General features: G+C 36.4%; 4 protein-coding genes across 4 annotated transcripts; 3 read left to right on the forward strand and 1 right to left on the reverse strand.

The window, feature by feature from the left end:
• Nucleotides 1–2,579: 2,579 nt before the first annotated feature.
• LOC110881862 (putative germin-like protein 2-1) lies at nucleotides 2,580–3,554 on the forward strand. Its single transcript, XM_022130010.2, has 2 exons — nucleotides 2,580–2,794; nucleotides 2,892–3,554. The coding sequence occupies exons 1-2, from the start codon at nucleotides 2,680–2,682 to the stop codon at nucleotides 3,425–3,427; spliced, it is 651 nt and encodes a 216-aa protein (XP_021985702.1). The 5' UTR covers nucleotides 2,580–2,679; the 3' UTR covers nucleotides 3,428–3,554.
• Nucleotides 3,555–27,378: 23,824 nt separating this feature from the next.
• On the forward strand, nucleotides 27,379–28,363 carry LOC110881861 (putative germin-like protein 2-1). Its single transcript, XM_022130009.2, has 2 exons — nucleotides 27,379–27,593; nucleotides 27,691–28,363. Exons 1-2 carry the CDS (start codon nucleotides 27,479–27,481, stop codon nucleotides 28,224–28,226), a joined length of 651 nt encoding a protein of 216 aa, XP_021985701.1. The 5' UTR covers nucleotides 27,379–27,478; the 3' UTR covers nucleotides 28,227–28,363.
• A 7,442-nt stretch (nucleotides 28,364–35,805) lies between these two features.
• On the forward strand, nucleotides 35,806–36,376 carry LOC110881860 (putative germin-like protein 2-3). Its single transcript, XM_022130008.2, has one exon. It carries the CDS (start codon nucleotides 35,810–35,812, stop codon nucleotides 36,374–36,376), a length of 567 nt encoding a protein of 188 aa, XP_021985700.2. The 5' UTR covers nucleotides 35,806–35,809.
• Nucleotides 36,377–37,605: 1,229 nt separating this feature from the next.
• LOC110881782 (secreted RxLR effector protein 161-like) lies at nucleotides 37,606–38,241 on the reverse strand. Its single transcript, XM_022129936.1, has one exon. The coding sequence runs from the start codon at nucleotides 38,239–38,241 to the stop codon at nucleotides 37,606–37,608; it is 636 nt and encodes a 211-aa protein (XP_021985628.1).
• Between the last annotated feature and the right edge of the window lie 33,848 nt (nucleotides 38,242–72,089).

Below are 72,089 nucleotides of genomic sequence, written 5' to 3' on the forward strand. Positions count from 1 at the left end.
AGTGAGACGGGGCGTGAAAGGGTGGCGTGGTGCAACACGTGTCATACATTTTTTCTGTTTATTTTATATTTAAAAAATAAAAAATTCTGTTAAATTTAAATAAAAAACATTAACATTAATTAGATAAATAACATAAATTAAAAAAATTAAATAAAATTAAAATTACTTAAACCTAAAAAAATTACATAAACCTTTAATCATCGTCTTCGTCTTCGTCGTTTTGTGGGACTCTCCAAATGTGTTCAACGCTCGAAGGTTGTTATGCGTTAAACTAGGTTATAAACCCGTGTATTGAACGGGCTGAATAAATGAATTTTATATACTAAATAATAAAACATTATATCTTAAAAAACCTCCTTTATTGCACGGGTTAAATAAATATAATTTTATATATTAAATAATAAAAGTTATATCTATAAGAATCATATTGTACGGGTTGAATAAATATAATTTTATTTACAAAATAAAAAATTTATACTTTTAAAACCATGTGTATTACACGGGTTGAATAAATGTAATATTGTTTACCAAATAATAAAATAATACGTCTTTAAAAAACCTCATTTATTACACGGGTTGAATAAATGTAATTTTATATACCAAATACTAAAAAAGTTACATCTTTAAAAATATGTGTATTACACGAATTGAATAAATGTAATTTTCTATACTAAATAATAAAAAATATATATGCTTAAAAAACACTGTTTATTGTACGAATTGAATAAATTTAGTTTTATATATCAAATAATAAAAAGTTATAACTTAAAAAATCTCATGTATTCCATGGGTCGAATAAATGTAATTTTGTATAGTAAATAATAAAAAAAGGTATATCTTTAAAAAACACGTGTATTACACGGGTTTAAGAAATCTAATTATATATACCAATAATAAAAAAGTCATATCTTTCAATATACTAATGGATACTACTCGATACGCAATGGATATGGTGATTGTGAAGATGGTTTTTTAAAAGAAGATATGTTATTCAAGAAGCAAATCAGCATCTATTTGAGTGATAAAATGTTGGTACCAATTCTGACAAATTGATTTATAAATTATGTAATAAAATTGATATAATATTTTATTAATAATGAAAATAAAAATATTTCATATATTAATACAAAGTTTGGTTTTTGTGATAAATAATTTGTTTTATTTAAAAATATTTTAAATTAACAATTCAAATTTTAGAATAATATTTTATTAGACAAATTGAAGAATGGTATTCAAATTTTAAAGTACGATGAAATTTAATATTAGCTCATTATTTATTTATTTCTTTAATTAATATAAGATAAGTGTGGAAGTGAGGCGAGAAAATCATAAAATAAATGCTTACAATGAATGATATGTGTCACACATTAATGTTTTATTATATAGTATAGTACAGATATATATTTAGATTGATATAAATAGATTATTTTATTGTAGTGAATTTGTTAACGAAGTCTCAATAAATTTAACCTTTTATTTAAAACTTGTAAATGTAACGAAGTCTCAATAAATTTAACCATTTATTTAAAACTTGTAAATGTAGAAATGGTAAATAATATTAGTTAATTTTATTTTAAGTTTCGTAAAATCTATTTGATACCAACTAAAACAAAACGTTCAAATATATAGTTAATATCAAGAGTAAATTACGATTTTGGCCCCTATGGTTCCCTTGTAGCCAAAAAATGAATCTTTTAACATTTTGAGCCCCCAACGTTTTTTTTTCCTTACCCTTTTGGCCTCTAACACTAACCCCGTCCATTTATTTTTGGGGGGCAAAAGGGTTAGAAAAAAAGACGTTGGGGTCCAAAAGGGTTAGAAAAAAAGACATTGAGGGTTCAGATGTTAAAAAATTCCTTTTTGGGCTAAAAGATAAAAGTGATATAACCACAGAGGCCAAAATCATAATTTATTCTAATATCAAGGTAGATAAATAAGTTTGAATTTGAAGTAAATAGATAAATATAAATGTAATAATTAAACTAAATAATATTTATTAGGAGGATTATCTATAATTAATTAGAAGTGGTTAAATTAAAATAATAATTATCTATATGGTCTAATATGATGACAAGTGTCCCAAAAACGGTTTCTTTTATTATATAGATAGATTGTCATAAATTTTACTTGAGTTCTCTTCTTTCTCTTTATCACTTATTTCTACAGTAATTGGTTGACTCCCCTCCACATAGTACATGCATTATTGCCTAGTGGAGATGGATATGATCGGCTGGTTCTGCTGGTGGCACGATGATACTCCAGTAGTCCGCCAGTGATCCAAATTTGCCGTTCAAAAAAAAAAAAAAAAAAAATAAAATAATCTTTAATAAAATTGCAACCATAGTTAAGATATTGACCAATTCTTGGCACTACATACCGAGTCACTAGCTATATTTTGAAAAGCCGGCTGAGTCATGAGCTGACCTTCTGTATGAAGATTCTCAACATACTTGATTAATATAATTACAGGATGGATTCCACGTTGGACGGCAATCCTTAAAACAATTAATGGTTCTTTAGTAACCAGAAGGACGCTAAATGCTGAAACATAATAATAAACAAAAGATTCAAGAGCCATGCGTCGGTTCATGCAGATTAACTCTATATATATGCACACACAAAGCAGCTTATTTCACAACCAACTGTGTTCCTGTACTATTATTCAGCAAATTAAGAAAGATGTCAAACAAACTCATCTTCTTGGGCTTTGTAGCTCTTACTTTTGCCTGCCTTGCCTTCGCCAACGAGCCCAAACCCCTCCAAGATTTTTGCGTAGCCGATCCCAATGCCTCAGGTATATGTTGTCGTCTATGTTTTAATTAACAGTATTACTCAAATGATATTTAACGGCTTTCATGTAATGGAAAATATCATGTTAATTTACTGTGCAGTGAAAGTGAATGGTCTAGTATGCAAGGACCCAATGCAAGTTCAAGCAGAGGATTTCTTCTTCAGTGGGCTACACCTCAGGGGTAATACATCAAACCCTGTGGGATCAAGGGTTACCACAGTCTTTGCAGCTCAGTTACCTGGGCTAAACACTTTAGGCATCTCAATGGTTCGTATTGACTACGCGCCATGGGGACAAAACCCACCTCACATTCATCCAAGAGCCACCGAGATTCTTACGGTTCTAGAAGGAACTTTACAAGTTGGGTTTGTCACATCCAACCCTGATAACCGTTTTATCACCAAGGTGCTGAAAAAGGGTGATGTTTTCGTGTTCCCCGTAGGACTTGTGCATTTCCAACATAACGTCGGTAATGGGTATGCCGTGGCTATTGCTGCATTGAGCAGTCAAAACCCTGGTGCCATAACAATTGCAAATGCTGTTTTTGGTGCTAATCCTCCAATTCCAGGAGATATCTTAGCCAAGGCATTCCAAGTGGATAAAAGTGTGGTGGAGCAGCTACAATCAAAATTCTAGTGTAACAAATGGTTTTCGTGTGATTGTTTTGTTTCTTTCATAGGCGTGTTTTGAAACTCCCATTTGGAATTATTTGTTAAGTACAAATTCTTTGGTTTAATTGCAATGAAAAGTTTGTTTGTTTTTTTATGTATGGGATAGGATATAAACAGGGGTGGACCCACATTGGTGCCACCGGGGTCCCCGGACCCCAATCTTTTTGAAAAAAATAGTAGATTCGGTATATTAAATTATATATGGACCCCATAAATACAATTAGGTGGACACCATAGAAATAAAAAGAAAGCTGGTGTAGTGGTAAATCTCTCTCTTATCCATCAAGAGGTCATGGGTTCAATTCTTGATAAGCCTATTTTTCTTATTTTTTTTAAAAATCTACTTCAAACCTCACTTTAACTCGACCCGAACGAGGACCGACCCGAAAATGGACCCCATTGAAACAAAATCCTGGGTCCGCCACTGGATATAAATAACTTGGAACTCAAGTGTTCTGACATATAATGCGATTTTAACACGTACTGATTAATATATACCCGTATTACTAAATGCTCATCTCTAATTTTAGGAAACATAGATCACATATTTGGCATAATGCTATACTGATACATGGCCACACAACTCCTTATTTATAAACAACTTTTAACACCTAATTATAACCTAACCCATCTCTAATAGTCTTTTCTGAAATCGCCAAACCAGGGTCGTTTATCTCCATCGATTTTGTAACAAGGGTTTTATTCTAAGTAGGTTAATATTTTGGGCTCGTAGGCCTTTCATGAAGGAATGGTGGATCACTGTTTATTTTGTAATAGGGGCTTTATTCTAAGCACAGGTTAATTGTTTGGTTTGGTTTATCTCCGGCTAGGACTACACGTTTAGGTGGTGAGACTATAAATGATAGACACCGGAATTATAAACAGCGGAAGTGTAGGTCCCGTTTTTCCGGTGGATCGATAACGTAAACCTATTCTTGTTTATCACAAACACGGTAACGGGTGCGGAATCCCCGTGACGGTGCAAACCAAACAAAGTGTAAAATAAGAACACGCGTAACCAAAAGATTGAATATCTATTGATTATGGATGAGTACAAACACAAACATATACAAACAATGTTTTAACGGACTCTCACTAAGTCTCTCTGTGCTCATCATACTCATCAGTTTCACACAGAAATTGTGAGGAGTATTTATACTAGACACAGACCAGACTACGACGAAACGCATAAAGGACACGACGAAACATTAAAGTCGACAAAACGCATTCTGTTTCGTAGACATACAATATAATCATTCTTTGTTTCGTCGATATGTAGATGTAGTAGAAGCACAAATGATGACAAAGTCCACTTCAAGTTTCACGGCACAAACAGAAAGAATTGGCCCAGATTCGTTTCTGATATAAGCTTTCACCAATTTCATGCATGAGACAAACTTGTGACATCACCATGACATCACAATGATGATGTCATGGTGATGTGTAAACGGGAATGGATTTGCAGCGCTCCGTGCTTCGCGTGTCGAACTCTGGGGCGCACGACGGAAGAATGTCGTGACGTCGGGCTTGAGCCGGACCTAACCATGTGGAAACCAAGTCGAACCGAGCCGAGTTGAACCGAGCCGAGTCGCGTCCACACAAAGTGTATCAACAAACTCCCCCTTGGACGCTACTCGTGAGGATTCGTCTTCTGTGATTGTTCGTCTTCTGTGTCTTTCATGTCGGAGGATCTTCAAAGTCTTCAGGCGTCGTAAGAAGAAAGTGTATCAACAAACTCCCCATTTCATTTAGGAAGTGTGTTAACAAACTCCCCCTTAGAATGAACTCTCCATTGAGTTATGCTCGTGAATCTTTTGACTTGTCAAATCTTCAGATCCTTGTGGTGTTGATAAAGGGTCAGCGGCAACTTGATCAATTTTATCTTTTGAGTGCCTTCACGTCGTGTCTTCATTCCAAAGCTTGTCATCGAACATGTTCTCCTCGCCTTTAGCATCTGCACACACAAGAAATCTAAACGCATAATGAGAACAACCGCTTGGAATATAGTTTCCATAAACAAATGACACATGTGTGACCATTTTACAATCAACTACCGACCGACAACAGTTTGAAAGTTTAGAAAATGATCAATTTTAATTCTTTAACTTTCAAGATCTGTTAACTTCGACTGTTTATGAAGATGCAATTGTTTTCCGGCTTAAAATCAGGATTTTGGGAAGGATAGACTCGAGGTCCAACATCGGTCAATCAAAAATAAACTATAAGCAAAATCTTTTTGGATTTTCTAAAGTTTATATTAAAACACACCTAAAATCTTTTTGGTATTTTTCATTTTTCAAATGAAAAGACGGAAAACAATAAATAAATATACACAGAGATGCAAAAACGAAAGCAGTAAATAAATATTGCGAGTTTCGAGGGTAAGAGAATCATATCAGTGTATGGTCACGCCAAAACGCTCTTTGTGTTCTATTAGTTAACATTTAGATAAGCATCCTATAACAATTATCGGTATTGTTGTCCACTTAAGCTCAACTTATCAGATGTAATCATGGCGAGGGGATACGTTAAGGTACGATTTATACTTGCCGACCGGTGTTCATCCACACACGACACATTCCCGTATCAAGGTATGCACGAGAGTTCATCTTACCGGTGAGTATACCGTTTATCATCTGTTTGACCGTATATGATGTGAGATTCTCACTTATTTTGATTTGAAAACAAGCCCTATGTGATAGAATCACTTATTGATGAGGAACTTGATTTTCATATGCATGAGGGCACAGGAGCAAGTCCGTGAACAGGTCAGTACTTTGTACAGCAGAGAGACGAACTTGACTCCCGGACAAATGTGATATATTATCACTTATTTGTTGGACATGTGATTGTTGATCACTTATTGAGGTCGAATGCAATATGTACACGTATGTATAGTATCATGGAAGATCTAGACATGCGTCCCCGTTATTTTTCTTCGGTAAAAGATACAACCATGATACCCAGATGATAAGCAGCATAAAGACCGAATATCTCAGAACCTCGGCAATCTATCAAACGAAATTTCGGTACCAAGACCATATGCCAATGAATGGTTCCCACCTAGTCTTCAGTCGATTTGAGGTTTATATCACCCTGCACACTTTAAAATGATTGCGAGCCTACCGATACATCTTATATAAAGCTGCTTAACATTTTTGATTTTGCATTCAGTTCGAAGAGGTTTCGACAAACCACTGATGTACTATCATTTTCTCTTTTTCTCGCCAGGAAACTCATTTTTGTTTTTCTATTGTTTTTGTGTTTTTAAATTTTTCGATGTTTTTGGATTTTCAAATTTTGGATTTACTCCCCCTAAAATCAACGAACTAAGATAAATTTTAAAAACATAAAGATATTTACAAAAACGATTTCCCGATGTCAGATTAACTCATGTTTTACCTCAATGCCGTTTACCAAAATTAAATTTAATCAGAAATGATTTATCGAATTTTGGAAAAATCAGTTTGCACGTCGGTAAGCATTGTGGACCATGACAACATTGACGAGTTTCATAGTGAAACAATCACGTGTGAGGTGATATTTAAGATCAACGTGTCAGGCCAAAGAGTGCTGTACGAGATGATAATTCAAAAAGCAGCTTAAATATCGACAAATATAGGAGATATTAGAAATTTAAAACCGTATCCTGCAACTGTTTCATGCATTGCAAGGAATCTGAGTGCTCTCCCAAACTGGATATCCACCCGGTGTGGACTTCAAAGCCGGTTTTGTAGCTACTGAGAAATCTCTTCACAGCAACAAGATCAGAAACCTCCAGGTCTGGCTGGTCTTCCACATTGCACCAGCGAAGGTCCTTGTCTTTTTCTTTCAGAAGTAGTGTGCGGTTGTTCAATCCACGCCAAGGCATCCGCACACTTGGTTGGTTTGTTCAACGAACACATTTTCTTCAATCACACCGCGAAGAAATGTACACTGCACGTTAATCTTGTTGATTTTGAACTTCAGACGTGCTACAGGTGCGTACATTTTGATTTGAATCTATCCCGGGGACCCGATCAAAGCCATTAACAATCACACTTTGAAATGATTTTCAATTTGTCGAAGCTATCACTTTCTTTCAACAGACAACTCTTCCCCTTTCTTTTTCTCTCTATCAAAGGCAACAATTTCTTCTGTCGCCTATCTTGTGCAAGGACATTGCACTATCAACAATCCTATGACTATTGATAGTTCCTCCTGGAACTTCCTGCACACTCACTCAGAGATTAGTTGGAGAGGGGGACCCAAGCCTTCATAGACTTAGGTTGCCCCTGAGAATCAAGAAATGTAATTTCAATTTCCTGATGATTTTCAAACATAGCACCTCCCCCTGAACTTTCACCCGATTTAGGTCTCCAAGCTTGTTTTTGTTTACCAGATTGTGTATTATGTACAATTTCTGGTTTTAATGGTTGTGACAAACTAGGTTTCCTTTTAACCGTTTTGACTTCAGATTTTAAAGCCTTTTCAACAGCTTTGATGTTATGACGTCGTTGTTTCGTTTCTTGTTCCTTAACAGTTCTTTTATCATGTTTTGGAGAAACAGGATGACGTTGTGAGTGACCTTGTTCAGAAGGGGTTCTTTCAACAAAATTTGGTTTGGGCGAGTTTGTGCAGTCTTTAATGATGTGCCCAAACTTCCCACATTTGAAACACGTTCTCCTTTCAACAAACTTAGGAGAATTTGATCGACTGGCAGATGTCGAACCTGTAGAACCTGAGGTACTTGCTCTTTCATCACACCCGTTTGTGTGTTGGGTGTAATTGTTATCACTATTACGTTTCAAAATCTTGACTTGTTGTACAAAATCGGTGTTTGATTTGTTTTCAAAAGTCTCAATTTTATCCGTACCCTTTGATGCTACAAATTTAACATCTTTTGCTTTCTTCTTATAATGAGCTCCTTTTGAATCAACCTTAGCCTTTGGCTTTGGAGCTCGTTGTTGTTGTTTACCCTTAAAAGCAATTGGTTGTTGCTTTGTCGGTGATTTCTGTTTTCCAAATTGTTTTCTGATTTCAGCTTTTGGAATTGGGTCACATTGAGTTACCACAACTCCTAGAATTGTCTTTCCCAAAAACTTGTTTGTAGTATCTTCAAACACTTTGTCAATCAAAGATTGATTGACGTTTTTGATTGGAAAATCTTTGTCTAAATAAATTTTACTATCACCGACTAAAGTATACAACAAGTTATTGCTCTTAACAGCAGACACACATTCCTTGTCATCTTTGACATCCTTGGCAGGATCTATCACTTGCTTGGCAACAGGTTGCACGGCAGGAGTAGGAGGATCACAAAGAATATGATTCTCAATTGGAATCTACTCCTTTCGTCTCATCAAGTGATTCATCCTGGTCACTCAAATCTGATTCATCATCCGAAGAATCATAGTCCTCAATAGTTGGAGGACTTTGATTTGAAGCACATGATGACTTTTCTTTGTTATCAGATGAGCCCTCCGATGAATTGTCCGGTTTGAACCCTAGGCCAGTAGTAACTTTCTCATAATCAAGAGGCACACTAGGTTCATACCGAGGCATATCCTCTTCATCGGGCATTTTGGTATAGTTGTGTCTCAAATGAGGTGGACACGCCTTATACCCTACGCCTTTTCTTTTCCCTTTTTGCTGTTGAACGTCAATGATGTGATCAAGCACAAATCGGGAGTTAGAATAACTCTCCAATTTTTGCTTGATAGCATCATGCTCGCATTTGGCAATGGCTAGTTCCTTTTTGGTTTCCTCAATGATGTTAATGTAATCATTAATACTAACTTGCTTATGATAAACAACTTTGTTCACTTCGGAAACACTTTTCTTTAAGGTTTCAATTACAGATTTAAATTCCTTTTCGTTTCGAACTAAAGCCATGTTTGCCTCTTTGCACTTTGACAGTTCAATAACCAAACTTTGATTATGACTATGAAGCTTTTCGGATTCAAGCTTCATATCTGCACAAGATTTACAAACACTAGGAGCAGGAGTTTCAGAATTTACCTGACTCGTAGAGGCTGAGACATTTGCCATAAAGGCAGTATGAAAAGAAAAAGATCCATCTTCAGAGAAGAACTTCTCCATTTCCTTAGATGCAACAGCAGCCTTCTTGATCAGAACTGATTTCTGACATTTCAACTCCTCAGCTTCATTTAACAAGTCTTCAACATCAGAACTTGCTTCTTCCTTCACATCAGAATCAGAGTGATCATCTCCCGATACAGAACTTTCTTCATCAGAACTCCCGGTATAACCCGAACTGTCATCACTTTCAGAAAATTCCTCCTTATGAACGTGCTTGATGTGATTGATGATCTTTGCATAACATGCTGTTCCTCCTCCTTGATCACCTTCTCCAAACTGTACAGACCAGTCACACCCTTCGTCAGCTTGAACGGTCAATGCTCGATTTGGATTTGATGGTCCAGACTGGTTCTGATTGTTATTCACTGCTACTATCCTCCTTTCACGATTTTCTTGTTGGGCATTGACATATGAAGTACTCGTCTGGTTTCTGAATGGGTTATGATTGCCTTGTTTGGTTGGTCGGGTGCACTCACGTTTGAAGTGCCCTTTCTCGCCACAATTGAAACATGTGACAGCATTTATATCAAACCCATACTTCGTATCCTTTTTGCCTTCCAACGAAGTTCTTCCAGTTCGAGCCATGAAGTCCTTTACCCTTCTAACTGCACTTGCAAATGCCCATTTAATACCCATTAACTCCATTTCATCCCTGTCGATCTGTTGATAATCTTCATTGGTCATATTGATGTTTCCAATTTGACCTGCGACCAACCCACAGTAAGCACTGACCATTGTATTAATGAGTTCCATATGCTCCTTTGCTACTTCAATGCTAACTTGTGAGAGGTTTGAAGTATCGACTCTGACCGTGTTAGGGTTTATGCATGGAGGATTGTTGGCATAATGAGCTTGTTGTTGTGATTGTGCTTGGGGTGTGGGTATTGATTGTGAAAGATAGGCACTTTGATCGAACTGTGGTTGAGCAGTGGTAACTTGAGGTGTAGGAATGGATTGTGAAAGATAAGCACTTTGATCCCACTGTGGTTGTGCTTGATTGAACTGTGGAAACGGAGAAGAGTTTGTATTGGATACAAACGCCGTTTGAAGCTTTGGTTGCTGAACGGAACTAGAACTAGCTGAAGGACCAAAACCAGGCAAATACATTTCTTGTGCTCCAACTTCTGAATGAATTCATAGAGACTGGCATTGGCTGCATCCAGTGCACCCGTATGTTTTAGAAGCTCAATGAATGGACTCCACTTAGGAGGTAGAGCATCAGCAAACCGAGCAATCATTTCCTGATGGGTAGCATTAACATTGTAAGAACTCATTTCACTAATCAAATGAGAGAAACGAGAAGTCAAATCATTAAGGGTTTCATTTTCCAAGAACTGAAATGATTCAAACTCTTTCTTTAACAAATCATGGCGAGTCTTCGTAGAAGCTGCATTCCCTTCTCCTCTCGCCACCAATGCATCCCATAGGCTTTACGTGGTCTTACAATATCCAAATTGATGATACATTTCTTTGTGAAGCGCTTGTGTAAGAATGGCAAACGCCTTTTTCTCCAAGTCATAGGCTTTCTTATCATCTTCAAGCATATTAGCATAACCTGCTGAAGCTGATGCTGCTAATTCGAGGGCAGGGTTGACTGCATTAGTGAAACACGTCCAAAGTTCGGTGCTTTGCCCTTGAACATAGGTATGGAAACGTCCCTTCCATGATGGATAATCATTCATGTGATTTAACTTGGGCGAGCGATTGTTGCTACCCGTCTCACTTTCGCTCAGCAAGAGATTTTGAATGCTTTGGTTTTGATTTGATACCAAGGCCCATTGACTTGCACTTATGGAAGGTTGTTGTTGAGGTATGGAGTTTGCTAAGTATAAGGCCATAGATGTTTGATTTGAACCTTGACCTGGTCGTGGGTCCGTACTCCAGTCCCACGGACTTGTGCAACTCATCTTCAATGTATACAAGAAGAATACCTGATCAAACACTTGAAAACACAATGTTATGATAGATTTGCAAACCTTCTGTTGAAAAATGACACCACACACGACGAAACACTTTTCCACGAAACAGGTTCTGTTTCGTCGAAATCACTTATGACGAAACAGAGTGTATTTCGTCGAAATCACATATGGCGAAACACTTTTTGATTCGTCGAAGGGACCTTTGGCGAAACACTTTTTGATTCGTCGAAGGGACCTTTGGCGAAACACTTTTTGATTCGTCACAGATCTGTTTCGTCGATTGTTTGATTCGTCGAGGCTTGTTTCGTTGAAAAAGGTAACCAGAGTTGGGTGAGGTAGGTCAAATCTTATCCTTAAACTGTCAACTCACACTACCTTTCTCACTTTACCCCATGCTATGACTACCAACTAATGTATGGTGAACAATAGTTTATTACTTTTTCACTTCTTTTTCTGTTTTAAAAAATAATTCAATATCCAATGAATATTCAAGAACAACTTGAATATACTTTGAATAAATGAAGAACCAACCCAGAAATTATGAAGTTTCCGGTCACCAATAAATTTTCCGAAACACTAAAATGCACAAGACTTTCACTAAAAACCCGGTTTATCACACAAACAAACAATCTAACGGGGTTTTTGATAAAACTCTTTAGCAAACAACCATGTTTTGAACAGATTTTTCCAGAAAACTTGAAGGTTTGAAGATGGCTATTTCAGAAAACACTTGATAAAAAACAAACTATGTTTGATTTTAAACAAGGATAAGAGCCAAGGCTCCGATACCAATTGTAGGTCCCGTTTTTCCGGTGGATCGATAACGTAAACCTATCCTTGTTTATCACAAACACGGTAACGGGTGCGGAATCCCCGTGACGGTGCAAACCAAACAAAGTGTAAAATAAGAACACGCGTAACCAAAAGATTCAATATCTATTGATTATGGATGAGTACACAAACATATACAAACAATGTTTTAACGGACTCTCACTAAGTCTCTCTGTGCTCATCATACTCATCAGTTTCACACAGAAACTGTGAGGGGTATTTATACTAGACACAGACCAGACTACGACGAAACGCATAAAGGACACGACGAAACATTAAAGTCGATGAAACGCATTCTGTTTCGTCGACATACAATATAATCATTCTTTGTTTCGTCGATATGTAGTAGAAGCCCAAATGATGACGATGTCCACTTCAAGTTTCACGGCCCAAACAGAAAGAATTGGCCTAGATTCGTTTCTAATATAAGCTTTCACCAATTTCATGCATGAGACACACTTGTGACATCACGATGATAATGTCTTGGTGATGTGTAAACGGGAATGGATTTGCGGCGCTCCGTGCTTCGCGTGTCGAACTCTGGGGCGTACGACGGAGGAATATCATGACGTCGGGCTTGAGCCGGACCTAACCGTGTCGAAACCTAGTCGAACCGAGTCGAGTCGCGTCCACACAAAGTGTATCAACAGGAAGCAACATGATTTGGCGGATTCATAATGATAAACTGGTTTGAACAATTATTTGTGCAGAGTTTGAATGGTGGACAATTTTGGCGGTTAAATTGTCTTGGTACCGGAAAAATGTTCCCGACAACCCACATTTATACATATTGATGAGCGGTTATGTGGCGGGTAAACTTGGCGGTAATAACCGTCTTTTGAATCGGTGTCAACCAGCCAACATACCCTTTCGTTCATATCATTACATACTTACAGACATAAGTAATATATCCTACATTAAATACATATAATATACGAATAATTATTATGTTTACAAAGTCTAATACTCTCCCCTTAACATAATTGTGTTTATGGGAGTTATTGAGAACACTGTTGTTGGCATCATCCACGACAGCTTTTGCCCGGTTGAAATTGAACCTCCTCCTTGTATTCAGCCTCTTCATTCCCTGCCAGTCATTGCCGGCGAAGAGTGCATAATGTTCCGACTGATTTTCAGCAACCTCTTGACTGACTTCTTCCTTCTCAGCCTGACCTGCAACTTCCTCTGCTTGGTCTCCTTCGCTCCGGCTACCTCTCGGATCCATCTTACTTGCAGCATTTCCCTTTCTGCCGTTACTTCTTTATCATAAACATTTGATTGAATGATTTTAAACTTGTGGTAGTAGATAAGAACATCCAAGTACATAGCGTACATTAAATGCATTAATTCCCCATCACTATACTCAAATCCCATGTCTTTGGCTACCATAGCCCATAGGTTATATTCAGTCACCCGTCGATGCCCTCCTTCTCTTTCAACTGCGACTACGACCCAAATAACCCCTTTGGATACCAAGAAAACCCGAACCCTAGCCCGCCACCAAACCGTCCACCGCGTCATCCACAAATACCCATTACACACGACCATCGACAACAACTGCCACACGGTTTAGTATACGCACCGTGTCCTGATATAGCCAGAATCGCATCGTATATAGGAAACCGTGTATACACAAACTTTCCATACGACGACTCGTCTATTCCAATTACCCTATCCTAGCCCGAATTCGTTCCCGAAACTCAACCACAAGACGTTGGTGGTTCGTCATCAAAAAACGACCAAAAAAGAAGGCACAAGAAAAAAACCTGTGAAGAGAAAACATTAGCGGCCGCTTAACGAACACAAATAAAATGGACGGTTTAAGAAGAAGTTACTTTGACAAGATGTTGGATCGACGAATCGCAAAATCTGATTCATGGTACTTTTTTCTATAACATATTGGATGTTTACAATATTATTGTTTTAACTTTTATTATAACTTTTTATAACGTTTATAATATTATTTGTGTCTTTAGAATAGCGAATTCATGACACATAAAGGACTTTTTGAATTTGATCAAGAAAACATTTCATGCGCAAATGCGAAGGGGAGTATCGTGAAAATGATAGCCTCTCGTCAAAGTGGTGGGGGGTATAAATACACACGTCACCGCGTTCAACGCTTGTTTCCATAAGGCAAAGAACGCGCCAAGAAGCAATGAAACTGAGGTTTGCTTTGTCAAGAATGCCTTGCTAGCATACAAAGAGAACAAGAAGAACAAGTTCAAGTACATGCATTGTTGGGATGTATGTAGGTACGCTTCGAAGTAGGCGAGAGTCCCTCCTGCTAGCGAGTCAACCTCATCAAAAAGGGCAACACCCTCATCCCAAGCTCAGTCTGATGCTCGTGATCAAGATTTTGATCTTAATTTGGATGATTTTGATGGTTCTCCTTCCCGCCACCCGGTAGAGACACGTCAAAAAAGCGGCTTCAATGATTGAGATCGGGTTCGGTCCCGGGTTCGGCCCCGGGTAAAGGGCTGTACTCCGACCAGTTGGAAGATCTTAATACCAAAATTGATACATTTAATTTCCTCCTACAACAAGGATCGGGATCAGAAAAAATATCCAAGCGTCGTTCGATAAAAGGATATCTCTGAAAGAAAACACGAAGATATGCAATTTCTCGCCATGCTCGTCGATCACCTTACCGGCCCACAATTGGCAATGACGTTAGAAATGAAAGAAGAAATAATGAAAAAAAATATAACATGGAGTAACTTTTATGTAGTTTTTAATTTTATGTTTTTTTTTTTAATTTTTTGTAGGGTTTTTTTTTTCTTTGTATTTTTTAAAATATTACATGTAATCTTTTAATTTAATTAGTGTGTTATTTTTATTAAATGAAATTTTGAATAGTTTAAAAAAAATCAACATGGCTGGCCACGTCCATCTAAGGGACGCGCCACCACACCCCTAATTTTTGAGTATTAGCTTATGTATCCTACTATCGCAACGTGTCGAGCAATGCCCCCAAATAAAGCCTCTCCACACCTGTCACACCCCTAATTTCCACGTGTCACCGGTGGGCCCGGTGGGGGTATAGTGACGTAGTTGGCATCATCATAGACAAACAACACAATATAAATAAATGCACAGCGGAAGCAAAGATAGATTCATTTCAACATTTATAGTGTGTAATATTAAATATCACTAATAGTTGAAACGGATCCACATGCGGATCAAAATAAAATAAGATATTGTTCAACAGATTTATTGTCATCCAAGCTTGCGAGACTTATTGTGGACGCTCTAGAAGACAGCCAGCCTATTTCGTGTAGTAGCTGCACTTAACCTTTTTGGGAAAAAATACGTCAGTTTACACTGGTAAATACAATTTAACTGACTCATTTTGAAAAGGTTGAAAATTGATTTAAGTGCACATGGCATAAAATATTTTTATAACTTGGGATAATTATTTATAATAATCTTGTAAGGGATTTACATGTTACTTATGCGTTCAGTAGCCCGATCCATAGACCGGGTTAAAGATTAATAGACACACCACAATATAGAGTTATACACTGACGGGTGTACGCCTACACCCCGTGCTCAGGTCGTGGCCATCTCGTAAGATGATGCCAAGGATATCCGGGACATGGTCATTAACCCCCCAAGGCTTTAAGCAATAAAACACATTCAAAACAAGGCATCTCAATAAATTTAACCTCTAATCGATTAAAGAATTCGATGCCGGACCAAGCGGTATATTATATACCGTACCCCAAGCCCGTATAGGGAAAATAAGTTAAAAGTATTTACCTCGGTAAGTATAATTCACAACTAGCAAGTGAAGGTAGCTTTTACTGGTTCTTCTATTCTGGAACAAAGGTGTATATAACCTATTAGATTCCTAACGGATCTTTATTTAAGTCTAAACTTAGATCGGTTAGTTTTAAGGACGATACGGTTCAAACGCACGATTAAGCGAAGACCGGATAGAACGTGATTTAGACCCGACAAGTTTGAATACTTGTATAATATGGGTAGGCTAAATACATTCTGGATTTTGAGACAAAAATGATAATGTTTGACCCGTTTCGGTTAATTTATGCAAACTAGTTACATAAACCGAACCGAACGCTAAAAGAGCGTTACGGGTAACCATAAGAGTCATATGCAAGTTCCCTGAGATAATATGCTCTATATATGTCATAATATCAGTAAGTTGTGTTCTATTATGCCCCGAATGAGTTTAAACTCAACTTATGCCTTATAAGGGCATTTTGGTCATTTAAAAGATTATAAATGAGTTAAATTTGTAATCTGAGTTGTAGGTCTGATTTATACAGTAAAAATACTTAATTTAACATATTATAACAGTAGGGTATATACCATATATGAAACTTATCATTTAAAATCAAACTATGCACCTTAGGGGTATTTTGGTAATTTCACAAGGGCTAAAAATGTCAAAACTGGAAACCTGAGTTCAAAAACTTATACTTACTGTTATTTTATAAAAATATACTAAGAATATCAGTAGGTGTCAAACTTATATGTATAATATGGTTATAGTGCATACTAGGCGTTAAAAACGCTTAAAAAGGAGATTTAGAGCCGTTTCCGGGTTTTTAAAAGAAAGCTGAGATTTTTATAATTCCAGAAGGCTCAAAATATTTTATTCAACAAATAAAATCAGTAGAAAAAGGTTTCGGGTCAAAAGGGTTTGTAGAATTCATTTTATGGCCAAAAAGGGCGAAATTGATATTAACCGAATTAAACTTAGAGACCTATGTTAGGCTCAGCCAAAAATTAAATAAAAATCTCCAAAAATCCCAAAATATTATATAATATCAGTTGGTAAAAAGTTTGGTATCAAAAAGTGGGTCTAAATAGGTTATATACTAATTACGCCGTTTAAGTAACATAAGGCTTTCAAATTACGATATTAAGCATAACTCTAAACCTGGACCTTAAACTGATATCAAATTTTCGGTGCAAGTTTATAAATCAGTAACAACCATTTCTACTCTTTCACTTTTTCAAAAATCGCGTTTTATAGCAAAAAGGGCAAAATAGTCATATTTAAGCATAAACCGGTAACATGCATATGAATCGGACAAGTGTTGAACTAAGTTGTGAAATCTCAGAGAGTTGCACATATATAAAAATGGTCCAAAATAAGCTCTAAGGCAGATCTCAAACATGCATGCACGGATCCGAATCGAGAGTCAAAGAAAAAGTCATTTTATAAGACTTTCGGTTCCGATCCGGGTTTATACTGAAAATTGTCGAGTTGGTCATGATAAAACATGTTCTTACATTCATTACAAAGTTATTTTGATGATCAAACAGATTGCATGTGACCTACATTACTATTTATGATAAATTTTGCAAAAACACATTCTGTTGACTTTTTAAGAAAAGCTTTGACTCGACAATCATCATGCTTAGAGTGAGAATCTGAAAATACCCTTTTGAGGGTTTGTTACCTACATAAATACCAACTTGTAGGTACTTTCAATTCGAGAAATGACTGAGCCATTTTCGTTTAACCGTAAAGTCAAACTAAATTTACGACGGATTGACTTTCGGCTAATAATCTAAGCTAGAACGAATTAGAGAAAGGTATGCACACTTACAAGAGTCCTAACAAAGCTTAGAGATCACTAGGAAGGTGCCTTGTCGTCCAGAAAGCTCCAGGAGTTGATCTTGTGAATTTTGAAAATGCAAGAGTTCTTGGTTACAACTTCAAGTCCCCTTTTTATGAAGGTTTTGATCTGATTTATGGTGATGCAGGTGTTGTAAGAAGGTTACAAGTGTCCTCAATTGCATGTAAGCCCATTGGTGAGCTTGGGAGGTGATAACAGCTGTAAACAACTCGCAAAACAGACCTGAAACTGGCATTTGTGGGTTTTCTGTCGCTGGGCAGGTCACGCGCCCCGCCTAAAGGTCCCCAGGCGGGCCGCCTGGGTCTTCTGATCCACCAAAACTTTTTCAAAGTTTGCGTTTTGGTCCCTGGTCCTTGCTTACGAGGTTTTGGCCATCTGTCTTGCTCATTAGACCTTCAAACTTGATTTTTAAGGACCTTGGGACATTTACAAACATGGTAAAGTCTTCGGTTAACTTTGCGCTCACCCGAAAAGTCATGAAATTCGACGTTGACGCATTTAGCCCTTCGTGTACGGTTTTGATCATAACTTTCTCATACGATAACGAAACTTCATGAAATTTTTACCACATATCCTAGTGAGTATATTCTATCATTACAAAGCTTCGGGTCTGCCAAAAGATCACTCAGAGGTATAAATTCAACATGTTGACACGTTTAGCCCCTGTAGTTTGTAATTCCTCACTTTCTTATATTTTCCGCCTCGTATGATCCATGATTTATCCGTTTAGGATTATAAACACCATGTAGGGTTATTGTAGAACTTATTTTTCCATTGTTGACACTTTGGACCCTTATATTTCCATAGTTTCACTGTTTGTCAACTTTAGTCCCTCTAAAGTATGTTTTCACATATCCAAAGCCTATGCCACGTGTCAATGCATTATTGGACGTAAATTTCCGAGGTGTTACAACACCCCATAGTCTAAAACCATACGGAGTAGAGGGGCTCGAAAAGGGGACTTTATGCGACATGTGACAGCTAGGTCAGCAAGTGTCAAAAGAGTGGCGTTGTGACAACCTGTGTTCTGATTTTACGTTTCACTACATATTACCGTTCTACATCTTATGTTAAAATTAATTTAACATCTATTTACACGGAATTATAAATTTAAACCAACGAGGTTAGTGTGATATATTATATACTTATAAACCAGTTAGCGTGACCCGAACCCACTTCACCCTCTTTACGGTTTGCGGCCCGATCAAGCCTTGCCCAAACACCCCCACGGTTGCTAGAGCCCACTCCCTACCAGCCCGTTTCCTCCCTTATCTCTGATTTCGGCCCAAGTAAGACAAGCCCAAACCACCAAGCCCAACCCTTGTGCTGTGCACATACCCATATGTATGCGTACGTGTGTGTGTGGGTAACAAAAAAAACTAAACCCTAGTTCTCTACCCTCCTCTCTCTGGCATTTACGGCAGAACCCCCCCCCCCCCCCCCGGGCCGCGATCTCCCTCTCGCTCGAGCTCTCCCTTTCACTCGCAACACCCTCTTCATTCAGTTAGTGTTATATGTGTTTTGACGTTTAATTCCGCAAACACTTGGTTGCGTTTCTGCATGATGAATGATATTTGCTGTTTCTGATATATATGGTTTGATAGGGGTCATGTTTATTACGGTTTTGATAATATGAATGCAACGAGGGTTTGTATGTTAACTGTATGTTGAATGATTTCTTGTGTTATTGAATTTCTAAATCTGATGATTATCGATGAGGATGATGCTATTTGGTGGTCTAGGGTTCATGAGAATCAAGAAAGATGCGTAGAATTATCGATTGCATGTGAATAGGCATATGCGTATGGATTAGGGTTAAACCCTTGAAGTTAAGCATGTTAATTATGGGATAATTGACTTATAACCTGCTGTGAATAATGATTATGGGTCGCATGTTCACTAGATAATTGTTTGCGCGTTCGGAGAATGAACACAACAAGCTGTCCGACAGTTATAGCCGACTTTAGTTGGCTGTAACTGGGTCATAACCTATCGAAACCTGAGTTTTCTTGAGTCCACAAAGTAGATTTTCGAAATACGATTCAAACGGCGCTGGAATCATAATTTTTTGACGTCGTTTACTATTCTAAATGGAATTTTTCGTTACAGTGCACTGGGCTGTCCGTTTTCTACAGAAATTGCAGGTCACGATTTCAGTCATACGAGTCTCAAAAATAACATATTTCCAAGTCTAACTTAGAAAATATATATAAATCCATTTTCCTTCTGAAAATAATATATTTCAAGTTTATTTAAGAAAATACATTTTCTCTCAAAAATAATGTATTTCATGTTTGTTTGAGAAAATATAAATTTCTTCCATAAATGATATATCTTCTAATAATTCCAAGAAAAATATATATATATATTTTTATTCGCCCAAAAATATATTTATGAATATTATTCCCGAAATATTTTGTAAGTTATATTCCTTTGTTCGGTTTCACTAATATTTTGGGTATTCTTTGTATATTCATATTCTTGGAATTTTGGTAATATTTTGGGTTGTAATTTTTGGTATTTTGATGAGTTATATTATTTCAAGTCCTAAAATAATATAACTAATATACATAATATACAAATAATCACACACATGGTGACATCTAAATATATATTTTCCTAAATACATGTTTAGTGACTTTTATTTATAAAAACCAACCTCCAATATTTATAATTTTTGTAACAAAATTTATGGCAAACTCTATGTGAATATCCATGGTTTGAAATATTCTTGTAAATATTTGTTTAGAAATATTTCTCTAAGTGTTTAATTTTTAGAAAAATTTTGCCATACTTTTCCCTAAAAATGGAGGTTTCCATGCCTTCAAGGCATATCATTTTCTTTTGTAAATCAACACAATCAATCAACAATCAACAATAAAAAATCTACACTTACCAATTTTGCCAAAAACAAGCATAAACTACCACTTCATGAACTTGAAAATTTATAAAAAGAGTTAATTACACCGTTAGTCCTTGTGGTTTATGCAAAATAACAACCTAAGGTACTAATAGTTTAAAATAACAATAGGAGGTATTAACTTTTAATTTTGTAACAAGCTGGGGTACTAACACTAACCTTTGTTTATTTTTAACTGATTTCGAGGGTACTTTTGTCCTTTTACAAATAATAATTAAATTCTGGTATACAATAGAAACTTTGAGGGATCATTTGTGTAAATCAAAATTTTAAAGTATTCTACAGGGATAAATAATCTACAGGGACTCTTTGTGTAATTTCTACAAAATTAAAACAAAATCTAGCCCATTCTTCTTCTCAGTCTCTCTCCCTATCTTCCTGTACACAAAATCAAGAACACCCTGTCCCTTTACGTTCATTTGCTTACCGATAAGCTTAAATCCATCGTCTAGTCATTCATTTGATTACCGATGAGCTTAACGACGTCACCGAATTCACCACCAAATAACAATTTATCATCATTCGCTATGTCTTTTAATTTCAAAATTGCATCTCTGCTGATACTAAAAGACCTCTCACACAACGGCACATGTTCCTCAAACGTCACTTTTGGTCCACCGGTGGGGACTCTCAAACACGCCGCCGAAATCACGAACAAAACACAGTTGTTTCAATACAAAATTGGCTCGTTTACAAACCTCAGCGAACACATTTATATAATCCCACAATGACGTCCCAGCGTCGATGGCGTGATTGACGGAAAACCTAATGAAACGCCGTCTTGAAGCACTGAAGCTCCTCACCTGAACGCCCAAAATCGGCTTCAAATTACCTTCGTAGCTCATCATCCTGTCATCAGTGAAAAACTGTTTGACGGAATCAGGAACGTGAAATAAAGAAGAGACAACTTCCAGTTGGTGAACCCCTAACCAAATTCTCTTCCGCCATTCTGTTGTTTACTCTGCTAGTTGATTTTGTCATTAAAAAACCAACAAGAACCCAACTCCACTTTCTGCAAATTTCAACAATTTGAACAATACCTTGGAGATTTTAAGGATAATTTTACATTAACTTATCTTTTTTAGTGACAATTATTAATGATCTTGATGTTTCTGGAGAAATTGTTTCTGGGTTATTTGAATTGGGTGGAAAAGATTTTCAAGATTTATTCTTCGGTGTGAAAAGTTGGAATTTTACATTTACTCATTGTATATATTTGTATTTTATACGAATAGTCCCTCTAAATAAATCAATAAATTGCATAAATAGTCCTTGATGTTATAAAGGTCCTTTTGGTCATTTCATAAAAACTTAACAAGAAAACTAACATTTGTTAGTCTTAGTACCCAAGGTTGTTAAAAATTAAAAGTTAATACCTCAAATTGTTATTTTAAACTATTAGTACCTTAAGTTGTTATTTTGCATAAACCACAGGGACTAACGATGTAATTAACTCTTATAAAAATGTGTAGTAACTTACTAGAGTATTTAGTAAGTCTTGTTACCCTTCAAAGTGTGGTTGATTATTTAAAATCTTCATTTTTAGAGAAGTTAGTTCTTTACAACTTATAATCACATTTTCTAAAAATGTTTCTTCTTGGATTTTTCTTATTACACATGTGGTTCTACACTTGTTTAACCTCTAAAAACATGGTTGATTTATTTAAAAACCAAGATTAAGTATAACTTGTATTTTTAACTTGGTTTCTTGAAAAATCATTCTTGAAATCTTAGATTTACAAGACATACATCTCATTTTAATCATCATTTTACAAGAAAACAATATATGCTTTCAAGTTCATGTCTTTCATGAGGATGATCTATTAATCTCTAACATTTTCACCCTCTCATCTTGCTAGATTATGTATTTAATCATGATCTAGCAAGATCATATGACGATCTACATCATTTTCATAAGCAAACAACAATCACCAAGTATAACAACACATAAATAACATGATTTCTTCATGATTTAAGCTTATGTTCATGCTTCATTCTCTTGATTCTTAGTGTTCTTCAAGATTATCATCATGTATAATTCTTTAACCACTTAAACAAGATGTAAAATGAAGAGATTAGTGTTCTTACCACTAGCTCAAGGCTAGGAATGATCAAGAGAAGGAAAGATGAGGATAAAAGCAAATGGAGAAGGTTCTTCAACTTCCGAAAGCTCCTAGCTTCTTTATGCACCTTCTATCACCCTTGTGTATGCTTGGAATTGGATGAAGATGAATGATGATGATGATGGTGCTTGTTGTTGCTCTCGGCCGTGAACAAGCAGGAGAGGAAGAAAGAAGTGTGGTGTTGTGTGATGAATGAGAAATGAAGCTTATGGTTAACTTATAAATCTATTTCATGAGTTTCTCCATTGGTTTTTATGTCTATAAAGCTGCAACAAGATCTAATATTAAATTGAAATAAAATCTTGATGGTGGGGGCGATGTTGGTCGATTACTAGGTGGGGGGGGGGGTTAGGATTGGGTTTAACCATATAGTTAGTTTATGGTTAAAATTCAAGTGTTTAGTTAGATGCTTAGTTACTAGATATTTATATAGTGTGTTATGATGTTCGGAGACCATAACTAGCTTAGTAATGTTAAAACAGTGCTTCTAGTGAAAATTTGGTGTTTCGGGTAGTGTCTGATTGTTCGGTTGTTTACTGGTTCGTTAAGGTGCTAAACTATGCGATTTAGTGTGCTTTATGTACCCTTTTATGACAGTTTCGATTCCTGACACTTAGGAAAGCATTCAGGACCATTTAACCACATTTATGCATGATATAAGTGTGTTTAAATGTTGAATTTGCTGATTTTCTGCAGAATTCTGCAGTTTATGTGAGTTTTAGGCACTTTACGGCACTTAAACTATCACTAGGAAGACAGTTTTGTGATCCTTACTTAATTTTTCCTCCAACAACAAAGGATAGAGATCAGAAAAATTACCCAAGCCTCGTTCGATTAAAAGATATCTCTAAAAGAAGAACATGAAGATATGAAATTTCTTGCCATGCCCGTCGATCACCTTACCGGCCCACACTTGGCAATAACGTTGAAAATGAAAGAAGAAATAATGAAAAAAAATATAACATGGATTAACTTTTATGTGGTTTTTTATTTTATGTTTTTTTTAATTTTTTGTATCTTTTTTATTTTCTTTGTATTTTTTTAAAATATTACATATAATCTTTTAATTTAAATAGTGTGTGATATTTATTAAATGAAATTTTGAATAGTTTAAACAAAAAAAATCCACATGGCTAGCCACACCCAGCTAAGGGACGCGCCACCACACCCCTAATTTTTGAATATTAACTTGTGTATCCTACCCTCGACAAGTGTCGAGCAATGCCCCCAAATCAAGCCTCTCTACACCCCATAGTCTAAAACCATACCAAGTAGAGGGGCTTCAAAATGGGACCTTATGCGACATGTGGCAGCTAGGTCAACAAGTGTTAAAAGAGTGACGTGGTGCAAAAAAAGGGGAGTGAGACGGGGCGTGAAAGGGTGGCGTGGTGCAACACGTGTCACACATTTTTTCTGTTTATTTTATATTTAAAAAATAAAAAATTCTGTTAAATTTAAATAAAAAACATTAACATTAATTAGATCAATAACATAAATTAAAAAAATTACATAAAATTAAAATTACTTAAACCTAAAAAAATTACATAAACCTTTAATCATCGTCTTCGTCTTCGTCGTTTTGTGGGACTCTCCAAATGTGTTCAACGCTCGAAGGTTGTTATGTGTTAAACTAGGTTATAAACCCGTATATTACACGGGCTGAACAAATGAATTTTATATACTAAATAATAAAACATTATATCTTAAAAAAACCTCCTTTATTGCACGGGTTAAATAAATATAATTTTATATATTAAATAATAAAAGTTATATCTATAAGAATCATATTGTACGGGTTGAATAAATATAATTTTATTTACCAAATAAAAAAGTTATACTTTTAAAACCATGTGTATTACACGGGTTGAATAAATGTAATATTGTTTACCAAATAATAAAATAATACATCTTTAAAAAACCTCATTTATTACACGGGTTGAATAAATGTAATTTTGTATACCAAATACTAAAAAAGTTACATCTTTAAAAATATGTGTATTACACGAATTGAATAAATGTAATTTTCTATACTAAATAATAAAAAAATATATATGCTTAAAAAACCCCGTTATTGTACGAATTGAATAAATTTAGTTTTATATATCAAATAATAAAAAGTTATATCTTAAAAAATCTCATGTATTACATGGGTCGAATAAATGTAATTTTGTATAGTAAATAATAAAAAAGGTATATCTGTAAAAAACACGTGTATTACACGGGTTTAAGAAATCTAATTATATATACCAATAATAAAAAAGTCATATCTTTCAATATACTAATGGATACTACTCGATACGCAATGTATATGGTGATTGTGAAGATGGTTTTTGAAAAGAAGATATGTTATTTAAGAAGCAAATCAGCATCTATTTGAGTGATAAAATGTTGGTACCAATTCTGACAAATTGATTTATAAATTATGTAATAAAATTGATATAATATTTTATTAGTAATGAAAATAAAAATATTTCATATATTAATACAAAGTTTGGTTTTTGTGATAAATAATTTGTTTTATTTAAAAATATTTTAAATTAACAATTCAAATTTTAGAATAATATTTGATTAGACAAATAGAAGAATGGCATTCGAAATTTAAAGTACGATGAAATTTAATATTGGCTCATTATTTATTTATTTCTTTAATTAATATAAGATAAGTGTGGAAGTGAGGCGAGAAAATCATAAAATAAATGCTTACAATGAATGATATGTGTCACACATTAATGTTTTATTATATAGTATAGTATAGATATATATTTAGATTGATATAAATAGATTATTTTATTGTAGTGAATTTGTTAACGAAGTCTCAATAAATTTAACCCTTTATTTAAAACTTGTAAATGTAATGAATTCTCAATAAATTTAACCCTTTATTTAGAACTTGTAAATGTAGAAATGATAAATAATATTAGTTAATTTTATTTTAAGTTTCGTAAAATCTATTTGATACCAACGAAAACAAAACGTTCAAATATATAGTTAATATCAAGAGTAAATTACGACTTTGGCCCCTATGGTTCCCTTGTAGCCAAAAAATGAATCTTTTAACATTTTGAGCCCCCAACGTTTTTTTTTCTAACCCTTTTGGCCTCTAACACTAACCCCGTCCATTTACTTTTGGGGGGCAAAAGGGTTAGAAAAAAGACGTTGGGGTCCAAAAGTGTTAGAAAAAAAGAAATTGAGGGTTCAGATGTTAAAAAATCCCTTTTTGGGCTAAAAGGTAAAAGTGATATAACCACAGGGCCAAAATCATAATTTATTCTAATATCAAGTTAGATAAATAAGTTTGAATTTCAAGTAAATAGATAAATATAAATGTAATAATTAAACTAAATAATATTTAGTAGGAGGATTATCTATAATTAATTAGAAGTGATTAAATTAAAATAATAATTATCTATAAGACATGGCCTAATATGATGACAAGTGTCCCAAAAACGGTTTCTTTTATTATATAGATAGATTGTCATAAATTTTATTTGAGTTCGCTTCTTTCTTTTTATCACTTATTTCTACACTAATTGGTTGACTCCCCTCCACATAGTACAGGCAAATGGTGCGTCCCTCATCCTCCAAAATCATGTTATGTAAAATAATGCACATGAACATCAGATTTCGAATTCTAGGTTTTTCCATAATCCTACACGGTATCCTCAAAATCTATCATCTTTTCTGCAAAATACCAATGAATCATGTGCGCTGATTTGATCCCAAACTCAAACACTTGTCTGGCTGGAACATTAAGTTACTTTGTTGTAATCATTTACTTAAAAAAAATTTCGCTCGATTTTTTATATATGCTCTCTATTAAAACCTCGAGACTCGATGGGTTCCCGTGTGAGTCACTATGTAGGTCCGCCCCTTGATATCACATATGGAAAACTACCACTTAATTAGCGTCATGTTAGTTTTCATACCTGATCAGTAGAAATGATTTTCTCATATCACATGTGAAAAATAGCCACATCATTCTTTTATTTTTTAACAACTTAAAATTAAAAAATAAGTTACTTAAATAAACGATGAGGAAGGTGCCATTCGTCCTCCTACATTGAGTAATTACTTGTCAACTTAAACATTCGTTAGCCACATTGTCGTGAGTAGTGAAACCCTAGCACATTCCACCCAAGATGGAAATCGTCATCTTCCATTTCAATAATCTTTAATAAAATTGCAACCATAGTTAAGATATTGACCAATTCTTGGCACTACATACCGAGTCACTAGCTATATTTTGAAAAGCCGGCTGAGTCATGAGCTGACCTTCTGTATGAAGATTCTCAACATACTTGATTAATATAATTACAGGATGGATTCCACGTTGGACGGCAATCCTTAAAACAATTAATGGTTCTTTAGTAACCAGAAGGACGCTAAATGCTGAAACATAATAATAAACAAAAGATTCAAGAGCCATGCGTCGGTTCATGCAGATTAACTCTATATATATGCACACACAAAGCAGCTTATTTCACAACCAACTGTGTTCCTGTACTATTATTCAGCAAATTAAGAAAGATGTCAAACAAACTCATCTTCTTGGGCTTTGTAGCTCTTACTTTTGCCTGCCTTGCCTTCGCCAACGAGCCCAAACCCCTCCAAGATTTTTGCGTAGCCGATCCCAATGCCTCAGGTATATGTTGTCGTCTATGTTTTAATTAACAGTATTACTCAAATGATATTTAATGGCTTTCATGTAATGGAAAATATCATGTTAATTTACTGTGCAGTGAAAGTGAATGGTCTAGTATGCAAGGACCCAATGCAAGTTCAAGCAGAGGATTTCTTCTTCAGTGGGCTACACCTCAGGGGTAATACATCAAACCCTGTGGGATCAAGGGTTACCACAGTCTTTGCAGCTCAGTTACCTGGGCTAAACACTTTAGGCATCTCAATGGTTCGTATTGACTACGCGCCATGGGGACAAAACCCACCTCACATTCATCCAAGAGCCACCGAGATTCTTACGGTTCTAGAAGGAACTTTACAAGTTGGGTTTGTCACATCCAACCCTGATAACCGTTTTATCACCAAGGTGCTGAAAAAGGGTGATGTTTTCGTGTTCCCCGTAGGACTTGTGCATTTCCAACATAACGTCGGTAATGGGTATGCCGTGGCTATTGCTGCATTGAGCAGTCAAAACCCTGGTGCCATAACAATTGCAAATGCTGTTTTTGGTGCTAATCCTCCAATTCCAGGAGATATCTTAGCCAAGGCATTCCAAGTGGATAAAAGTGTGGTGGAGCAGCTACAATCAAAATTCTAGTGTAACAAATGGTTTTCGTGTGATTGTTTTGTTTCTTTCATAGGCGTGTTTTGAAACTCCCATTTGGAATTATTTGTTAAGTTCAAATTCTTTGGTTTATTTGCAATGAAAAGTTTGTTTGTTTGTTTGTTTTTTTATGTATGGGATAGGATATAAATAACTTGGAACTCAAGTGTTCTGACATATAATGCGATTTTAACACGTACTGATTAATATATACCCGGTATTACTAAATGCCTATCTCTAATTTTAGGAAATATAGATCACATATTTGGCATAATGCTATACTGATACATGGCCACACAACTCCTTATTTATAAACAACTTTTAACACCTAATTATAACCTAACCCATCTCTAATAGTCTTTTCTGAAATCGCCAAACCAGGGTCGTTTATCTCCATCGATTTTGTAACAAGGGTTTTATTCTAAGTAGGTTAATATTTTTGGGCTCGTTTATTTTGTAATAGGGGCTTTATTCTAAGCACTGGTTAATTGTTTGGTTTGGTTTATCTCCGGCTAGGACTACACGTTTAGGTGGTGAGACTATAAATGATAGACACCTGAATTATAAACAGCAGAAGCAACATGATTTGGTGGATTCATAATGATAAACTGGTTTGAACAATTATTTGTGCAGAGTTTGAATGGTGGACAATTTTGGCGGTTAAATTGTCTTGGTACCGGAAAAATGTTCCCGGCAACCCACATTTCTACATATTGATGAGCGGTTATGTGGCGGGTAAACTTGGCGGTAATAACCGTCTTTTGAATCGGTGTCAACCAGCCAACATACCCTTTCGTTCATATCATTACATACTTACAGACATAAGTAATATATCCTACATTAAATACATATAATATACGAATAATTATTATGTTTACAAAGTCTAATACTCTCCCCTTAACATAATTGTGTTTACGGGAGTTATTGAGAACACTGTTGTTGGCATTATCCACGGCAGCTTTTGCCCCGTTGAAATTGAACCTCCTCCTTGTATTCAGCCTCTTCATTCCCTGCCAGTCATTGCCGGCGAAGAGTGCATAATGTTCCGACTGATTTTTAGCAACCTCTTGACTGACTTCTTCCTTCTCAGCCTGACCTGCAACTTGCTCTGCTTGGTCTCCTTCGCTCCGGCTACCTCTCAGATCCATCTTACTTGTCAGCATTTCCCTTTCTTCCGTTACTTCTTTATCATAAACATTTGATTGAATGATTTTAAACTTGTGGTAGTAGATAAGAACATCTAAGTACATAGCGTACATTAAACGCATTAATTCCCCATCACTATACTCAAAACCCATGTCTTTGGCTACCATAGCCCATAGGTTATTTTCAGTCACCCGTCGATGCCCTCCTTCTCTTTCAACTACCAGGTACATATCTAACAAACTTACTTTGCGATTGTTCGAGGCATAGGCCGGGATTGGCCTCGTCTTCACTCCCAGTTTCTTGGTTATAAACCAAGCCACCATCTCATCGAACTTTAATTCCAATATAAACTTATACTTTCTGACATACTCATTATCATCCATCATATCGAGTAACGCTTTACAGTCTAAGAATTCCTTGAATTTCATTGACTGAAGTATCATCACATTCCAATCAGGTTCGTTGGATGATACATCAAGTTTTTCGAAATAATCATTCAAGAAATCTGTCTTAAACTTCATGAATTCTGATTGGTTACTCATCATTTTCTGTTTTTCTAGAATTCCGATTTCTTCTTCCTTGGTCATTCTAGATATTTCACTTTTCTTATTGATTAGGGGAACGCTAAAAGTAGGAAATAATTTGCATTTGTCTCCGGTGAATTTCACCGTGAAACCTTGAGTGATCAACTGATCTAAACTCAATACATTTCTGTCTATGTCTTGTGTGTAGAACACACTTTGAATTCAGATTTTCTCCGACCCAGAAATTACATCAACAACCCCTGAACCCATTATGAAATAAAACTGATTCTCACCAGTTTTTGTTTCAACATCAGACATGCATTTTATACGTTTAAACATATCTAGATTTCCAGAAAAATGATGCTTCAGAGTTTTACTCACATACCACATTTCCAACCAGAAACCTCCATCGGTTCCGACTACAAGATATTCCATTCTCTGACCGCTTTCATGATCATCTTCTTCACTATGTTGTTGTTGTGTTCCTGTGTTAATTGCAAGCCGGATCAGTTGTGATTCTTCATCATCTTCCTTCATCTTGCAGGTTGAGATTTGATGCCCTGGTTGATTGCAGTAATAACATCGCCTCACCAACCATCTTCGTTCTCGTTTTTCATTGGAGCAATGTTTGCATGGTAACGTGGTAGAAGTTGGCCTGAGATCAGAATCATTTTCGCCTGTCGCTCTGATACCACTTTGATAGACACCGGAATTATAAACAGCGGAAGCAACATGATTTGGCAGATTCATAATGATAAACTTGGTTTGAACAATTTGTGCGGAGTTTGAGTGGTGGACAATTTTGGCGGTTTAATTGTCTTGGTACTGGAAAAATGTTCCCGGCAACCCACATTTATACATATTGATGAGCGGTTATGTGGCGGGTAAACTTGGCGGTAATAACCGTGTCTTTTGAGTCGGTGTCAACCAGCCAACATACCCTTTCGTTCATATCATTATATACTTATAGACATAAGTAATATATCCTACATTAAATACATATAATATTATAATATACGAATAATTATGTTTATAAAGTCTAATTATAAAACCTCTGGGAGTTGAGGGCATATGGTCAATCTACGTTATGTATTTTGGGATTCATATACGTGTTTTAAAATTTTTATGAAGCGGAAGCGTGTGTACGAACAAATCTAAACCAGACTTTGGATCACCCACCAGAAGTCCAGATGCAAAACCATATAGAACCAAATAATTCCAACCATTGGATGTTAGATTAAATAAACATTTTCGAAGAACACATCTAACCAATTTGAAACACTTTGAGATCAATGAATCGATCAATAGATTCATTAACACGAAACAACCTGAGAACCTGAACACCTTATTCAACTTGATCAAACTCCTATCAAAAACCAGGCTACAACCAATTATTCTCGGTGACAACATGGTTCGTGGTTGCAACATCGAGGGTATGGTGGTCCCCGACGTCGGCGATATGGTGGTTGGCGACACGAGGGAGGGGAGGGACGACGGTGAGGAGGCGTAAAAAGAGAGTTGATAGTTTGGTGTAACTTTTCAACTAATTATAGATCTCTTTTTACATGCCTCTTCTGCTTAGGGAACAAGTCTATGCTTTTATTCTATTAATTTTCTAAAATAATAATATAATTTGAATTCTTATTTATTTCAGTTATTATTTAATTATATCTATCAACTATTTGAGAGTTAAATAAATAAAAATGAATTAGTATCTTTAATTAATTTTTTGAGAATGGGGTCTTAGTTTCAAGTCCCACACAAAAAATCAGGTGTTAAAAAAATGAATAATTAATTAATTAATTAATTAATTAAATTTATATAATATCAATTTGCAACATATGTTGGCATGAATGATTGTACCATAAGTTTTATGAGTTGTACTCATATTTTTGTTCTTTTATCTTTAATTTGTTTTACTTTAACCATAAAAACATATGTTGGCATGAAGGATTGTACTATAAGTTTGATGAGTTGTACTCATATTTTTTGTTCTTTTTTCTTTAATTTGTTTTACTTTAGCCATAAATCACATTTAAGCACATACAAATTAACATTTGTAGGAATAAGAGGTTGTACTCATATGTTTGGTGGGTTGCACTCACTTTTGTTTTTTTTTTCTTTCTTTTTTATTTTTAATTTTTTTTACTCTTAACCCCATACATTTATATGTTTTACATTTTAACCAATCACTTTTAACCTCATATAGATTTTTTGTTTACGTTTTGGTCAAATTTAATTTTGCGAGTTAACATACTACAACATGCGTGTATGATTCAATGTTTTTATGCGTGGTTTTCCTGTTTAACACACCGTCGCAGCGCGCGGTTCTAGAACAACTTAGTTATTGTTTTCTATGTTTTACATTTAGAGTGTGTGGTTCAACATTGTTTCATCCTTTACATTCCGTTCAGTTTTATATTTCGTTTTTTATTTCTTTTTTTACACGAATCTTTTTGGTGTTGATGGTCGTTCACGGTGATATAATATTGGAGCTACTTAGCACGGTTTTATGCCCCCACCATAACACGGGGGTATATAATTTGCAACATATCTATGCATTATGATTTGTCACATAATGCTTAGTGGGTTGTATCCACTAAAGGCAAATTTGTATTTCATTTAAATACTATAAATAATTTTTTATTTCATTTAAATACTATAAATAATTTTGTGAGTTAACACGGCGCAACGTACGTGTGTGGTTAAACGATTTTACGTCGTCTATTTTTTTCCGTTTGACAGGTTAATCGTAACACTCGGGTACTAGATCGACTTAGTTATTTTTTTATATGTTTTACGTTTCGGTTTAATTTCTTCGTATTAACACGCTGCAACTTCATTGTTGGTGGTCGCTAATAGTAGTGTGGCATTGATGTTCGTCCTCGCCGCAACTCGGAATGGTTAATACTAGGGATGAGCAAATACCGATACCGTCCCGATCCCGAAAAATACCGATCCCGAATTTTGTGTAAACTTGGTACCGATACTGATACCGAAATATATCGGTACGGTACGGTATCGGTATTTTGAGGGTAAAATTCGGTATTTTACCGATACCGTACCGTACCAATACCAAAAATGCCAAAAAGTGGATACCGTTTTCGGCACCCAAAAAAGTTCGGGATTGGAACGGTATTTTATACCAATTGCTCATCCCTAGTTAATACTAGTTATAATCAAATTACAACTAATTAATTAACAACCCTACAAGTTTAATTATTCATAAAATAAACCCCTAATTTGGATAAATTATTCAACAAATAATTTATTTACAAGTTGCACTTTTCAGAGTTAGAATATTTAACTCCTTGAACAGTCTTCTCATTCATTGCCTAAACTGTAACTCTTTGAATCATACCTTATTGGCAATGTTGAATATCGATATTTGGATAGAGCAATCCAACAATATATTTCTTATTTGCATTTTTTAGATATAGAATTCTGTAAAAATAAAATAAAAAAAAAAAGATTCAAGATGCTACATTAGATCATTCAAGTCATGTCTGAGTATGTGTGGTGATGTGAAATTCTTGATCATGAAAGACACTTACGTTGAATCGTTGATTCTTGTTGTTACGCTAGCTAAACGTCGAGTTTGATTCGATGTTTAGCTTGAAGAAAATAAAAGAAATGAAAGGAAAAAATAAAATGAAAGACATCGACGCGGATTCTTGTTGGTGTGCATAAGGTATATGATGAAACAGTGGTTAACCAAGGGAGGTTAATTCACTGGTCTCGTCAAGTAAGGTTAATCCCTTCTTTCCGAGGATCGGTGGCTGGATCGTCCGCTGATCTGTCTCCTGCACAAGGGAAACACACAGTGACTCGTAACTAGGAGGATGAGGTGGGTGGTGCTCCTTGTTACCACTCTCCGGCGTGAGAATCAGTAATTTGCTTGAGAAGCAAAGTGTGTGATGGTAGTAGTAGTGGGAGAGTTGATACGCGATACCTCAAACCAGGTCTGGGATGGGTATTTATAGCCGAGGAGTGAAGGGGCTAGACTGACAACGCGCAAATTGCGCGTCCCTCATCCTCCAAAATCATGTTATGTAAAATAATGCACACGAACATCACATTTCAAATTCTAGGTTTTTCCATAATCCTACACAGTATCCTCAAAATGTGTCATCTTTTCTGCAAAATACCAATGAATCATGTGCGCTGATTCGATCGCAAACTCAAACACTTGTCCGGCTGGAACATTAAGTTACTTTGTTGTAATCATTCACTTAAAAATATTTCACTCGATTTTTTATACATACTCTCTATTCAAACCTCGAGACTCGATGGGTTCCCGTATGAGTCACTATGTAGGTCCGCCCCTTGATATCACATGTGGAAAACTACCACTTAATTAGCATCACGTTAGTTTTCACACCTCATTACATGATATTAGAAATGATTTTCTCATATCACATGTGAAAAATAGCCACATCATTTTTTTTTTATTTTTTTAGTGAAAATAATTTTCTTATGTTTTAACAACTTAAAATTAAAAAATAAGTTACTTACATAAACGATGAGGAAGGTGCCATTCGTCCTCCTACATTGAGGATCTGTTTGGTATGGGGTAATGGAATGGATAAAGGAATGGAATGGACGAGGTAATGGAATGGACGAGGGGATGCAATAGATCATTACCATTACATGTCTTGTTTGGTTACCATGAGTGAATGGAATGAATTATTATTATGCATTGTTCTGCAGGCAAGAAAAACGGAGTAATAAAATCAGCGGTGAGTGGTGGTGGTGGTGGTGATTGTGGGTGGTTATAGGTGGCGGTGGTGGGTGTCGGCGGCGGCGATGGGTGGTGGTGGTGGCGGCGAGTGGCGGTGCGGGGGTGACGATGAGTGGTGGTGGCGGTAAGGTGGTCGTTGGTGGTGGCGGCAAGGTGGTCGTTGGTGGTGGCTGGCAGCAGATGTGGCGGCGGTGGTTGGTGGTGGCGGTGGTGGTGGCGTCGACGATGGTGGTGGGCGGCGGCCGCGAGTGGCGTTGGCGGTTGGTCGTAGCTGTGAGTGATAACGGTGGCGAGTGGGTGGCGGCGGTGGCGGTGGCTGTCGGAGTGAGGTGGTGGCGGGTGGCGGTGATGGCGTCGGTGGCGGGTGGTGGTGGGTTGTGGCGATAGTGATGGGTTGTGGTGTTGTTGATGAATGGTGCAAGAGGAGATGGAATGGAAAAAAAACATGGGGGGTGGAAGAAATGATTTTGAGGGAATGGAATGCCTTTTGGAATGGGTGATTCAATTCCATTGACCAACCAAACACCCTTTTCTTCATTCCCTCCTAATCATCCATTCCATTCCACCTCTCATTCCTGTATACCAACCCCTGAGTAATTACTTGTCAACTTAAACATTCGTTAGCCACATTGTCATGAGTAGTGAAAAGTTAATTTTCAAAAAAAAAGAGTAGTGAAAAGCCGGCTGAGTCATGAGCTGACCTTCCGTATGAAGATTCTCAACATACTTGATTAATATAATTACAGGATTTTTTTTTTTTTTTTTTTTTTTTTTTTTTTTTTTTTTTTTTTTTGTCAATAAAAAAATTAATAGTATTTTAGTAACCAGAAGGACGCTAAACGCTGAAACATAATAATATACAAAAGATTCAAGAGCCATTCGTCGATTCATGCAGATTAACTCTATATATATGCACACACAAAGCAGCTTATTTCACAACCAACTGTGTTCCTATACTATTATTCAGCAAATTAAAAAATTAAGATGCCGAACAAACTCATTCTTTTGAACTTTGTAGCTCTAACTTTTGCCTGCCTTGCCTTCGCCAACGAGCCCAAACCCCTCCAAGATTTTTGCGTAGCCGATCCCAACGCCTCAGGTATACATTGTCTGTCTATGTTTTAATTAACAGTATTACTCAAATGATATTTAATGGCTTTCATGTAATGGAAAATATCATGTTAATTTACTGTGCAGTGAAAGTGAATGGTCTAGTATGCAAGGACCCAATGCAAGTTCAAGCAGAGGATTTCTTCTTCAGTGGGCTACACCTCAGGGGTAATACATCAAACCCTGTGGGATCAAGGGTTACCACAGTCTTTGCAGCTCAGTTACCTGGGCTAAACACTTTAGGCATCTCAATGGTTCGTATTGACTACGCGCCATGGGGACAAAACCCACCTCACATTCATCCAAGAGCCACCGAGATTCTTACGGTTCTAGAAGGAACTTTACAAGTTGGGTTTGTCACATCCAACCCTGATAACCGTTTTATCACCAAGGTGCTGAAAAAGGGTGATGTTTTCGTGTTCCCCGTAGGACTTGTGCATTTCCAACATAACGTCGGTAATGGGTATGCCGTGGCTATTGCCGCATTGAGCAGTCAAAACCCTGGTGCCATAACAATTGCAAATGCTGTTTTTGGTGCTAATCCTCCAATTCCTGGAGATATTTTAGCCAAGGCATTCCAAGTGGATAAAAGTGTGGTGGAGCAGCTACAATCAAAGTTCTAGTATAACAAATGGTTTTCGTGTGATTGTTTTGTTTCTTTCATAGGCATGTTTTGAAACTCCCATTTGGAATTATTGTAGGTATTTTAAGTTCAAATTCTTTGGTTTAATTGCAATGGAAAGTTTGTTTGTTTTTGTATGGTATGGGTTACAAATAATGTGGCGTAGTTACTAAATTCAAGTATTCATGAGATATAATGCGATTTTAACACGTACTGATTAATATATACCCGTATAACTAAATGCTCATCCCAAATTTTAGGATATATAGATCACATAATTGGCATAATGCCATTGTGATACATGGCCACACAACTCGTTATTTACAAACAACTATTAACAACTTTTAACACCTAATTATAACCTAACCTATCTCCAACAGACTTTTCTGAAATTGCCAAACCAGGTTGGTTTATCTCCATGGATTTTGTAAGACCACCCGTAGTCGTTGAATTTGGGGCGTTTTTTACACCAAAAACGCCCAAAACACGCCCATCTTCGGCCCCGGTGGGCGTTATTTTTGAAAATTTTGTGTTTGGTGTTAGATATTCCACGCCCATGCCCCATTTTGATGGTCCAATCACATTTAACCCTCTTCTTCTTTAGCCAAACAATTTTTGAATGGTTTTTTTATTTATTTAATTCTTTACACCCCTTTTAACATAATGCCCACATCCCCACTACTCCCATTTTAGAAAAAAAAAACGCCCCTTTGCTTACTAGGACGTATTGGATGGAATACGAATGGATCGACAGAATGTATTGATAAAAGTTCTTGATTGAATTGGTGAATCTGAATATTACATAATATATACATCCGGAAATCCTAATAACTACCCCTAACTTTATATTATAAGTAATAATAATAATAATAGCATAATATAACCTATAAACTTATTAAACCTATATTAAACATATACAAGATCTAGCTTATATCTAATATTGGTCTAATACCTTCCCGTAAGCTAGATCAAGAAGTTTGCTGTGTCTTTATTCAGTGTGTGCGTCCCATATTTGCAGTTGATTTTTCAGATGATTGAAGACTTTACGTTGCAGAGCTTTAGTGAGTATATCAGCAATTTGACTTCCGGTGGGACAGAAACGAACTTCTACATCGTTGTTCTTGATTAGATCTCGAATGAAATGATATTTGATTCTTATGTGTTTGCTCTTGCCATGAAATACAGGATCTTTTGCCAGACTTATCGTGGATTTGTTGTCACAATGAATTACTATTGGACCTTTGGCTCCTTCTTGAAGTTCTTCCAGAATTCCTTGAAGCCACAGAGCTTGACATCCAGCCATGGAAAGAGCAATATACTCGGCCTAGCCTCCGTTGAAGATAAAGCTACCACCTTTTGCTTCTTTGACTGCCATGCTACAATTCCTATTCCTAACTGAAATACATATCCAGATGTGCTCTTACTATCATCAATGTTACCTGCATAATCACTGTCACTGAAGCCCGTTAATGTCCCTTTCCCTCCTTTTGAGTAAACAAGACCTTGATTTAGAGTTCCCTTTATATATCTTAGTATCCTCTTTCCAGCTTCCCAGTGACTTTGCTTGGGATGTTCCATGAATTGGCTTATCTTGTTTACTGCAAACATTATATCTGGTCTAGTATTCGTCAGATACATTAGACTTCCCACCAGTCTCCTATATAAGTTGGAATCTACTTCATCATCCATATCTTGTTTTGACAAATGTAAACCATACTCCATTGGAGTTGAGAGAGCAGTACAGTTTGTCATATTGAATTTGTCTAACAGACTCTTTGCATATTGATGTTGTGAGAGGATGATGTTTCCATTGTTGAAAATAACTTCCATTCCCAGGAAGTAATGTAATGTTCCCATATCAGTCATTTCAAATTCACGTTTCATTAGGTCCTTGAATGACTTAGACTGGACATCGAATCACTAGCTATAATAAGATCGTCCACATACAAGCAGACAATTATTCGTTCATCTTTAGATATTTTCGTGAATAAAGTGTGTTCATAAGCACACTTCTTGAACCCATGAGTAATAAAATACCCTTCTATTCTACTGTACCATGCTCTCGGAGCTTGTTTTAATCCATATAATGCCTTTTTTAGTTTACATACCTTCCTTTCTTCACCTTTTGCTACATACCCTTCTGGTTGTTCAATGAAGACGCGTTCCTTAAGATTCCCATTTAAGAATGCTGTTTTCACATCCATTTGATGTAAGTGCCATCCATGATGTGCTGCTAATGCAAGTACAAGCCGGACTGTATCAAATCTTATTATCGGAGCAAAAACATCTTGATAATCTATCCCGAACTTTTGACTGTAACCCTTCACTACTAATCTAGCCTTGTACTTGCTTACTCTTCCATGCTCATGATATTTCGTTTTGTATATCCATTTAACACCAATTGGTGTTTGATTCTTGGGTGGATCTACTAGTTCCCAAGTATCGTTCTTAATTATGGATTCCATCTCCTTATCCATGGCTTCCTGCCATTTGATGTCTTTACTTGCTTCTATATACGTCGTTGGATCAGAATCCGCATACAAAACAAAGTACACTACATTACTAGCATTACTTTGACTCTTGTTATAAAGTTCCCTTACTTGTGCTTCTGTTAGAGCCGATGAATTTTGATATATCTCAGTCACCTGTTTGGTTCTTATAACCTCATTCTCAGAGTCGGATGACGTGTTAGTGTCTTCATGAGTTTCGGTTCCCTCACTGTTTTCTGCTTCTTCATCGTTTGCATCTTGCACGTTGACTTCGTCGTTGCTTATATAATTTCCATTTGTACCACTTGCAAGTGGTGTTTCACTTCCCCCTTGATCCTCTGTTAGATCCTCTACAGCAACATTTTGATCATCTTCGTTTACATTATTCACATCTATCCACGACTTTCCATCACTTCCTTTTGCAGTTATCCAATGCTGATTTTCGCTAAAAATTACATCTCTGCTTATGATCGTTTTATTTGTCACCGGATTGTACAACTTGTATGCTTTACTATGTTCACTATATCTAACAAATATAACCTGTTCAGTTTTAACATCTAACTTGGAGCGATTTTGCTTTGGAACATGAACATAAGCAATACACCCGAATACTCGGAGATGATCTACATTAGGCTTTCTACCACTCCATACTTCTTGTGGTGTTAGTTCTGGTACACTCTTGGTGATAGTCCGATTCAATAGATAGGTAGCACAGGACACTGCTTCGGCCCAATACATATTTGGTAATTCTTTCATTTTCATCATACTCCTGCTTAATTCCAGGAGAGTTCTGTTTTTCCTTTCAGCTACCCCGTTTTGCTGAGGAGTATAGCTTGTAGTAAGTTGATGATGTATTCCATTTTCTTTTAGAAAATTTTGAAATTCATGTCCACAATATTCTCCACCGTCGAGAACTTCTAACCTTTTGTCATCTCCAGTTCTTACTTCCCTTCGGTCTGATTCATTCAGATTTATAAACAGGCTTTTGTTGCCTGTCATGTGATTGCTACATCTACTGTCTAGGTACCAGCAATCTTTCTTAACTACTTCTTCCACATTAAAGATCATAAACATAGTGTTATCGTTCTCGTCTCCTACATCTTCCTTATGTAACATAGCATTATTTGATCTATCACTATCTTCTCGTTTGTTACAAAACCTAGCCGTATGCCCTATTCTTTGGCAATTGTAACATCGAATCATACCATTAAACCTGTTTCTTCCTTTCCCTCGTCCCCTTCCTGACATATCATTCTTAAATTGTCTGGATCTATCATAACTATTCCCTTGAACTTGGAATGCTTGCTCTACGGACGCATCATCATACTGTTTTAACCTTAATTCGTGTGATTGAAGAATACCTAACAATTTCTCGGTGGAAATCGTATTTAAATCTTTTGATTCTTCAATTGCCACGACAACCGATTCATACTTCCTAGTCAAACTTCTTAAAATTTTCTCAATTACACGTTGTTCATCTATTCGTTATTCATTCATACGTAATTGATTGACTATTATTGTAGTACGGTTAACATAATCCTCTATAGTTTCACTTTCTTTCATTCGTAAATTATCGAATTCACATCTTAGGGTTTGAAGCCTTACCGTTTTAACCCTGTTCTCCCCTCTGTACGCCTTGTGCAAAACTTCCCACGCGTCTTTTGATGTTTTGCATGTTGCAATACGTTCGAATACTGTTTCATTCACTTCCTGGAACATAATATGCAGTGCCTTCTTGTCCTTTTTGATTTTTTCTTTATGAACATTCTGTTAGTTCTCTGGTGTATTAGATGCAATTTCCGTATAACCTTCATCCACAATTGTCCATAAATCTTGTGATTCTAGTAACACTTTCATCTGCATATGCCAATGATAGTAATTCTGTCCCAATAATTTGGGAATTTGGGTTTGAATTCCACCATTCGTTGTCATGTTTTGAAATCTGATGAAATTGTAATCTTCGAGATCCGATGATGTTGATACTGTTGAGAGTTTGTTGAATAATGATCACGGATCGGTGGCTCTGATACCACTATATTGGATGGAATACGAATGGATTGACAGAATGTATTGATAAAAGTTCTTGATTGAATTGGTGAATCTGAATATTACATAATATGAATGTATATATACATCCGGAAATCCTAATAACTACCCCTAACTTTATATTATAAGTAATAATAATAATAATAATAGCATAATATAACTTATAAACTTATTAAACCTATATTAAACATATACAAGATCTAGCTTATATCTAATATTGGTCTAATAGGACGACACGTGGTGGACAACGCCCTAGGATGGGGCATTATTCACCCCAACAACTACGCATGGTCTAACAAGGGTTTTATTCTAAGTAGGGTAATTGTTTGGGCTCGTTTATTTTGTAACAAGGATTTTATTCTAAGTACAGGTTAATTGTTTGGTTTGGTTTATCTCCATCCAGGACTACACGTTTGGGTGGTGAGACTATAAAACCTCTGGGAGTTGAGGGAATATGGTCACTCTGTATTATGTATTTTGGGATTCATATACGTGTTTTAAAATTTTTAATGAAGCGAAAGCATGTAGAACCAAATAATTCCAACCATTAGGTGTTCGATGAAATATACATTTTCGAAGAACGCAACTAACCAATTTGAAACACTTTGAGATCAATGAACCGATTGCTAGATTCATTAACACGAAACAACCTGAGGACCTGAACACCTTCTTATTCAACTTGATCAAACTCCTCTCGAAAACCCGACTACAGCCTATTATTCTCGGCGATGACATGGTTCGTGGTTGCAATGTCGGGGGTATGGTGGTCCCCGATGTCGGCGATATGGTGGTTGGCGACACGAGGGAGGGGAGGGACAACGGTGAGGAGGCGTAAAAAGAGGGTTGGCAGTTTGGTGTAACTTTTCAACTAATTATAGATCTCTTTTTACATGCCTCTTCTGCTTAGGGAACAAGTCTGTGCTTTTATTCTATTGGAATTGGCTTGTTTCAAGGGAAATATGATGTATAGCAGTGTGTGTTTGCAGATAGAATGGTTCTGTGTTTGCAGATATAATGGTTCAACTGGCCAAGAAGATGAGAAAATAATTCACGAAGGTTATTTTTAGTATATTTATAAGGTTGTATGAATCAAGAGGTAAAAAGATATAAATGCCCTCACATGATAATCAGATGTCATTTTAACTGAAAATTTTAACTAGGTTAGGAGCAAAGGACGTAGAGTGTAATGGAATTTCCAAATAATGACTGTGTCTGTAATTATTGAAGTTAAAAGTTATCCATTGCAATCTGGTACAAACACAAAGAATGACAAGTGTAATTTACCTTATTCTATTTATTTTCTAAAATAATAATATAATTTGAATTCATATTTATTTTAGTTATTATTTAACTAGGTTAAAACCCCGTGTATTACACGGGTTGTATAAGTGTAAATTTATATAATAAATAATAAAAACGATCTATCTTTAAAAAAAAAACCGTGTATTGAACGTATTGAACAAAATATAATGTCATATATTAATACATACACTCGTCATGATTTATCTTTCAAAAATGAACTTTGATGTACTATTTACTTATTATAACAATTTACTTTGTTTTTTTTTTATATTTACTATTAGCTTAAAAACAGATGTATTACATGGATTGAATAATATTTTCATGATGCATTCAAATTATGAGATATAATTATTTTAGTTAGTTTTAAGGACCTTCATGCTTGTTTGTTTATTTTGATAAATAAAACACTCGTCTCAATTTTGTATTCAAGAGAGTTTATGGTACAAAAAGGTGGAGATCTATCCCCACATTTTTGTGTATTTCATCATTTTTTATGAATTATACCGTAAGAAATAAATTGTCTTTGAATGGAGTATAGAATTGTTATATTTTTTAAAATGATGTTTTTTTCTAAATGTTGATGCAATGTGCGATGAATGATGGGTGTAAACCAATTATAACACCACGTCTAACATTAAAAAGGTGAAACTAATTTGTCTAAATTTGACATTTGAAAGAATTGTGCGACTATAATGGTGAGTTCAAACCATTATAGAGATGCATCTAAAAACACTTATAGTTTGATAAAAGCATATGCCCTGGACCTAGAATTATTTAAATCTAGTGAAAAAAAAAACAATAATGCAATCTAATCTAATTCTAATAATAATGTCATGTGGCGCTCTCTCCTTTAATTTAATAATAATATTATTAATAATGATATATTAGATTATTATTATTGTTAAATAAAACTAATATTGTTAATATATAATCTTTATCTTTTACCTTTATTATTATTATTATTATTTAATGTTATTTAATGTTATTTATTTATTTATTTATTTATATTGTTAATGATAAGCCGTAAAAAGTTTTTTAGTATTGTTTACTTTTTATTATTGTTATTATTATTACTACTACTACTACTACTATTATTATTATTATTATTTTATCTTTTATATAGTAAATGAAAATCTTTTATAAAAAAGGTGTATCCTTATCTAAATTTTTAAGCCGTAAAAAGTTTTTTTATTATTGTTTACTTTTTATTATTGTTGTTATTATTATTAATTTTTATTATTATTATTATTATTATTATTATTATTATTTTATCTTTTATATAGTAAATGAAAATCTTTTATAAAAAAGGTGTATCCTTATCTAATTTTTTGTTTAAAATTATTTATAGAAAAACAAATATTTATTCGTATCTAATTTTTAGTTTAAAATTATTATTGTTATTTAACATAGATAAATAGGAAAATAAGGTGAGAAAGCATGAGGAAGTGACACGTGTCAAAAAAGATTTTTATTTATTAGTATAGGAAGATTATATCTATCAACTATTTGAGAGTTAAATAAATAAAAAATAATTAGTATCTTTAATTAATTTTTTGAAAATGGGGGTCTTGGTTTCAAGTCTCACACATGGAAATAGACATTAAAAAAACAATGAATAATTAAATAATTTATTAATTAATTAATTAACTTGTAATCAAATTACAACTAATTAATTAACAACCCTTCAAGTTTAATTATTCATAAAATACACCCCTAATTTGGATAAATTATTCAACCATTAATTTATTTTCAAGTTGCACTTTTCTGTGTTAGAATATTTAACTCCTTGATAAGTCTATCATTGATTGTCCAATCTATAACTCTTTAGATCATACCTTATAGCCAATGTTGAATATCGATATTTGGATAGAGCAATCCAACAATATATTTCTTATTCACATTTTTTAGATATAGAATTCTGTAAAGATAAAAAAAAGGATTCAGTATGCTACATTAGATCATTCATGTCATGTCTGAGTATGTGTGGTGAATTTAGGACTGCAAATGAACCGAACAAACACGAACAAGTCCTTGTTCGTGTTCTTTTGTTAAGAAATATATGTGTTCACGAACTGTTCATGAACGCTTACTAAACAAGATTTTATTTTCGTGTTTGTTTGTTAAAGAAATGAACTTGTTCATGTTCGTTTGTGTTTGTTTGTTAATTTTAGGCAATGAATGAAAATGAACGATAATGAACACAAATGAGCACAAACTAATGTCCATGAACACAAATACTAACAAACGAACACAAACGAACGTTCATGAACAAAATATATAATACATTGACACTTATTAAATATTTTATTTGTCGGAATTTTGAAGTATTTAAATAATATATAACAGCTAAAAAACTAATGAACTATCGAATACAAACGAACACGTTACCGAACGTTCACGAACATAAATAAACGAACGCATCCTCTGTTTATGTTTGTTCATTTAACTAAACGAACGAAATTTCTTGTTTTGGTTTGTTTGTTTAATAAACAAACGAACACAAACGAACTTCCCGCCGAACAGTTCACGAACTGTTCGCCAAACGTTTGGTTCATTTGCAGCCCTAGTGGTGATGTAAAATTCTTGATCATGAAAGACACTTACATTGAATCGTTGATTCTTGTTGTTGTGCTAGCTAAACGTCGAGTTTGATTCGATGTTTAGCTTGAAACAAATAAAAGAAATGAAAGGAAAAAAATAAAACGAAAGACAATGACGCGGATTCTTGTTGGTGTGCATAAGGTATCTGTTAGGATCTGAGTTTAGATTGATTGTGATTTGTGTTTGAATTTAGATGAACAATGAAAGAGTAGTGCATCGGAAATTAAATGGAAGCAAACTTTTCACAATCAAACAGAAGAAATGCTTTCAATCATACATTTTCAACACAGAATCAAATGATTAAATTTATTTTAAACTCTGATTACAATGCATGTATGATTCGCAAACTCCCCCTCAGCCCGAGCTCAGTATTCGTTCGTGCAGAAAGAAGATGGTGGAAGAGCTAAACAGAACAGTACAGAGCACTGTTCTATTTATAGGCACTGGCAAACTACTGAGCATCTAAGCTGACGTCACCATGAAAGTGACATCTAACCTCCTAACAAACTCTTAACAACTGACCTATACAAACACTGCTATGCTAACTACTGATGTTACAATTCATTACATAAAGTAAACATAAACAGCTGATGCATCCTTCCACTGCTGTGAACCCAGCAGTACTTGTCATGATCAGCAGTGCCTGAAACAAGGCAGTAGATTGAGCAGCAGAGCTTTAGTTCTTCAACAGTCTTTGACTTGATCAGCAGTTGTAGGTCAGCAGTTTGCATGATCAGCAGATAGGAGGTCAGCAGATGTTGAAACCACTTTCAAGGGGAGAGACTTGCATGCAAACATCTGCTTATTCTGGATCCACTGCTCTGATCCAGTTTTGGCTTTCATTATCTGTTCCTTTGGCAGGGTTCAATCCCAACAATCTCCCCCTGGAACAGATAATGCCAAAACTCTCCATTATTGTAGATCTTTATTGCCTCATCAGCAGTTCCCTTATTTGCCCTTTGAGTTGTAGTTCAAAGGTTAAGGCATCTCTATCATCATCATCCCTGCTAAGTAGAAGATCAAGGAGATCCTGCAAATCTCAAGACTCAGGCCAAGAGCTTGTTCCCTTGTTAGTTTCTTCACTTCGCCACTAGACTTGAACACTGTCAGTACGTGGGTCTGTTTATCAGTTTTCCACTTTAGTAATTTTGAGCCTGGTGGGTTTCTTGGGAGATTTTTATTTGAAGAGGTATTTGGTAATGTTGGCCTATTCATGACTGGCTGAGCAGTACTTGCAGATTGTTCCAGTTCAGATTCTTCTTTCATCATTAACATAATGCCCTCTTTTACAAGGTCATTTCTAGCAATTAGATCTTGAACTGTTTCAGCACCAAACTGGTTTTGACTCCTTCTTTTGTAGATGGCAGCACCAGCAGGAGCAGTGGTTCTTTTGGCTTGCAGCTTTGGTGGTCGTTTTGAGACCTCTGCTTTGGACTAGTCAGGTTTTTGTGGAGCTGTTGGATCTTTCTTCCTAAGTTCCTCCAACCTTTTATAGGTGGCCCTGACCCTAGCTTCTCCCCACTTTGACACAGAATTCCTTGACCCATAATCAGCTGTTACCAGCTCCTCTTTCATTCTCTTTAACTCTAAGGCCTTGTCAGCTTCAATTTGTTTGTATTTTTCAGGAGGAGACTGCTTGACCTTATTTTTGATCATTTCATGAATCATGTCTACTTCTTTTTCAAGCTCAGGAATGGTCCAGTTTTTGTACATGTGTTTCTCCCCCCTTGTATTTCTTGTAGGTCATGATATTTTCAATGTAGTCTTTTCTCAAGGACTCATCTGCCCTTTCAGAGATTTGCTGACATACATTTTTGGCAAACTACTCCATAGATCTGACCTGTGTGAGTAGAAACTGATAGTTTTGTTGAAATTCTCTATCAGATTTCCCATGTTTATTTTTGATTGAGATATCCTTTGCTTGCTTGGCCTTGATTTTCAAATATTCTTCAATATTACTTAGCCTGGGATATCCTTCAATCGATGGCAAACTCCTTTTGGCAGGGTCATCCTCATAATAGAAAGATTTAATCTCTTCCCTAACTGCTATGAGTTCCAAAGGGAATATAACACCTGCAGGAGGCAATGGCTTTTGGATTTGAGCTGAAGAGAGAGGAATGGGTTTTGGAATTGTGACAAGTGCTTGGGATTTTGAAGCTGTTGGTGGTGGTGATGGAGAATCATCATCTGATATGATAATCCTTCTCCTTTTTATTTTAGGAGAGGCAGATGACGATTTGGGTGGAACAGTGGAGGTGGTTTGAGTGGCAGTGGTTTGTGACTGACAAATAGCTGTTGAAACAACTGGTGTTTCAACCAATGTTGTCATTACAGCAGATGTTGTAACATCTGCTGTCTTCTGCTTTTTGGCAGGAGGTGATGGTGGTGATGGTAAGGCAGTGGCAGTGGTGTGTGTTGAAGTGGTGTATGTTGAAGTGAGAGCAGATGTTGAAACAACTGAAGTACCAGCAGATGTTGATACAACAGGAGTTTTAGCAGCTGTTTGGGTGGAGGTTTGAAGTTGGTGGCTTTTGGATAGTGGTTTTGAAGTATGTTTTGGAAGACTGGATGGTGTGGACTTGGGTTTCCTTACTTTTCTAGTAAGATTTCTTTTTGGAACAGGATTTTGATCATCCTTTTCACCAGAACAACCCTGCGCATTCAGCTTTCTGAAAGCTCTCTTCTCCTTATTCCACCTTGACAAATCCTTTGCCGCTCTATCCCTTTTTACACTTATGACACCATCATCTAGTGCATTCTGGGTAACATCAACCTTCTTGCTACCGTCTGGCAAGGGAATGTTTCTGAGCATTGCATCCTTTTCTGGATCAAGATACAACCCATTATCAATCCCTTTCTTTGTCCACTCCTTAGTTGTACCATCATCTAGTGCATTCTGGGTAACATCAACCTTCTTGCTACCGTCTGGCAAGGGAATGTTTCTGAGCATTGCATCCTTTTCTGGATCAAGATACAACCCATTATCAATCACTTTCTTTGTCCACTCCTTAATTTTCTCCCCCTTTTGGTATTATCTGTGGGGAGTTCATCCATAAAAAGAACTGTAAGAGGAGCAATGCCGGTGGTTGCCAACAAATGTGTTTTTAGAGCCTTGATGTCTGCTTGTGTGGTTTTGAAACTAGACTCCATTGCTTCTCTGAGCTCTTGAACATGTTTTTCATGCTGCTGCTCAGCCATCTGTTGTTGTTGGTGGAGAAATGGTTGAAAAAGATTCCAGAGCTCATTTGTAACATCTGCTGGTGGTGGAGCAGGTGCTTGAGGTGGAACAGCAGTGTATGGTACCATTTGAACTGTTAACAAATGTTGTAGCATTTCTTTGATTTCTACAACAGATGTATCCAGTTTTTCAACTCTTTCCGTCAATTCCTGGTACTTTAAACCATCACCCAATTTAATGGGATCATCTGATTTCCCACTAGCAGTGGTTGTATCAGAGGTTGAGGTAGGGAGTGTACTCCTAACATCAACCACTGATGCCCCTTTTTCTTGGTACTGGGGTCTTCTTCCTTCAACACTTGATAATCTTTTGATGGAACCAGTGGTTAATACAAACTCACTAGCAGATAACAGAGGTGTTATGGAAGGAATTGCCTCCAAGGAAGTTTTATTGATGTAACCACTGTCCAAGTGTAAACCTGTAGGTTCAACACTTGTAATGGCTGCTTCACTTGGATTACCACCAAGAGTTACTTGTAACTCAAGGGGTGTAACCTCCTCAGGTTGTGTTGGTGGGTTAGCAAAGATTGATGCATCAGGCCGAGTCTGTTGTTGAGGTAGATTCTCATGAACAGGTGATTGAGAAGGACTGGTTTGTGCCAGGTTCAAATCAATTGCATCCAACACTAGTTTGGTGTTTGGTGGAATTGGGGATGTGAAGGTAGGTTTCGAAAGCGAAATTGCCCCGGGCATTGGGCTGTGGATGATGGAAACGAGTACTTCCAGAGCATCATGATGTGGTGACCCTATTTGTATAACTTGTTCTTTTTGTGAAGAGACAGGAGGAGTTTCGGGTATGGTTTGAGAGACTTTTACCAAGTGCTGTGAGGAAGTAGCAGCAGTGGTTTCTTGTGACTTTAGTTTTGTCACATGCAGTTGCTCTGGTATCTCATCCTCCAGAGTTGCCTTTTTGGTAGGTTTTAGGGGTTTTTGATATTTCTTTTTCTGTGGCTTTTTGGTGATTTTAGGTGTGCGTTTCAAGGCAGTTGTTTTGATACCTTGATCACCTTGAGTAGTGGACTCAGCAGCAGATGCCTGAGGAGCAGTGTTTGCTGCAAAAGTCTGCTCAGGCACCTCTGCTTGTGTTTTGCAAGGTGTTGACATTCTTGTAAAAGTTTCAGCAGTTAAGCTGTGCATTTGTAAAGATTCACCTTGGTTTATTATAGCAATATCATCCTTACTGAATTTTTTCTGAAAATAATAACTTAAAAATCTTAGAAACAGTAAGAATGATTTTGTTTCAACATTTTTAACCAAATCATTGAAGATTACCTTGGAATAGTTAAAATTTTCTTCTTGTAAAATAGCATATCCTAAGTTTTGAATCTTCATTGGTATTTCATTAAAAGAAGTGGTTTTATTTGAAACACACATGAGAAGGGTATGGAATAAAAATCTTGTTGCAGGAGGGAAGAAACCTTTTTGTAAGGTATCCCTCTTCATCATTGTGTCTGCATACCCTCTCTCAATGAAGTCAATTTTTAGCTCGTTTTTAGGGAAAGAATCTTTACCTCCCTGATCATCGAGCTGAAAGACTTCTGATATGGATTTTGGTGTTAATTGAACTGCTTTTTCTTGTAGAGTAGAGTTAATGGCTATGACATCTTCACCTTGTTTGTCAAGGGTACAATTTTTCCAAAACTCTCTCTAGGTTTGCAGGTAGATGGGAGCATCTGCGGTAAGCAAAGTTTTGTACTTTGACGCAGTGATCATATCAAGGATGGAATCAAATGTATCGATGGTACCGGGTTTTGTGAGAAGACCCAGATGATTATGAGACGGTTTGTGTGGGATTTCTGTGGAGGTAGCCTTTTGAGAGGCCCCTTTGGAAGATTTTGCGGATGATTTCGATTTTGTCATTTTGAAGATGAGGATCGAAGATGAGTTTGTGAAGAAATTGGATGGAATGGGATGGAAACTGCTTTGAGAAGAGAATTTTTAAGAATTCAATTCGACAGTGAAACCCTGTTTGGGGTTTGAAAGGGGGGTTTATAGAGGAAAAGTGAATGCTGACTTGGCAGCGGTTACAAAAGGTCTGACTACTATGTACTGTCCGAATGCCATCCCCTGGTGAAATGAAGGACAGTACTTCTGAATAGTAATTTTTGTGAAAACAGCTGGTGAAGACAGTAGTTGTAACGGTAATGGAGAACAGTGGATGTTTTTAACTATCAGTGGATAGCACAGCAGTGGATACAACATTGATTTTGAACATCAGTGCTTATCAAAGGAATGTGAGGTCAGGGGATGACTTTCAGCAGTGGACAGACTTTTGTTGAGGAATGATGATCTCATATCCATAGTGTGGTGATGAATCCTCTGATGGACCTGCACTGTTAGTCTTGACATCAGTATTTTCAAAAGTGAATTTTTCAAGATCAAACAATTCTGCAGGATTTGCAGGGATTTTCATTGATGAAAGTTCATTGAACTTTACATTCAAAGTCTCTTCCACTGCTTTGGTCCGTGTGTTGAACACTTTGTAGGCCCTAGCAGTGGTTGAGTATCCCAGGTGGTATCCCATATCAATTTTGGCTGCAAACTTTGAGATAAAATCTTTTAAGTTTAGAATGAAACATGGGCAACCAAAAACTTTGAAATATGAGATTAATGGCTTTATTTTATACAGAATTTCATAAGCAGTCTTTTTGTGCCTAGGGTTGATTAAAACTCTGTTTTGGACATAGCAAGCAGTATTTACTGCCTCTGCCCAAAAAGTTAATGGCAAACCTGAATCTGCAAGCATGGTTCTGGCAGCCTCAATCAATGTTCTGTTCTTCCTTTCAACAACCCCATTTTGCTCTGGTGTTCTAGGGATGCTGTACTGCCTTACAATCCCTTTCTTCACACAGAAGGCATCCAACTCCTTATTTTTGAATTTTGTGCCATTATCACTCCTGAAGACTTTCACTGGAAGGTCAAATTGCTTTTCAACCTGTGTCACCAAGTCTTGCAAAATGCCTGCAGTCTCATCTTTTGAGTGTAAAAAGAAGGTCCATGTAAACCTAGAGAAGTCACCAACAATAACCAAGCAATATTTCTTCTTTTTGAGACTCATGACTTGCACTGGGCCAAACAAATCCATGTGCAGCATTTGCAAACACTGGGTTGTTTTGGACTCTTCAATGGGCTTGAAAGAGCTTTTATGCTATTTTCCTTTTAAACAGGAAACACGATGCTCAGGACATGAAAACATTTTTTGTGGTAAGCCTCTCACTAAGCCATTTTTTGAAATCTCATTGATTGTCTTGAGATTTGTGTGCCCCAGTCTTTTGTGCCATAGCTCTGTCTCTTTGTTAGAGGCAGCTGAGAACAGACATGCATCAGCTCTGGGACACTCTCTTGACATATCAACAACATAAACATTGCCACTTCTTTGAGCAACAAGTTTTGTTTTTCCTGATTTTATTATTGCTTCAATCTTTTCAACCATTTCTGGTCCAACAATCTTACAACACTCCTTTGTGAAGAATGTCCCATACCCCTTGTCACTTATTTGTGAGACACTCAGAAGGTTGAATTTCAGATTGTCTATTAGATTGACATTTTCAAATTTTATATTTCCAGACTGAACTGTACCAGACCCCAGAACTTTCCCTTTACTATTATTCCCAAAGGATATATCACCCCCTCCATGGATTTTGAAATCTTTGAGTAGGGCTTTACATCCTGTCATGTGCCTGGAGCCTCCACTGTCTACATAACAATGACTATCTAAGCATGCAGAAGCTCCCTGCACATGAAGTAAAAGGATTAGTTCATTAAGGTTTCCAAAGCCAATAAGGCTTTGGATGGGGTGTCAACAGTGTCTGGGATGATAACAGATGCATGGACAGTGGTTAGCTCAGGGGTTTGAACATTTTTGGGAATGTTTCTCTCTAACCACTGTTGAGGGTCTTGGCCAATCATCTGTTGATAACCAAAAGGATACCTATTCACTTTGGGTTTAGAGGGCTTTTTGTAAGCCTCATAAACATGTGGAATCCTTTGGTATGATGCTTTTTCCTTGCCTTTTCTGAAATGATTGGCTGGAGGTGCATCTGTCACCTGTACATCCCGTTGAACAGATGTTTGGTTCAACTGTTTTGTGACAACAGTTTGGACAGGGACGAACAGTGGTTGTTTCTTTGTGAACTTAACAGATGATGCTGATGAACTTAAGAATGTTTTTGCAGTGTACTCTTTCTTCTTTTCATCAAAGTTTTTGAGATACACACATTCCTTAGTTTTGTGGTTATTTTTATCGCAGATGGTGCAGCTTTCAGTGGAAACAATAACATTTGTTTTGTTTAGATCATGTGCTTTAAGATGAAAACAGTCTTTTGTTAGATGATTCTTCTTTTCACAAAAATCACAAAACAGGTTTTTAATCTTTTCTCTTTTCTTCCTTTTCTCAGATTCCTTTGCAACAGAGTTTTGAACCTTTGTTGGGATATCTTTGATAGGAATGATTCTTGCTTTTGGAGCTTTTACACCATCAGTGGTTGTGAAATCCATTGGTTTGAAGTTTTCCAGGATATCACACTCATCAGACCATGTGGGTTTAAATTGGTATTTCTCAATTTCCTCAAAAGTTGAGGATCCCACAGGTCTTTCCAGAGTAATTTTGTTACCAAGTTTGTCAGTTATTTTAACCTCTTGGCCATCTTTGTTGGTTGGAATTATCTCAGTTGAACTAGTTTGTTTTCCAGCAGTGTTTTCAAGATCATCATATTTTCTATGTCCAATACCAAATTTAACATTGCTTTCAAGTTGTTTTGCAAGCATAACCTCATACCCTTTACAAGACTCCATCCATCTTTCACAGGTGATCTGGGTAGACTCCAACTCCTTTTTGCAAACTTGGTATTTTTCTACCATAGTTTGGAGTTGAGTTTTGGTTATGCTCTGCTCTTCTTTTAGACTGCTGATCTCTTTATCTTTTTCAGCCAATTTGTTTCTAAGTTCTTTTAATGACTTCTCAAATTTGACTTCATCAGATAAGATTTTATTCCTAAGGTTTTCATTTACCTCTTTGATGTTAGCAAATGCAATAATACATTTGTCTGAACACAGTTTTTCAAGAACTTGAGGTGATACCTCAGCAGCAGCCATCATGGCACAGTCACATTGATGATCACCTTCTTCATCAGCTCTAACTTCTTCCTCACCAGCTTTCTTCTTTTCTTCTTCCTTTTTGTCTTCTTTGGACCAGGGGTCAGACAGTGGTTCAAGCAGGGTTTCTGAATTTTCTCCCAGCAGTAGTTCACCAGCAACTGTAGTAACCACTACTTCAGCAACTTCATCCACTGTTTCAGCACTTAGATGTTCACCTTCAGTTTCAACCCCTTCTGGTATTGACTCTAATGCCATCAAACAAAATTCATCATCAAAAGTATCATTAGAAGCATAGAGAGCAAAATTTTCATCACCAAGTTCATCAGGCATGCTGCTCCAATCAACAAAGCCTTGTGTGAAAAAGCTTTGCTGATCTGGTTGTGTCACTGTTGGAGCAGCTTGTTGAGGTGCAACAGGTTGCACTTGTGCCTGAGGAACAGGGGCCTAAACATACGGAATTTGTGGAACAGTGGTTTGAACATAATGCACAGGCACAGGGGTTGCAGCATAATGAGCAGTGTTAATATGTGCTGCAGGGGCATATTGGGTATAGTGCACAGTGTTTTGTTGTTGTGGTCTAGGGTTTGAGCCAGGGTAAGTGATTATGGGACCAGTGGTTTGACTCCTACATTCCCTAGCAAAATGACCTAGCCTATTACACTTGTAACACTTGATTTTTGACTTATCCAACCCCACCCTTAAATTTCCATGAAGCCCTGGGAATTTTCTCCCTGTTCTTTTGTAGAATTTGCTTGTTCTAACACTAAGCAAAGCCAATTGATGCAAAATGTCCATCTCTTCTAAGTCAGTGGGATCAAAATGTTGCAAATCATTTAGTTCAAAGCATAAGTTATCTGACATCTGGTTTTCAGTATTTGCAGTGAAAGCATAATTTGCAGAGTGAGAATCAGAGTTGTTAATATTACCACCAGCAGTTATGTCAATAAAATGATCATAACTCTAATCCTTACTGTTGCTACTAGATTCTTCCTGACCAAATAGAGCTGTGCTGCCAAATGAATAGTCATCAGCAACTTTTCCAGACTCTTGCAACTTCCTTTTCTGGTTTAACTCCCTTTCATAGGTCAGGAGTCTACCATGGAGTTGGGTCAGGGTCAGATTTTTGAACTCAGCTGAATTCCTGGTGACAAAAGCAATTGTGTCCCATTTTTCGGGCAATGGTCTAAGGAACCTGCTATTTTGAGTTGCATTTGGAAATGTAACTTTAACAAGCCTTAGTTCACTGATGAGACAACTGAAACGTTCAAATTGTTGGGTTAGTGACTCCCCTTTGATGTGACAAAATGTTTCATACTGCTGATTCAGAATTTCCCTGTTGTTTTCAATAACCTCTTCCGTTCCCCCAAATTGTTCCTTCAATGCATCCCATAATTCTTTGGCACTGTTACAATATAACAGCCCAGCATAGATTTCATTGGGTAGTGCAGAAGCTATGATGCTAAATGCTTTGGCATCAAGTTCGAACTTCTGAAAATCAGATTCAGTATAATTTTCAGTTGGTTTAGGAACGAACTTCTTGGTGTCCTCAGCACTTGGCACCATAGGAACATGAGGACCGAAAACAACAGACCTCCAACATCTAGTGTTCTGTTGAGCAAGGATGTGACACATCCTTCTCTCCCAGATGTTGTATTCATTTCTTTTAAGCATAGGAGGTTTAAAAAGCGAGCCAATGTTATTCTTATCATCTTGAGACTGTGACGACATCCTGGTTGTTTTACAAGCACCGATTAATCAACTTTATCGGTGATTAAACCTTGCTCTGTTTTTCAACAAGACGAACAAACTATCAGTATCAACGATTTCGAGCTGAACTATTTACGTCAAAATGATTGTTAAATCAAATTTGACTGTCCAAGCTCTGATACCAATTGTTAGGATCTGAGTTTGGATTGATTGTGATTTGTGTTTGAATTTAGATGAACAATGAAAGAGTAGTGCAGCGGAAATTAAATGGAAGCAAACTTTTCACAATCAAACAGAATAAATGCTTTCAATCATACATTTTCAACACAGAATCAAATGATTAAATTTATTTTAAACTCTGATTACAATGCATGTATGATTCGCAAACCCCCCTCAGCCCAAGCTCAGTATTTGTTCGTGCAGGAAGAAGATGGTGGAAGAGCTAAACAGAACAGTACAGAGCACTGTTCTATTTATAGGCACTAGCAAACTACTGAGCATCTAAGCTGACATCACCATGAAAGTGACATCTAACCTCCTAACAAACTCTTAACAACTGACCTATACAAACACTGCTATGCTAACTACTGATGTTACAATTCATTACATAAAGTAAACATAAACAGCTGCTGCATCCTTCCACTGCTGTGAACCCAGCAGTACTTGTCATGATCAGCAGTGCCTGAAACAAGGCAGTAGATTGAGCAGCAGAGCTTTAGTTCTTCAACAGTCTTTGACTTGATCAGCAGTTGTAGGTCAGCAGTTTGCATGATCATCAGATAGGAGGTCAGCAGATGTTGAAACCACTTTCAAGGGGAGAGACTTGCATGCAAACATCTGCTTATTCTGGATCCACTGCTCTGATCCAGTTTTGGCTTTCATTATCTGTTCCTTTGGCAGGGTTCAATCCCAACAGTATCCTATCTCTACTTTGATCTTGTGTTTCAGATTCTTCATCTTCATTTTTCATTTTTTGCTGCAAAGATTACTACAGTTTATTAAAATTCAAGATTGGCGTGTGATTCATAATGTGTTCTAGTTTTTCAAATTCAGTATCGTTGCCTGCTTTGAATTCATTTCGATTTTTAAATTGAGGTTTGTTCCTGCCATGCTAGAAAAAAGAGATATCCAAAACGGAAAAACGAAAAATTATTTGGTCCTTAAGATCGTTAGATACTCTAATACCTTAATACACATGAAAGGAGGGAATCGAGACAATAGTTGGTGAATAATATTTTCTATATATTGGTATTAAACATGTGGATCTCTAGGCTATGGGGGAGTGCCTTGTCTTTCACATAACACGAGTGGTGCATCGAGGATATTTTTTCTTATGGGTTCACCTTTTACGGTGATCAGATTTCTCACAACCAACTGCTAAAATTTTCAAGCCGGACAACTACACCGGATCGGGTCATCGGGTTTAGTTTTAAAAACGATAGACCAATGTGTAGCAAACCATCATAATTTCACTAGTTTAGATTTAATGCATAAAATCCACAGTTTAGTTTTAATCATTCACGGGGTAGCCTATGGTCCGTTTTACTTCAATCTTCAGGCACCAATCATGTTCAGGGTCGTCTATCAGGGGGTGCACAGGAGGTGCCTGCGATTAGGGCCTAAATCAACATAGGGCCCGAAAATTTTTTAAATATGAAGGTTAACGTACATTACGGCTTAACGTACATCATGTACGACAGGTAATTACGCACGTTCATTTTAAAATCACGAACGTTATAACTCAAAAATCCAAAATCACGCATGTTGAAACACAATAATCACGCATATTAAAAACATTAATCACGCATGTTATAGAACAAATCACGCATGTTGTTGTACGTGAAGTACGTTAAGCCGTAATGTACGATATACTTTCTTTCTCTCTCCCTCTCTCTCTCTCTCTCTCTATATATATATATATATATATATATAGAGAGAGGAAGTGTAGAATACAAATCCCCTAATCATACATTACGTACGCGACGATAATAGCCCTACACGTGTCCCTAATTCATTTTTCCTATGCGTACGCGATTAGTGTCCGAGTTTGTGAAGCCATGCGATTTTGGACATAACATGCGAACAACCATTTTTGTGAGTCAGAGTTTGTGAATCCATGCGATTTTTGAAAATGTCAGGGTTTGTGAGTCAGAGTTTGGACATAACATGCGAACAACCTTTTTTGTGAGTCAGAGTTTGCGAGTCCATGCGATTTATGAAAATGTCAGGGTTTGTGAAGCCATGCGATTTTGGACATAACATGCGAACAACCTTTTTTGTGAGTCAGAGTTTGTGAGTCCATGCGATTTATGAAAATGTCAGGGTTTGTGAAGCCATGCGATTTTGGACATAACATCCGAACAACCATTTTTGTGAGTCAGAGTTTGCGAGTCCCATGCGACTTTATGAACATTTCCGGGTTTGTGAAGTCCGGGTTTGATGGACAGAAGATCTAACGGCTGGGGTCATCGCGTACAATTTGTAGGATAACGAGTATTGTACAATAACTGGCCTCTATACATATATATATATATATATTGTAAGTATCTATAGAAAACTCACTTTAATTTAGAAAACCCGGGAAACTCAAAGCTCCCGATGTTTTTTTTTTTGAAAAAATTTACACACGTTATATACATGTTTTTAAGGGTTTTGGGCAAAAAAATCAAAAAAGCGCCGAGTAGATATTTTTTAAAAAAATAAACAAGTTTTTAAAGTGGGTTTTCTATACATCATTCCCCTATATATATATATATATATATATATATATATATATATATATATATATATATAGGGTAGGGATAGTGTACAAAGTGTCTAAAGTGTGAGAAGTGTAAGAAGTGTTTTAAACCATTAGATCTTTGATCTAATGGTTGAGATCAATAGGGACCAAATTATAAATTGTGTTTTAATTATATGGACTGATTTGAAAATTGTAGGGGTAATAGTGTCTTTGTATATGTTTCAAATTAGGTAACCTCTCCTAAATTCTAGTGATTCACTCCTAAATTCTAGTGATTCAAATTTAACTGCTAAATTCTATCGATCCTAAATTCTAAAAATGCAGAAATATGTAACTGCTACAATAAATGTATTATACTATACATCCATCATATAACACTATATAACACCATATAACACCATATAACACCATGTAACACTATGTAACACCATATAACATCATATAACACTATGTAACACTATATAACACTATACATCCATCATAGACATGCTACCAGAAAAATATAACACTATATAACACTATGCATTATAACATCATATAACACTATGTAACACTATATAACACTATATAACACTATACATCCATCATAGACATGCTACCAGAAAAATATAACACTATATAACACTATGCATCCATCATATAACACTATAGAAACCAAAGAACCCTATATAACACCATATAACACCATGTAATACTATATAACACTATATAAAAATATATAACACTATACAGTTTTGAATGATGGTTGCACTACAGAATTATATAACACTACAAAATTAATAACCAGTGAACGAGATGACACAAATTCGTAGATTAATTCTTAAATTTGAATTCCTATAATAAAGGGTGGCGGTTATTTTGGGTAGTTATCTTTTAATCAATTAATTGAAAGAAATAGGAAATTACTCATTCATCCTTTTGAATTAATTTAGATATAGGACACTTGTTTCACCATATTATTTCTCACACTTCTCACAATTAATGTATAGGATCCTCTACCTATATATATATATATATATATATATATATATATATATATATATATATATATATATATAGGGTAAGGTTCATGCGAGAACCACCTTTATTGCGAGAACACGAGAACCAATGTGAACACTAGCTAAAATAGCTAAAAAAAAACCTAACTCCCACCCCCTCCCCCAAAAACCTAAACCCCCCTCCCCCCCCCCCCCACAAAAAAAAAAAACACCTAACCCCCCCCCCCAAAAAAATTACCTAAACCCCTCTCCCCCACCCCCCAAAAATCTAAACCTCCCAACCCCCCCCCCCCCAAGCTAAAATGCTAAAAACTAAGCCCCAAAAAAAACTACAAAAAAACTAAAAAAAATAAAAAAAAATACAAAAAAAATTTAATATTTTTTACATTAAAATCTCTACTTTTAGTTGCAAAAAAAAACCTTTCTTTTGCTACTAAAAGTAGCATTTTTTATAAAAAATGTAAAAAAAAATTTGTGTGTTTTTTAGGTATTTTTGGTTGTGTTCACATTGGTTCTCGCGGTTCTCGCAATAAAGGGTGGTTCCTAATGGATCCTATCATATATATATATATATATATATATATATATATATATATATATATATATATATATATATATATATATATATATATATATATATATATATATATTAAAAAAATCATGGATGTTTGTATAAATAAGGGCCTGCTAAAAGCCCCAAGTTTTTTAACTAAGGGTCTGTTTAAAAGTTAAAAAAAACGCCCGATTAACAAGCCTAATTGACTAGTCTAAACGAAAATAAAGGCCTGCTAGATCAGGGAAAGGAAACAAAACGTCGCACTATCGCAGGCAGTATAGTATATCGCACAGGGAATTGGGACGAGTGAAACTGGAAACAAAACGTCGATCATATGTTTTTGTCGTTTTGATTTCATATGTTTTTGATGTCATACGTTTTTGATTTCATAATATATTAATATGTGTGATTCTGATTTCATATACTATAAAACTTCATGTGATTGAATGAATGTTTTTGGTTAATATCTAGAAATTATGCCACCCGTTCCTAAATACAAACACGTATCCGGCCATTAAAAACGTAACAAGATGAAGCTAGAGGAAGAGAAAAGAAAGGCGGACGAAGTAAAACAAAACCGAATACACAAGTTTTTTTTTTCAAACGAAACTCAAAATTCTTGTTCTAACTTGAGTGACGATATTGTGGGCGAAGAAGATGTGAACGTCGATGAAGAACCACATTGTTCGCTTAGCAAGTAGGTTCGATAATTTGATCATTTTTGCTACACTATTTTTGTTAATTTGTTTTATCTATTTCATAACAATTATCATAGTATTATGGGTTTTAGTATTTATATATTTGATTGAATGATTGATGAGTTTATACTATATGAAGATTTGTGAATAGGGCCTAAATTTTTTATCTCGAACACGGCCAAAAATTTTGTTTTTCATTTTCGGAGACGGCCTTGATCGTTAATCATACCCTGACCCATTTGCGGTGTAGCTACGATGTGTGTGATTTTAACCTTAGGATTTTATATGTTCACTGGGATGCGGAGGCAAACATTTTGAGCCTCCAATAAAATATCAAGAAACATAACAAAAGTACAAATGTAGCTATACACAAATTGTAATACAACCTAGCAAATAAAATTCAAATAGGTGTTGATTCTCCTTTTTTACTTGAAAAAACAAAGCCAACTAATCTCAACTCTAGCACCATTACCACATCAGAAGCTCATATTGTAACTCATTTTGAACAAAATTAGCATCTTGCCCTTGGATGAATATGCATATGACAAAACCTCTCAATTGCTAGCTCATTAATCCATAATATGGTTTCAGTGAGCTATAGTTCAATTGGCATTGAAGGGGAAATGAAGATTTTTGTTTTGAGGCCAAAGGTCTTAAGTTCGAATCTAATCTGATCTGAACTGGCTTTCACCGTAGTGAGCCTTCAGACGACGAGTTTTCCCTCGGAACTGATGATAGTGGTCTTCGGCTACCTAACGCTGTTTGTGGTCACGAACATATGAAATCCCCTTTTTACCATTGGGCTATCCCAAGTGACCAGGCATTTATTTCTTTAACAGTTAAAAATATCATATTTTGGCACTTTTGTTCAATTAATCACCAAATTATTGGACTTTTATCCCCAATGCAATTGAATTTGGTTTATTATCTCTATATTCCCAATGCAATTATATATATATATATATATATATATGTATATATATATATATGTATATATATATATGTATATATATATATGGATCCCATTAAGTCTAACCAACTCTTGAATCAATATTTACCATTGGATTTGGCTGAGATTAAATCTCAGCCACTTAAACTCCCAAAAATAACCGCTCTAATGACGGTTCGGGGCGGTTATTGGTAGTTTTCTGCAGGTGGTTTTGCTCCATAATTTTCTATCCATGATCTCCAGCAGTTTTTTAAGACCCATTTTCCGTCCATAATTTTCTCAGCTGTTTTTCACCCATTATCTCCAAACCAACTCCTACAAATATGGGTCAGTTGAGATGATCTATTGCTATATAATGCACCTGCATTTAACAAATTCAATCATTAATTTATATATCTTAGCGTCTATTTCTCTTTCACAAATCAAATCATGTTTCTCAGTGTTCCGCCGGCTATCTTCTTGCGGAATGGCGCCATCATCTATCTAGAAGGCACCATAACCCCAAGCCCTAGGACAAAACATTGGTCATTCTTATTTCCCTGATAGCCAAAATTTCACACTCAATGTACCCTAGATTTGTGCGACAAGTTTGTGTATCACCACGTAAAAACGTGTCAAATTATGTATAGACATGGGTCCTAAACTCTAAACATGTGAAAGATTGAGTTTGAGGGACTAAAATTGACAAATAGTGAAACTATGCAAGCGAAGGGACTAAAAGTGTCAACATGCCAAACTTGAGCCTCTGAATGACCATACGTGATAAATATATTCTTAAACGAGTGTTTGATTGGATGTAAGAAGCCGTTTGTGAAAATAATCAGAAGATTATAAAACTTCAAGGGTTAAAAGTGTCAATATGTCCATTCTGACCTCTGAGTGACATTTTAACGAAACCGAGGCTTCGAAATATTCAAATATACTCTCAAGAATAAGTGGTATAAATTTCACATGGTTTCAATATCGTTAAGCATGTTTTCAAGACTTTGGGCAAAAAGTGTCAACTTGTCAAAACTTGCTTTTATAGTGATATTTAACGAACCCAAGCCTAACGAAGTTTGTTCGTGCATCTTTGAACTTCATTAAATTGACTACAAGGGTTTGTATTGCCAAAAAACATGTTAAAAAGGGTTAAACACGATCAGGGACTGAATCTGCCAACCTTCAAACAAGTTTTAACCTGATCAGCCAGTCCAGGTGGGCCGCGTAAGACTTCAAAGACTCTTACGCGGGCCGCGTAAGACTGCCAGTAACAGAAAAAGGCTGCCAGGTGCGGGTTAAGTTGTTCCACCGCCATAACTTAGGTTGTATTGACACTATGAGCTATATGTCGGTTTATTTCATCAACTAGGACACCTTGGGTGATTCTAGCATGCCCCATAACAGGTGTGATGGATCCATGATCATTCAAAGTAGTATTTAAAGGCATTAGCTCTTGAGTTCTTGTGCATACTTGCAAACATTTGCTATTCTACAACTTCTGGAGCTTGCTTAGGACAAGGAGCAGACTTTGAAGTGTAGAAAAGACTGCTAGGACCTTTAGTAAGCCTCTAATTTCTTGTTTAGTTGTTTTAATTAGCTTAATTGTTCATAAGTCAAACTTATCATAAATTAAGTTTAACTTTCGTTTTAATTACATATGGACCAGCCACTGATCAAATTGAAAGTGGTTATGGGACCATATTATGGTAGGTGATTAACCCCTAAAAGGGCACCTGCTAATTATCTCGTTTGACCAGTTAATTGTCAGGTCAAAGTAGTTTGACAAAATGATTAAAACTAATAAACCAGAGGTACTAAATTATATTTTAACATTTTAATGACTTGGAAATTAATATTAAATCATGTTTTATCTGTCCTAACCCGGCAATTAATAGTCTAAGGTCAGTTTATAACCGAAAGTCACAAAAGCTTCACTTTTGCTTTGACTTTTAGTTCTGACCCATTCAAGCTTAATTCTCCCATGTTTTAAGCTTCCATTAGGACCACATTACTTAGTAGTATAACCCTCTGGAGTTATATTTCATGGTGCCTAGTGGTTTGAATTATATGCACTTGATCGTAATTATGCTTAATAATGCCATAAACGCCCTTTTACTTACAATTAAGAATTTTAACAATGTAAATGGACTAACACCTTTGCTACTCATATTTAGACATGTTCCGAAAATTTGACATCAGTTTGAGGTCTAGAATAGGAGTTATGCTCAATTGTGTAACTAAGAAGCTTTTTGTTATTTAAATGGCGAAATTAGTATAAAGCCTATCTAAACCTGATTTTTGACACCAAACTTTTTACTTACTGATGTTAAATATTATTTTCGGATTTTTGAAGATTTTTATTTATTTTCAGGCTGAGCATAACATAGGATTATAGCTTGATTTCGGTAATTGTCTGTTTTACCCTTTATGTGCATAAAATGAGTTTTACATAACATTTCAATAAACTTTTTGCTACTGATTTTATATGATAAATAAAATATTTTGAACTTTATAAACTGATCAAAAACTCAGATTTCCTATTTTAAACCGAATATCCCTTTAAACCGACTTTTAAGCATTTTTTAGCACCTAGTATGGGTCAAAACTATTTTTGGCATATAAAACTTGTTATCCACTGATGTTTAAAGCTAATTTATATAATTATATAGTAAGCCAAAGTTTTTAAACTCAGAAGTCTATTTTGACATTTAAAGCTTATGTGAAATTACCAAATACCCCTACGGTGCATAGTTTGGTTATATAAGATATATTTCACATATATAAAATACCCTACTAATATAACTTATAAAAATGCCTGTTTTTACTAATTAAATCAGACCTAGAACTCAGTTTCATATTTAAACTCTTTTATGGGCATTAAAATTACCAAAATGCCCTTATGGGACTTATTTTGGTTTAAATTACTTTTTGGGCATATATGTTAATATATTACTGATGTATTAACATATTTTGAGCATAATAATGATTAAGACCTGTATATAATTTATTCGGTTACCCGTTACGCGTTTATGCGTTCGGATCCGTTTACGTTACTAGTTTACGTAAAATAGCCGAAACGGGCTTAAACTTATCATTAAATTCTCATTTTCAGAATGTGTTTAGTTCACCCATATTATACAAGTATCCAAGCTTGTCGGGTCTAAACCACATTCTATTCCGGTCTCCGCTTAATCTAGCGTTTAGAACCGTAAGGTTTCCTTCTAGCTAGCCGGTCTAAGTCCTTGACTTAATTAAAGACCCGTTAGCATCCTAATAGGTTAATAAACCTTCTATACAAACTAAATAGCTTCCGGTAGAAGGTACCTTCAAAAGCTTTAGGATTTTACTGCTAGCATCAGGTAAATACTTTTAACTTATTTTCCCTTATACGGGCTTGGGATATGGTATTATAATAATACCACTTGGTCGGTTATGAAATCATTTAATCGGATTGTGATTAATAAATTTACATAACCCGTTTTAATCTGTTTTGTTTGATAACATAAGCATTGGGGGTTAACTCGATCGTGCCCTGGATATCCTCGGCTCATTTCATTTGAAAATGGCCACGACCTATGCATGGGTTGTAGGCATTGATGCGTGCTAGTGTGTATATGTTTTAAGTATATATTTTAAGCCCTTTTTACACTTTAGCCAAATTTTAAAAACATGATATTTACTAACACTAAACACACATATGGGCAAGTGCACCCATCGTGGACGTAGTATAGTGTTGGTAAGATACCGAGGTCGTCCAAGGACACAAGAGCTTTTAGTACCGGTTTATCCTCAACGTCTAATCAAATCAAAATGTTAGAAAAAGATTTTTAAACTAAGAAAATAAAACTAACTAAATGCTGAGAAATAAAATAAAAATAAAAACAGATAGACAAGATGAATCACTTGGATCCGACTCGTGTGTTAGTATACCCTTTGATTATTTTCGCACTTTTGCACTTATTTAAGAGATTATCTTAGTTATTGTAGTAGGCCCCTCTTTTGAAGGCGACGTTACCCTCAACCCAGTAGTTTGAGTCAGCAAGAATACAATCCTAAAGGGTCGGATTATTGAAAAATAATTAATTAAGTTATTAATGCAAATTATGGTAGGCCCCTCTTTTGGAGGTGACGTCACCCTCGACTAAGTAGTCTGAGTCAGCAGAGATACAGTCCTAAATAGCCGGGTTATAGTATTAATAGTAGTTAACTTATGAGGGGATCAAAGAGTTTGGACCCCCGCCATCCAATACCTTTGGGTATTGAAGGAGGTCCTACTAAATTTGACCCAGGTCCCTTGCAGGACCTCTAAACGTTGAACAAGGGCAAGACCCTTACCAAACCGTTTCCTTAACCCCCGACCAGGTAGCCAACATACCTCCATATAGACCGTGGAGATATGAATGGTGAAAATCTTTTATTTTATATAGACAGTAAAATAATGCCAAGACACCACGGACAAACGATAAGGAAGAATCACCTTCAACATAAGCAACTAGTTGTTAAAATCATTAATACAAAACCAATTAAAACGTGCAAAAGATTAAAAATAAAAAGTATTATACTAAACACTTGTCTTCACCAAGTGATGTAAGAGACTTAGGCAAACATGGCCTTGATTGTCCAGAACTCTTACGATCAATCTTGGATCCCGAGACGACTCACACACTCTATGATGGACAATGGATGATGGTGGTGGATGATGGTGTTGTGATGGTGGTGGGTGGTGGATGAAGTGTGAGAGAGGTGGTTTGCCAAGGGATGAGTTGCAATGGCTCCAAGCATTCCTATTTATAGGCTGAACAGAAGCCTGGGCACGGCCCCGTGTCCGCTGGGCACGACCCCATGCCCGTCTGACACTATCTCTCTTCATTAATTGTAATTCGCAATTACAATTAATGCGCCTGTAGTACTTTGGGCACGCCCCCGTGTTCACTGGGCACGGCCCCCTGGTGAGCAATAGAAGCTTCTACAGGTTTGTCTTTTCTGCTGCTTCTTGGGCACGGCCTCGTGTCCGCTGAGTACGGGGCGTGTTCAGTCTTCTGCCTTCTCTGTTTTGCTTGGGAGGATGCTATCGAGGGGTCGGGCAGTCCACTTTTGTTTCCTTTCTTGTATTTATGTTAGATTTAGCTGTCTTTTTGCTTCTTTTGTTAATTGGAGCTCATTTAATCCTGAAGATACAAAAGGAAGACAAAAACACACTTTTTCCAACATTAGTACTTAAAAAGGGTTAGTTTTATGCCTCATTTGATGTAATTTATATGTTGCATTTTACATACATCAAATATCCCCACACTTGAATTTTTGCTTGTCCTCAAGCTAAATTCTTTAATATGTAGCTTACACTCCCAAATGGAATGGGTAGAAGAGAAGGTTTTGGGCATGTCATAGAGTGTCGGGATTTTCCAAGATTGTTTAGGTTTTATTTTTACTTATTTACAATCCTATTCGTCATGATTTATTAAAAACTTTTCATAAGATAAATTTTTATTAAGGCATAACATACCTTTCTAAAATTTCATTTATATACAAGTTCACATACCTCACGGGAGAAATCACTCACACTCGGCCGAAGGTGTAAATTTTTTAGTGAATCACTCGAGAGCGGCATGGAACTTATTCCTACCATGAGCTTGCCAAGCAATCAATCCTCCTCCTTTTTAACTTTATACCTTTGTAAATATCAAGAGGACTTTTTGGTTGAAGGGTTAGGCTTGGGCTAAAGGTAGGTGGTTGGGTTAGTGGTTAGTAGAAAAGGGCGAAAAGCGTAAAAAGCGTCGGTTTTCGTAAAACATTTTGTTTTTGTGACTTTCTATTTTCAATGAAGTATTTATTGAAACAAGCTTTTGTTTGAGGAGCTTTATTTGTTTATTTCAAACTTCATTGTAAAATATACATATATATATATATATATATTGTCACACGAATACCGAGCTTGTTACTAAAATAAAAGGTAAAAATAAAAAGGGTTTCTGGTGGGTAAAAAGGGTTTTGGGTTAAGAAATGAAAAGGTTTAGGCTCAAAGGGGCTAACTAGGGGGAATTTTTGGGTAGGTGAAAAGAAAAATAAAAATAATGGTGTTGAAAGAAAAAGGGTTAGTCCTAATGCCTCCATCATTTACTTACTTGGGTTTTAGTTGGTAAGGACCGGGAATGAATTGTCGTGGTAAGTTCTAGAGTCGTAAGAACCAAGCGGCTATTCACACAAGAAACGAAAAATGAGCATTTAACGTTAAGATGTATATTTGTATGCTCAAGAAAGGCTCAAAACTCACTTTTGTGGGAATGGGTTTTTTTTTTATGTGATCAAGTATATATAATCAAATTTTAACTAAGCTTTTCATGCCGTTTCATAATTTTCTTATGTTGGTTCTTTTTATCACGACGCTATCGGTTGTAAGCTTATAAAAATATAACCTTGTTAGTCTTAGAATTCCCAACTTAAACTTAGACAAGTAAAAAAATGAAAATTTTTGAAAAAATTTGGGGTGATTAGCGGTTCCAATAGAGTTTTGTGTAAGGTTTGTTATTAGGACTTGCAAAATTCAAGGTTTTAGCAACCCCCCCCCCCCCACACTTAAATTACACATTGTCCTCAATGTGTCCCAAAAATAAATTTTTAGGTTGATTGAATGTGCAAAATGGTGTTAAAATCAAAATTTTAGGTTACTGGCAGTCTGGACACGGCCCCGTGCCCGTTGGACACGACCCCGTGTTCAACTGCCAGTAATGAAAACTTACAGAAGATGGACACGGGGGCGTGTTGGCTAGGCACGACTCCGTGTTTGGCAAAAATCTGCAGAAAAAATAAACAAACAGCAGATCGGGGAGGTGGGCACGGGGGCGTGTCGGCTGGACACGTCCCCGTTAGCCGACACGTCCCCGTGTGGACTGTCTGCAAAGCTGAAAAACAGGCTTCTTCCTCCGGTTTTCCTGTCCTGGCTTTATTAGTGCTAATGATTAGCACTCTAAGCCTCAATTGTACCTGTTTTATCACTAAATACCATACCAAGCAATACCAAACGTCCTAAATTACCGTAGTTAATCATCCAAACCATAAAAAGAAAAATAAAGCAGAAAGTAAAAACAAGTTAAGGAAAGTAAATTGTCTAACACTCGGCACGCAGGCCGTCAATTGTTTCGATAGATAAAAAAGGACTTTAACCTGTGGGTTCACCATCAACCCGCTCCTGCTCCTTCATCAACCTCCTAGTCTATATCCTCATCGTTGTCATCACCTCCGTCCCCATGACCCGCCATATACTCCCGGATGCTTCCGATGTCGTCTTGGATATCGTTGATGTTTCGCTCGATAGCTCCGACCCGGTGGTATGTGTTGTTGGCAAGGTTGTAGGTGTTCCTGGTGCACATGAGGTTTTCCTACAAAAGATCATGTAAACTTTGAAGGTTAGGAAAACCACCTCCTTGGGAGGAGGATTGGCCCGGATCACCATGGGGTTGATACTGGTAGTGGGGAGGTGGAGCGTGAAGGACTAGCGCCTCCTGTGGGTTCCATGCATAGCCTTGCATCCTTTGAAAGCTCACTGATCCATCTTCCGCCTCATAAATTACGTTCATGGCGCGGCAAATGTGTATATCAACTCGTCCCGACCATGGGCTTCTTTCAAAGGACCTAGGAATGCGCGTGAAGTGCTTGAAGAGGCGGTACACCCAACCTCCAAAGAAGATAGGGGTTGGTGCACGAGCAAGGCGGTTCAGATGCATGTTTCAAAGCAGGAGATATGGAACATCGAGGGCCCTCCGGTTGTGGATGCAGTGAAGGACTACCAAATCTTTTAATCCAACAACCCCGCTACTGTCATGTCTTTGGCTAAGAGAGTAAGTGAGGAGCCTATGAATGTAGCAATAAAGCGGATCCCTCAGATTAGTGCTCTTTGTGCTGCTGGGGTTGTAGTGTCCTTCACCAATTTGGGCCCATGCGGCTTGGTGCTCATTTTCATCCAGATCTCGTAATCCCCCGGTGTTTTCCTCATTTCCCGAATCTTCTTCCGTATACAGTCCCACTATTGCCCCGAATTGCGCCATAGAGATCGAGTACATTGTCCCACCACATCGAAATGCAACCCCCTCATTGTCAAACGGGTCACACCTTGAAGTGAAGGTGAAAGTACTGTAGAATTCCATAGTGCATTGATGTACCGACCGAAGTCGAGTGGTCAAGGCAACCCTTAGTGGTCCGGTAACAAGGTTGTTGAATCGGTCGAGCTGGTTCACCAAGGTTAGTAGGTCCGTGCACGCTTGCCTTAGGTATTCTTCGGGCCTAGTTTGAAGTATCTCGTATCTTGCCCTAGCATCGAGCTCGTTCGCGTTAAATCTTGTGAACTTCGACAGAACTGCAAACAGTGAGCTGGACACGGCCCCATGCTCAGCGGGCACGACCCCGTGTCCAGGCGTCTGTTACTAAAAAACTTCATTTTTCGACCCGGTCCCGAAAATCTGAAAATTTTTGGCCAAGTAGGTGCGGTTTCCCCCGAAAATGAAACCCCAAGTGCTGTTTTTCCCAAAACAACCGGTTTACCCCTTCAATTTTATCTTTTTTTGTTCAGAAACAAGGGTTTGAGGTTTTTGTGAAAAATCGGGCAAATCTATCAACAAAACAAGTGTATTTACTTCCCATTATACTAATCTAAACTAATACTAACAAATTATTTCAAAAATTTGAGGTTTGATCCGGATGAACTTCAAGAACCCTAGATTTTTCCCCAAATTTTTTTTGTTTAACTACATGCAAGTAACTAATCTAACTACTAATGATGATAGAATCATACCTTGATGTTGTTAGATCTAGAGGTAACGTCGAAAATCTACAGAAAATCGCCTCGGACCAGAGCTTTTTCAGGGAAACGGGGCGTGTGGAATGATGTAACTGTTATGAAAAGAGGTTTTTATCCCGACTGTTGCGCCGACACGGCCCCGTGTCCAGCGGACACGGCCCCGTGCCGAGCAAAGTTTTTAAATTTTTTTTTTGTGCTCGTGTGAGTGCCCGTTTTTCCCAATAAGCATGGCTAAAAGACTTACCGCTTTCGATGTATACTTACTTGTTCATAACATACCAGGTATGATGTGGATGCTTTTTATTCGTTGACTGTTTGAAGCGAGATCTCTTCCTCCTCATCCTCAATGGATCCTCGATAGAGTTTTAGCCGTTGGCCATTGACTTTGAATGGAATCCCATTTCAAGCTTTAATTTCTACTGCACCGTGAGGAAAAATATGGGTGATGGAAAAAGGTCCTGACCACCTAGATTTTAGTTTACCCGGAAATAATCGAAGTCGAGAATTAAACAACAGAACTTGGTCTCCTACTCGAAATTCATTAGGTTTAATATATTTGTAGTGTAAATTTTTCATTCTTTCCTTATAAATTTCAGAGTTAGAGTATGCATAATTCCTTAGTTCGTCTAATTCATTTATTTGACAAAATCGATTTTTACCTGCAGTTTCTAAGTCTAGGGTTACACTTTTTATTGCCCAGTAGGCTATGTGAGCTATTTCTACTGGCAAATGACAACTTTTTCCATAGACGAGCTTATACGGGGTTGTGCCTATAGTGGTTTTATAGGCAGTCCGAAAGGCCCATAAAGCATCATCTAGTTTATCAGCCCATTCCTTTTTATTTAAACCTATGGTTTTTTCAAGTATTCGTTTTAAACCTCTGTTAGTCACTTCGGCTTGTCCATTTGTTTGGGGATGACATGCCGTTGAGACCCGGTGATAGACCCCATATCTTGTTAATATTTTTTCGAGTTGGTGATTACAAAAATGGGTACCTCTATCACTTATTAATGCTTTGGGTGTTCCAAAACGAGAGAATAATTTTTTTCAGAAATCTTACCACTACTCTTCCATTGTTTGTTGGAAGAGCTTCGGCCTCGGCCTATTTAGACAAGTAATCAACCGCCACAAGTATATATTTGTTTCCTTTTGACGGTGGGAAGGGCCCCATGAAATCGAGTCCCCACACATCAAAAATTTCACAAACGAGAATGCCATTTTGAGGCATTTCATTTTTGGAAGAAATATTACCTGATCTTTGGCGAGCATCACATGTCTTTACAAGATCTTGCGCATCTTTGTAAATGGTTGGCCAATAAAATCCTGAATCAAATACCTTTCGTTCGGTACTAGTGGCACCATGATGTCCTCCATATGGACCTTCATGACAATGGCGGAGAATTCTTCGTGCTTCGCCACCATGGACACACCTTCGGATGAGTTGGTCAGCACGAAACAATGAGATTTTCGAAAGAACTGCAAATAGTGAGCTGGACACGGCCCCGTGCTCAGCGGGCACGACCCCGTGTCCAGGCGTCTGTTACTCAAAAACTTCATTTTTCGACCCGGTCCCGAAAATCTGAATTACCTCCTGAGGGGCAAGTAGAGTTCAGGATAGACATCCTTCCAGGATCTGCGCCTATTGCATGAGCTCCTTATCGTCTAGCGCCTACCGAAATGAAAGAGGTCAAGACTCAACTAGACGACTTATGGAAAAAGGTTTCATTCAGCCCAGCTCTTAACCTTGGGGAGCTCCAATACTGTTTGTGAAAAAGAAGAACGGATCAATGCGCTTATGCATTGATTACTGTGAATTGAATAAGATAACGATCAAGAATCGTTATCCTTTATCCAGGATCGATGATTTATTCAACCAACTCCAAGGGGCGAGTTATTTGTCAAATATTGATTTGAGATCTGGGTATCATCAACTCAAGGTCCGAACTGAAGATGTACCGAAGACGGCATTCAGAACGAGGTATGGACATTTTGAGTTCTTAGTGATGCCTTTTGGGCTCACTAATGCGCCTGCAGCTTTCATGGACCTCATGAATAGAGTCTGCAAACCATACCAAGATAAGTTTGTCATTGTCTTTATAGACGACATACTTATTTACTCTCGTAGCCAAGTTGAGCATGAAAAACACCTTCGATGTATCTTGGGATTGCTTCGACAGGAGAAATTGTATGCTAAATTCTCCAAGTGCGAATTTTGGCTTCGTGAAGTCCAATTCCTTGGACATGTTGTCAGTGAAAGTGGTATCCAAGTTGATCCCGCCAAGATAGAAGCCATTATGAATTGGGAAGCACCAAAGACGCCTACAGAAATTCGCAGCTTTCTGGGTTTAGCTGGATATTATAGAAGATTCATCGAAAACTTCTCGAGAATAGCTGCAACATTAACTTCTTTGACCCGTAAGAATGTGAAATTTGACTGGGGTCCAAAGCAACAAGAATCCTTTGAGATTCTTAAGCAAAGATTGAGCAATGCTCCGGTTCTATCTCTACCAGAAGGAGT

This window comes from Helianthus annuus, chromosome 3, assembly GCF_002127325.2.
Source record: "Helianthus annuus cultivar XRQ/B chromosome 3, HanXRQr2.0-SUNRISE, whole genome shotgun sequence".
NCBI classification, from domain to species: Eukaryota; Viridiplantae; Streptophyta; class Magnoliopsida; order Asterales; family Asteraceae; genus Helianthus; species Helianthus annuus.

What these genes read in the sequence shown, in the direction of transcription:
- LOC110881860 (XM_022130008.2), top strand. Translation starts at nt 35,810, where the DNA reads ATGGAAAATATCATGTTAATTTACTGTGCAGTGAAAGTGAATGGTCTA.
- LOC110881862 (XM_022130010.2), top strand. Translation starts at nt 2,680, where the DNA reads ATGTCAAACAAACTCATCTTCTTGGGCTTTGTAGCTCTTACTTTTGCC. An exon ending in AGCCGATCCCAATGCCTCAG is followed by an intron (nt 2,795 to 2,891) that starts GTATATGTTGTC and finishes TTTACTGTGCAG; the next exon opens with TGAAAGTGAATGGTCTAGTA.
- LOC110881861 (XM_022130009.2), top strand. Translation starts at nt 27,479, where the DNA reads ATGTCAAACAAACTCATCTTCTTGGGCTTTGTAGCTCTTACTTTTGCC. An exon ending in AGCCGATCCCAATGCCTCAG is followed by an intron (nt 27,594 to 27,690) that starts GTATATGTTGTC and finishes TTTACTGTGCAG; the next exon opens with TGAAAGTGAATGGTCTAGTA.
- LOC110881782 (XM_022129936.1), bottom strand. Translation starts at nt 38,241, where the DNA reads ATGACTGATATGGGAACATTACATTACTTCCTGGGAATGGAAGTTATT.